This window comes from Saccoglossus kowalevskii, chromosome 3 (genome assembly GCF_978046115.1).
Source record: "Saccoglossus kowalevskii chromosome 3, keSacKowa6.1, whole genome shotgun sequence".
NCBI classification, from domain to species: domain Eukaryota; kingdom Metazoa; phylum Hemichordata; class Enteropneusta; family Harrimaniidae; genus Saccoglossus; species Saccoglossus kowalevskii.
The window spans coordinates 45,237,539-45,309,627 of NC_140643.1; the positions used below are offsets into that span (position 1 = coordinate 45,237,539).

Here is a 72,089-nt window from a genome sequence, read left to right on the forward strand (position 1 = left end):
TAAGATCATGGCAAATTCATTGCAAATATAACCATAATGGAAACACGATACACGTGTCATGGTAAGATCATGGCAAATTCATTGCAAATGTAATTATAATCGAAACACGATACACCTGTCATGGTAAGATCATGGCAAATTCATTGCAAATGTAATCATAATCGAAACACGATACACGTGTCATGGTAAGATCATGGCAAATTCATTGAAAATGTAATCATAATGGAAACACGATACACGTGTCATGGTAAGATCATGGCAAATTCATTGCAAATATAACGTTGAGTGGAAACCCCGGAAAACACTAAACCTGTCGAAAAACACTAAACCTGTCGAAAAACACTAAACCGGACAATAAAAACACTAAACCCGAGGTAAAGGGTGTATTATGGGTGTACCATAATCGTCCAGTGAATATTTGATTAAAGGAAAGCGAAAACATGAAACAGAACCCACGACGGCAGCTGATTTCACAAGGGTTTTTTCAACAGGTTTAGTCTTTTTCAACAGGTTTTGTCTTTTTCAATAGGTTTAGTGTTTTTCAACTGGTTTAGTGTTTTCCGGGGTTTCCACTCAACGCAAATATAACCATAATGGAAACTCGATACACGTGTCATGGTAAGATCATGGCAAATTCATTGCAAATATAACCATAATGGAAACACGATACACGTGTCTTGGTAAGATCATGGCAAATTCATTGCAAATATAACCATAATGGTAACACGATACACGTGTCATGGTAAGATCATGGCATATTCATTGCAAATATAACAATAATGGAAACACGATACACGTGTCATGGTAAGATCATGGCAAATTCATTGCAAATGTAATTATAATCGAAACACGATACACCTGTCATGGTAAGATCATGGCAAATTCATTGCAAATGTAATCATGATCGAAACACGATACACGGGTCATGGTAAGATTATGGCAAATTCATTGAAAATGTAATCATAATCGAAACACGATACACGTGTCATGGTAAGATCATGGCAAATGCATTGAAAACGTAATCATAATCGAAACACGATACACGTGTCATGGTAAGATCATGGGAAATTCATTGGAAATGTAATCATAATGGAAACACGATACACGTGTCATGGTAAGATCATGGCAAATTCATTGCAAATATAACCATGATGGAAACACGATACACGTGTCATGGTAAGATCATGGCAAATTCATTGCAAATATAACCATAATGGAAACACGATACACGTGTCATGGTAAGATCATGGCAAATTCATTGCAAATATAACCATAATGGAAACACGATACACGTGTCATGGTAAGATCATGGCAAATTCATTGCAAATATAACAATAATGGAAACACGATACACGTGCCATGGTAAGATCATGGCAAATTCATTGCAGTTGTAATCATAATGGAAACACGATACACGTGTCATGGTGAGATCATGGCAAATTCAATGCAAATATAACCATAATGGAAACACGATACACGTATCATGGTAAGATCATGGCAAATTCATTGCAAATATAACCATAATGGAAACACGATACACGTGTCATGGTAAGATCATGGCAAATTCATTGCAAATATAACCATAATGGACACACTATACACGTGTCATGGTAAGATCATGGCAAATTCATTGCAAATATAACCATAATGGAAACACGATACACATGTCATGGTAAGATCATGGCAAATTCATTGCAGTTGTAATCATAATGGAAACACGATACACGTGTCATGGTGAGATCATGGCAAATTCAATGCAAATATAACCATAATGAAAACACGATACACGTATCATGGTAAGATCATGGCAAATTCATTGCAAATATAACCATAATGGAAACACGATACACGTGTCATGGTAAGATCATGGCAAATTCATTGCAAATATAACCATAATGGACACACTATACACGTGTCATGGTAAGATCATGGCAAATTCATTGCAAATATAACCATAATGGAAACACGATACACGTGTCATGGTAAGATCATGGCAAATTCATTGCAAATATAACAATAATGGAAACACGATACACGCGTCATGGTGAGATCATGGCAAATTCAATGCAAATATAACCATAATGGAAACACGATACACGTATCATGGTAAGATCATGGCAAATTTATTGCAAATATAACCATAATGGAAACACGATACACGTGTCATGGTAAGATCATGGCAAATTCATTGCAAATGTAATCATAATGGAAACACGATACACGTGTCATGGTAAGATCATGTCAAATTCATTGCAAATATAACCATAATGGAAAGACGATACACGTGTCATGGTAAGATCATGGCAAATTCATTTCAAATATAACCATAATGGAAACACGATTCACGTGTCATGGTAAGATCATGGCAAATTCATTGCAAATATAACTCCTTTTTGGTTTAGGGGTAACTAACTAACCAGACAACTAACAATCATAAACTAATAATCAAAAGCAATGAGGTGCCCCAAGGCAGGCCGGCCACGCCGGTTCAGAGCTCAAGGTGTTACGATCACCCCTGCCATCACCAACATCGCACCAGGAATACATGACAAACAAAACAAAACAAACACACACAACCATAGCCGTGAAAACGGCCGCGGCTGAGACCCGTGGTCAGGACCGAACGGGAATAATCCACCACACCAGACACATTACACAAGAATGCAAATTTTACCTTTTGAAGCAGCGGCTAAAACGTTACCAGCACACCAGTAGTCCACGAAGTCTTGAGTTGTGAGTCTGTGGAGATCGGCTCGGAGGCGGGACCGGATTGTGTTTTTAACACTTTCTAGCACGTCATCACAGGAGAGATAAATTCTGTCAAACACTGCCTGGCAACGAGTGCGCCACAAAATGTGTTTTACAGTGTTAACAACATAAACGACTAGTGTTTTATGTTCATTTCTGATGTTGTCAAATAAGCTGAAAATAATCATTTCTTTATTACTAGAAACACCAATGGAGTAGAATAAGTGATCTACCCAAGACCAGACAAACTGCGCATGAGCACATTGAAACATGGCATGTGCTTGGTTCTCAAAGACCAAACACCCTTCACGCGGACAAAACGGAGGTATACGGAGTTTCCAGCGCAAGAGACGTTCGCCAGTTGGCAAGACATGATGAACACACTTCCACGCAACATCTTTTGCTCTGTTATCCAAGGACTCGTGGTGAACAGAAGGCCAGACATTATTCCATGGTATGGCGGGATATTTGGTAGAGATACGTGGCGTTTCATTGACAAACAGACATGAATAAATAGACGCAGGCGTGAGCATGTTCCAGACAATTGTGTTACCTTTATTAGTGCGTGTGAGTTGTTTTACGGTATCAACCATGCTGGCATACCAGGGAGGGTATTCAATAAAATGTGGAGACATGTTTGAATATAACTGTGGAAATGATTTTATTAAGTGGTGCGCAATAAAACAAATCATAAGATGTGTGTATAATTTAACGTTGTCTTGAAAAGCGTCGCGAAATGTGCCGGCGAGGAGCGATCTTGCTTTCAACTCAAAATCAGTCAACGCCCACCCACCGTTCACACGTGGTGCGTGAATGATTGCGCGTTTGACGAGCTCTGTTTTTCTTGTGCCCCAGAAGAACTCAAACATAGCTTTATTGACCTGGCGCAGGATTGACACAGGGAGTGGAAATAGCACAGCCACATATGAAAAAATGGGAAGAGCGACAGTGTTCAGGACCAGGGCCTTACCAGTGAAGGAGAGCGCCCTTCCTTTCCATATATCTAGAATCTTACGGAACTTGCTCAGTTTCTCGTGCCAGTTCGTGTTTATGCAGTTCTCCCCAAACCATATCCCGTTAATTTTCATTTTATCACTAAACCACTTGAACTCCATTGGGGCATCTAAGCGACCGCGCCAGGCGCCCAGCCACAAACCGCTACATTTGTCTATATTTATTTCCGACCCAGTCGCACTTGAGAAGAGGTCACACACTTCAAACAGCCTTTTAATAGAGCTGTTTTTGGAGATCAGTGCAGTGGCGTCGTCTGCATATTGGAATAGTTTAACACTTTCCGTTTGCCCAGGCAACCTGAAACCAATGATGTGTTCATCATTTCTGACAGCCGCAGCAAACGGTTCTATGAATAGCACATACAATAGAGGCGATAGCGGACAGCCCTGTCGGACTCCTCTACTCAATGAAAAGGCATTTGACAGTTTACCATTTATTAAAACCGAGCTGGAAATGTTAGTATACATGATTTCAATCCAACGCCGGAAGTTCGGGCCACAATTCATTTGGCATAAGACTTTGTGTAGAAAACCCCAGTCAACTCTATCAAATGCCTTCTGTTGGTCAAGAGAGATAATCGCGCCAGGTGATGAACGGGAATTGTACAGAAAGCAAAAATCGCGAATAACTTGTAAATTGTCGGTAATTGACCGGCCCTTAACCCCACACGTTTGGTACTTGCTGACCAGGTTCGGCAAGACCCGTTTGAGTCTATTACAAAGTACTTTGGATATGATTTTATAATCCACGTTGAGCAAGGTTATTGGACGTTTATTTTCAGGCCGCAAGTGATTATTCGAGTTATTTTCGGGCACGTTTTTATTTAACAGTGTGATAACACCCATTCGCTGGGTGGGAGACAGTAACTTGTTTTTGAATATATCTGTACATACCTCGCAAAAGACTGGGCCGAGAAATTCCCAGCACTGAACATAAAATTCTTTTGTGAGACCATCTGATCCCGGCGATTTGCCGTTTTTCATTTCATGGAGTGCACCAGTGAGCTCCTGTAAAGAAATCGGCATGTCAAGCATGGTTTGTTCATTTTCAGACAGTGATGACTCAATTTCTGACAGAAAAACATCTTGCGCCATATTGCTAGTAGGAATGTTTAGCTGAAAATAATAACTCAATTGCTAGTAGGAGTATTTAGTTGAAAATAATAACTCAATTGCTAGTAGGAATGTTTAGCTGAAAATAATAACTCGATTGCTAGTAGGAATATTCAGATGAAAATAATAACTCAATTGCGAGTAGGAGTATTTAGTTGAAAATAATAACTCAATTCTTAGTGGAATATTTAGTTGAATATGATAACTCAATTGATAGTAGGAATGTTTAGCTGAAAATAATAACTCCATTGCTAGTAGGAATATTTAGCTGAAAATAATAACTCGATTGCTAGTAGGAATATTCAGCTGAAAATAATAACTCAATTGCTAGTAGGACTATTTAACTGAAAATAATAACTCAATTGCTAGTAGGAATATTTAGCTGAAAATAATAACTCAATTGCTAGTAGGAATATTTAGCTGAAAATAATAACTCATTTGCTAGTAGGAGTATTTAGTTGACAATAATAACTCAATTGCTAGTAGGAATATTCAGACGAAAATAATAAATCAATTGCTAGTAGGATTATTTAGTTGAAAGTAATAACTCAATTGCTAGTAGGAGTATTTAGATGAAAATAATAACTCAATTGCTAGTAGGAATATTTAGCTGAAAATAATAACTCATTGCTAGTCGGAGTATTTAGTTGAAAATAATAACTCAATTGCTAGTAGGAATATTCAGATGAAAATAATAAACTCAATTGCTAGTAGGAGTATTTAGTTGAAAATAATAACTCAATTGCTAGTAGGAGTATTTAGTTGAAAATAATAACTTAATTGCTAGTAGGAATATTCAGATGAAAATAATAACTCAATTGCTAGTAGGAATATTTAGCTGAAAATAATAACTCAAATGCTAGTAGGAGTATTTAGTTGAAAATAATAACTCAATTGCTAGTAGGAGTATTTAGTTGAAAATAATAACTCAATTGCTAGTAGGAATATTCAGATGAAAATAGTAACTCAATTGCTAGTAGGAGTATTTAGTTGAAAATAATAACTCAATTGCTAGTAGGACTATTTAGCTGAAAATAATAACGCAATTGCTAGTAGGAGTATTTAGTTGAAAATAATAACTCAATTGCTAGTAGGAGTATTTAGTTGAAAATAATAACTCAATTGCTAGTAGGAGTATTTAGTTGAAAATAATAACTCTATTGCTAGTAGGAATGATTAGCTGAAAATAATAACTCGATTGCTAGTAGGAGTATTTAGTTGAAAATTATAACTCAATTGCTAGTAGGAGTATTTAGTTGAAAATAATAACTCAATTGCTAGTAGGAGTATTTAGTTGAAAATAATAACTCTATTGCTAGTAGGAATGTTTAGCTGAAAATAATAACTCAATTGCTAGTAGGAGTATTTAGTTGACAATAATAACTCAATTGCTAGTAGGAATATTCAGACGAAAATAATAAATCAATTGCTAGTAGGATTATTTAGTTGAAAGTAATAACTCAATTGCTAGTAGGAGTATTTAGATGAAAATAATAACTCAATTGCTAGTAGGAATATTTAGCTGAAAATAATAACTCATTGCTAGTCGGAGTATTTAGTTGAAAATAATAACTCAATTGCTAGTAGGAATATTCAGATGAAAATAATAAACTCAATTGCTAGTAGGAGTATTTAGTTGAAAATAATAACTCAATTGCTAGTAGGAGTATTTAGTTGAAAATAATAACTTAATTGCTAGTAGGAATATTCAGATGAAAATAATAACTCAATTGCTAGTAGGAATATTTAGCTGAAAATAATAACTCAAATGCTAGTAGGAGTATTTAGTTGAAAATAATAACTCAATTGCTAGTAGGAGTATTTAGTTGAAAATAATAACTCAATTGCTAGTAGGAATATTCAGATGAAAATAGTAACTCAATTGCTAGTAGGAGTATTTAGTTGAAAATAATAACTCAATTGCTAGTAGGAATATTTAGCTGAAAATAATAACGCAATTGCTAGTAGGAGTATTTAGTTGAAAATAATAACTCAATTGCTAGTAGGAGTATTTAGTTGAAAATAATAACTCAATTGCTAGTAGGAGTATTTAGTTGAAAATAATAACTCTATTGCTAGTAGGAATGTTTAGCTGAAAATAATAACTCGATTGCTAGTAGGAGTATTTAGTTGAAAATTATAACTCAATTGCTAGTAGGAGTATTTAGTTGAAAATAATAACTCAATTGCTAGTAGGAGTATTTAGTTGAAAATAATAACTCTATTGCTAGTAGGAATGTTTAGCTGAAAATAATAACTCAATTGCTAGTAGGAGTATTTAGTTGAAAATAATAACTCAATTGCTAGTAGGAGTATTTAGTTGAAAATAATAACTTTATTCTGAGCGGGAATATTTAGCTGCAGAAAAATGTGTGATATTTAATTTGATTCCCAGGAATCTGATGTGGAGAGACGGTAGTCGCGACAACAATACCACTTTTGTATGGAGTTGTGGTGCAACATATTGGTCACGTTTTTCATATGTTTCAGTTTTTTAATCATGTCACACGCAACGTATTATTACCGTAATTGGTATAGTACAGGTGTGATGGTTCAAATACCAAAATGGCAACAGTAACAGAAAGACTTCCCTGGCGGCGATGATAAAATACGAACACGGATCCAACAGATGAGGTTTCTACTGGTACTGGTATTATTATACTCTGCAAACATCAAGTACAATGATGCGGTAAAACTCCACTACTTCAATAACTAGATACTTAAACTCCAATACAATTTAATGAGATCTCCGATCTGAACTCAGTGCTGAACAACTCCCATATATATATACCCACACTGTCTATTAATAGACCATTACATCAGCATACATAATGAGTCTGGAACTTACTACCAATTTCTAGAATGTTCCATTACCTTCTATTGCCTCCTACAGTGTTCTATTACCTATTCAACCAGTTTCTAAACGAAATCTAGAATATTCCCCCAGACACAGTACGGTTCTAGAACATTCTCAGTGACACGGAAGTGGTACATAAATTGCATGCGACATGCCTCCCCTCTCAAGAATATTATAACATATAATATTACATGACTAGCAACGACGTCAATAATATGAATACGATAACAATTTCAAATATAACAACAATACAACATATCAAATCGAACTGAATAAAGCTCTGAATACATAAATTCGAAAATCACATACAGTAGAATATAATAAAATATGAAATACTGTCATAAACGAATAACATTCTACTATACTGCTCAAAAGTTCCTCAGTCCATCAATCTACTCGTGTAGTCCGCTACCACATTGTCCCGTCCAGGAATATCCTCAACACGATAATTATATCCTTGCAGAGTCATCGCCCATCTCATCACTCGGTCATTTGCAAACCTGGCTTTATCCAGGTAAGACAATGGTTTATGATCCGTCTTCAAAATGAACTCCACACCGGCTAAATATAGGCGAAATTTATTCACGCCCCATACAATAGCTAAACGTTACCTTTCTACAGTTGAATACTTCTTTTCTGCATCGGATAACTTCTTACTTGCATACGCAACTGGATGTATTTTCTCACCATGATTCTGCGTAAGTACTGCTCCATTTCCTACCTGATACGCGTCCGTCCGCAACACAAGTGGTTTCTGTGGGTCTGGCAACTTCAAAATTGCTTTGCCGAATAAGTATTCCCGCAAAGTGTTATATGCTTTCTCCTGGGCCTCTCCCCATACAACTTTGTTGGGTTGTCCGTTCCTTAGTAGATCACTCAGGGGTGCTGCAATAGTTGCGAATAAGGGGATGTGGTCTCTGTAGTAATTGACCAGCCCAAAGAATGATCGGACACCTTTCTTGGTCGCTGGTCTTCGCGCTTCTCGAATTTTTTCTATGTTGTCGTGACTCGGACTCGCCCATATTGTGTCCAATTTCATGACCCAGGAATTCTACTGATATTGCATCAAGAACACACTTGGATGGTCTAGCTGTTATGTCCGCTACCCTTAGTCTTCGTAACAACTCAGATAATACTTGAACATGCTCATCCCAGCAGCTTGAATAAACTATCAGGTCATCTATATAGCTTCCAACTCCCTCCATAACCGACAATAATTTCCTGATTCCCCGCACCAGAGTAGCTCCCGAATTCTTCATTCCAATTGCCATCCTTTAAAATTCATAAGTTCCATCGGGAGTAACAAATGCTGTCTTTGGTATATCTTCTTCAGCTACTGGTATCTGCCAATAACCCTTAATTAAATCAATTTTTGACAGGAACTTACTATTATGTAGCCTCTGAAATATGTCACCTGTTGTTACCATTGGCTCAGGGTCGGTTAAAGTGACCTTATTTAATTTCCTATAGTCTACATATATGCGATTCGATCCATCTTTCTTCTTTACACTCACCACCGATGACGCATAGGGTGATATAGACTTCTTGATTACTCCCATTTTTAACATATCTTCAATATCTTGCCTAAGGTTCTCCCTTATTGCATATGGTAGTCAGTATGGCTTAGATCGTATTGGTGTATCATTTGTCAGGTCAATCTTATGACTGATTATCTTGGTCTTTCCTGGCAAGTCAGTAAACAACTTATCATAAGTATTGACTAAACCCACCAGTTCTTTCCTCTGGTGTTCTGTCAGGTCTGTACCAATTTGAACATCTTTACCTGACTCCTTTGGTTTACAAGTTCCTAACTATAGAAGATCATCTTCGTCTACAGCATTCTCTTCATCTAACTCGTTGCACCCCGCTGTAGATGCGCGCACAGCATTCATCAAGTCTATGGCCGTATTTGGTGAGTAACTTGTCTCACTTCCATCTGGTTGAGGTGACGTCTCCCGCTCAACATACAACTTTAACATATTTACATGATAGTCTTCACTTTGTCACCTACCCTCACTCGATAATCGTTTTCGTCTATTACCTTCTCCACCACATAAGGACCCTTCCACTGCATCAATAGCTTGTTGTTGTCAGTTGGCAGCAAAATTAGCACCTTATCTCCTTCCTTAAGCACTCGTTTCTTCGTTTTACGATCATAGTAATACTTGTATCGGTTCTGTGCCTTCTGTAATTCCTCTCGAGCAATCTCTAAAGTCTGTTCTAACCGATCTCTCAACTCAAACACATACTGGTAACTATTAACTATCTCAGGAGTATCGCTTTCTTTGGTCCATAACTCCTTAAGGATCTTCATTGGGCCTCTAACCGTTTGACCATATAATAGCTCAAATGGGGAAAAACCAGTTGACTCCTGTGGTACCTCTCTATATGCGAAGAATAAAGCACTAATATACCGATGCCATTGCCTTGGTTGTTCATGGCACAAACGCTTTAACATCTTCTTCAAAGTACCATTAAACTTTTCCACCAGTCCATTACAAATGGGGTGATAGGGCGTAGACATCAGTCTCTTAATGCTGAGCAATCGTGATACTTCTTGCATACATTCTGACACCAACTGAGTCCCCATGTCACTTAGTACTTCTTCTGGAACCCCCAATCGGCTATAAAAGTCAATCAACGCCTCGGCTACAGTCTCTGTATCTATATTATTAAGTGGAACTGCCTCTGGATACAGTGTAGCATAGTCCACCATAGTTAAGATGTATCGATGAACCACGTCACTGGCTGGCGTAATTGGTCCAACCAAAACTATAGCCACACGCTTGAATGGCATATCAATTAAAGGCATCTTACCTAAAGGGGCCTTCACAACTGATCCCTTTGATACAGTCTTCTGGCACACATCACACGACCTACAAAAACTCGTAACATCTTGATGTAGCCCAGGCCAATAAAAGCTAGTCACAATCCGGTCTTCTGTCTTCTTTATCCCCATGCGTCCACCAAATATTGAATCATGGGCAATCTCCATAACACGAGTCCTCAACAGTTTCGGCACAACCACTTGACGTACCGTTTTGCCTCCTGGAACTGAACGATCCCAAAACACACGATATAGCAAGCCTCCATATACCTGTAACTCGGTTGTATGGTGCCCTCTCACTTATGGTTCTCTCTTATTATAATATTTCTTCAACGATGTGTCTGCTTGCTGCATCTCGATTAATTTGTCTTTTGTTACATGTGCTCCAGTCTTTACATCACACACTTTGAGCGGCTTCACCTTACCAGATTTCGTCACTTGCGCTCTGGTTGTTACTGCTCCACTCACATTCCACACTGGATCCGGGTCATCTGGTGGTCTTGCTCCGGGCACATTCCAAACAATTAACTCATAGATTGGGTCCTGTACACATAATGCTTCAACCATGCCTCTCAAATATGGCGTATCAATTTCCACCATGGCGACTGGAACCCTTCTTACAGTACGATCAACCATCAATATATGACCCTTCTTTTTTGTATACTGGTCATCTGGTACCAAGCTCTTCTTGACTATAATGCCATTACACCCAGTGTCTCTCAACATGGTCACAATTGTGTCACCAACCTTCCCTTGACCCACAGGCAAAGTCCTGTCCTCCACAACGCCAATCCGTTCAATACATGCACCATTCACAACCTTTAACTGCTCCCCCGATGCTAACAACAAATGGTCCTTCTCAGTCGTTTTAGGCACATCACTGTCAATTTGAACAGCACAGCTAGCACTGATATTAGACTCCTCTTTAACTGCACTGCAGCTGCACCAGTAGTAGTGCTGGGTTTGACACTCTTTGTTTCTTGACCCTTGTGTTGTCCACTACGGCAGAACTTAGCCACATGTCCAATGTCACCACACTGAGGGCACTGTTTACCTTCATCATGGTTGACATCAGTAACGCGGGATAGACATTGTGCTGCTCGATGACCAACACCCTGACATACATAACACCGGATACTACTACCCTGTCCCACATAAGTATTTCTAATGGCAGTCTTATTATCGTTACGCTGCACCTAGTCCTTCGTGGATAACTGTCGACCATGTGCCACTAGGTACTGCTTTGCTATTACTGCCAACTCATCTAAATTTTGGGTGCTCTTTCTTTAAGATAAACTGCAAGATCTCTTGTACAGGCACCAATAAACTGCTCCTTCACCATCAAGTCGGTAACTCCACCATATGTTGCTACAGTGCCTGACAACTCAACCCATTTAGCAAAATAATTCTTAAGCCGCACAATTAACTGGTCAGGACTCTCGTAACTTTCAGGTTTAATTTCACGGAATCGCTTCCTGTACCCATCCTCTGTGAAATCCTATCTTGTCAATAGCGCCACCTTCACACGATCATAGTCAACTGCATCAATGTCGGACATCCTAGAATATACTTCCAGTGCTCTACCAGTCAACAGCGCACTCAATTTTGTGGCCCATCCATCTCTATGCCAACTCGCATTCGTTGCAAACCTCTCAAACCGCAATAAATAACTATCAAGTTCGTCCTTACCATCAACAAATGCAGGCAACTTTGGTGACTGTGCATCACTGACCACATTTCGTTAACCGCCAAAATCAGCCTGTTGGAACCCCGGCATTGCTACTTGAAGCTCTAATCTCCTCAACTCAAATTCTCTTTCCTTTTCTCGCTGTTCTGCTTCTACTTCTAGTCGTAACTTTTCCTTTCTTTCCTCAATCTCAATTTTCCTCACCTCTACTTCTATTTCCATATTTGCCTTTCTCTCTTCCCTCGCCGCTTGTCTGTCAGCCCGCTGAGAACTCAATTGCTCCAAAATAAATTTCCTTTTGTCTTCTCCTGTCATTCCCAGTTCATCCGATCATTCCTTCAACTCTTGTTTCGACATATCTTTCATCTCGCTGGCCATGTTGTCTTCTATATGTCTTCACTGTTCCCGGACGAGCCCCCAGATGTCACTCGCAACGTAATATTACCGTAATTGGTATAGTACAGGTGTGATGGTTCAAATACCAAAATGGCAACAGTAACAGAAAGACTTCCCTGGCGGCGATGATAAAATACGAACACGGAGCCAACAGATGAGGTTTCAACTGGTACTGGTATTATTATACTCTGCAAACATCAACTACAATAATGCGGTAAAACTCCACTACTCCAATAACTAGATACTTAAACTCCAATACAATTCAACGAGATCTCCGATCTGAACTCAGTGCTGAACAACTCCCCTATATATACCCACACTGTCTATAAATAGACCATTACATCAGCATACATAATGAGTCTGGAACTTACTACCAATTTCTAGAATGTATCATTACCTTCTATTGCCTCCTACAGTGTTCTATTACCTATTCAACCAGTTTCTAAACAAAATCTAGAATATTCCACCCAGACACAGTACGGTTCTAGAACATTCTCAGTGACACGGAAGTGGTACATAAGTCGTATGCGACAAAACACTTGATTTGAAGTGCTCATTTTAAACTGTTAGTTATTGTCTTTTTTCAGTTCCAGGAAAGATTTCAATTTTAGTTAAAACATTTAATTAGTTTCACAAAAGACGAAGACGCAATTAGTTTAAAATAATTAAATTCCATTATGATACAAATCATCTGACTATGCAATCTAAAATAGTGATTCATCCATGCGTATTATATACTATATGTATGGCACGTTACAAGAACAGGTGTGGGTATATATAGATATAACCCGCTACGACCCTGCAAACTTCTATAATGATATATTTTCACAACACGTATGACGTCGCTTCCGTGGGGACACAATGCATTATATAAAATTAATTAATGTCCCTGGAGTTTTCCGTTTTTGGTTCCTCGTATATGCTTCTCTTTTCGAAAATAAATACCCGAGTGAAGCCGGTGGTGAACAATGGCGCCCGTGTACAATCACGAAAGTGCATTTCGACTTATTAAAATATACGTATAGTATACGTTTCATTAAAACTGTAAAATGTGTATTGTTATATTTGCAATGAATTTGAATTATCTTACTAGGACACGTGGATCGTGTTTCCATTATGGTTATATTTGAAATAAATTTGCCATGATCTTACAATGACACATGTATCGTGTTTCCATTATGATTACATCTGCAATGAATTTGCCATGATCTTACCATGACACGTGTATCGTGTTCCCATGATGATTACATCTGCAATGAATTTGGCATGATCTTACCATGACACGTGTATCGTGTTTCCATTATAGTTATATTTGCAATGAATTTGCCATGATCTTACCATGACACGTGAATCGTGTTTCCATTATGGTTATATTTGAAATGAATTTGCCATGATCTTACCATGACACGTGTATCGTCTTTCCATTATGGTTATATTTGCAATGAATTTGACATGATCTTACCATGACACGTGTATCGTGTTTCCATTATGATTACATTTGCAATGAATTTGCCATGATCTTACCATTACACGTGTATCGTGTTTCCATTATGGTTATATTTGCAATAAATTTGCCATGATCTTACCATGATACGTGTATCGTGTTTCCATTATGGTTATATTTGCATTGAATTTGCCATGATCTCACCATGACGCGTGTATCGTGTTTCCATTATTGTTATATTTGCAATGAATTTGCCATGATCTTACCATGACACGTGTATCGTGTTTCCATTATGGTTATATTTGCAATGAATTTGCCATGATCTTACCATGACACGTGTATAGTGTGTCCATTATGGTTATATTTGCAATGAATTTGCCATGATCTTACCATGACACGTGTATCGTGTTTCCATTATGGTTATATTTGCAATGAATTTGCCATGATCTTACCATGATACGTGTATCGTGTTTTCATTATGGTTATATTTGCATTGAATTTGCCATGATCTCACCATGACACGTGTATCGTGTTTCCATTATGATTACAACTGCAATGAATTTGCCATGATCTTACCATGACATGTGTATCGTGTTTCCATTATGGTTATATTTGCAATGAATTTGCCATGATCTTACCATGACACGTGTATAGTGTGTCCATTATGGTTATATTTGCAATGAATTTGCCATGATCTTACCATGACACGTGTATCGTGTTTCCATTATGGTTATATTTGCAATGAATTTGCCATGATCTTACCATGATACGTGTATCGTGTTTCCATTATGGTTATATTTGCATTGAATTTGCCATGATCTCACCATGACACGTGTATCGTGTTTCCATTATGATTACAACTGCAATGAATTTGCCATGATCTTACCATGGCACGTGTATCGTGTTTCCATTATTGTTATATTTGCAATGAATTTGCCATGATCTTACCATGACACGTGTATCGTGTTTCCATTATGGTTATATTTGCAATGAATTTGCCATGATCTTACCATGACACGTGTATCGTGTTTCCATTATGGTTATATTTGCAATGAATTTGCCATGATCTTACCATGACACGTGTATCGTGTTTCCATCATGGTTATATTTGCAATGAATTTGCCATGATCTTACCATGACACGTGTATCGTGTTTCCATTATGATTACATTTCCAATGAATTTCCCATGATCTTAACATGACACGTGTATCGTGTTTCGATTATGATTACGTTTTCAATGAATTTGCCATGATCTTACCATGACACGTGTATCGTGTTTCGATTATGATTACATTTTCAATGAATTTGCCATAATCTTACCATGACCCGTGTATCGTGTTTCGATCATGATTACATTTGCAATGAATTTGCCATGATCTTACCATGACAGGTGTATCGTGTTTCGATTATAATTACATTTGCAATGAATTTGCCATGATCTTACCATGACACGTGTATCGTGTTTCCATTATTGTTATATTTGCAATGAATATGCCATGATCTTACCATGACACGTGTATCGTGTTACCATTATGGTTATATTTGCAATGAATTTGCCATGATCTTACCAAGACACGTGTATCGTGTTTCCATTATGGTTATATTTGCAATGAATTTGCCATGATCTTACCATGACACGTGTATCGAGTTTCCATTATGGTTATATTTGCGTTGAGTGGAAACCCCGGAAAACACTAAACCAGTTGAAAAACACTAAACCTATTGAAAAAGACAAAACCTGTTGAAAAAGACTAAACCTGTTGAAAAAACCCTTGTGAAATCAGCTGCCGTCGTGGGTTCTGTTTCATGTTTTCGCTTTCTTTTAATCAAATATTCACTGGACGATTATGGTACACCCATAATACACCCTTTACCTCGGGTTTAGTGTTTTTATTGTCCGGTTTAGTGTTTTTCGACAGGTTTAGTGTTTTTCGACAGGTTTAGTGTTTTCCGGGGTTTCCACTCAACGTTATATTTGCAATGAATTTGCCATGATCTTACCATGACACGTGTATCGTGTTTCCATTATGATTACATTTTCAATGAATTTGCCATGATCTTACCATGACACGTGTATCGTGTTTCGATTATGATTACATTTGCAATGAATTTGCCATGATCTTACCATGACAGGTGTATCGTGTTTCGATTATAATTACATTTGCAATGAATTTGCCATGATCTTACCATGACACGTGTATCGTGTTTCCATTATGGTTATATTTGCAATGAATTTGCCATGATCTTACCATGACACGTGTATAGTGTGTCCATTATGGTTATATTTGCAATGAATTTGCCATGATCTTACCATGACACGTGTATCGTGTTTCCATTATGGTTATATTTGCAATGAATTTGCCATGATCTTACCATGACACGTCTATCGTGTTTCCATTATGGTTATATTTGCAATGAATTTGCCATGATCTTACCATGATACGTGTATCGTGTTTCCATTATGGTTATATTTGCATTGAATTTGCCATGATCTCACCATGACATGTGTATCGTGTTTCCATTATGATTACAACTGCAATGAATTTGCCATGATCTTACCATGACACGTGTATCGTGTTTCCATTATTGTTATATTTGCAACGAATTTGCCATGATCTTACCATGACACGTGTATCGTGTTTCCATTATGGTTATATTTGCAATGAATTTGCCATGATCTTACCATGACACGTGTATCGAGTTTCCATTATGGTTATATTTGCAATGAATATGCCATGATCTTACCATGACACGTGTATCGTGTTTCCATTATGGTTATATTTGCAATGAATTTGCCATGATCTTACCATGACACGTGTATCGTGTTTCCATTATGATTACATTTTCAATGAATTTACCATGATCTTACCATGACACGTGTATCGTGTTTCGATTATGATTACGTTTTCAATGAAATTGCCATGATCTTACCATGACACGTGTATCGTGTTTTCATTATGGTTATATTTGCATTGAATTTGCCATGATCTCACCATGACACGTGTATCGTGTTTCCATTATGATTACAACTGCAATGAATTTGCCATGATCTTACCATGACATGTGTATCGTGTTTCCATTATGGTTATATTTGCAATGAATTTGCCATGATCTTACCATGACACGTGTATAGTGTGTCCATTATGGTTATATTTGCAATGAATTTGCCATGATCTTACCATGACACGTGTATCGTGTTTCCATTATGGTTATATTTGCAATGAATTTGCCATGATCTTACCATGATACGTGTATCGTGTTTCCATTATGGTTATATTTGCATTGAATTTGCCATGATCTCACCATGACACGTGTATCGTGTTTCCATTATGATTACAACTGCAATGAATTTGCCATGATCTTACCATGGCACGTGTATCGTGTTTCCATTATTGTTATATTTGCAATGAATTTGCCATGATCTTACCATGACACGTGTATCGTGTTTCCATTATTGTTATATTTGCAATGAATTTGCCATGATCTTACCATGACACGTGTATCGTGTTTCCATTATGGTTATATTTGCAATGAATTTGCCATGATCTTACCATGACACGTGTATCGTGTTTCCATCATGGTTATATTTGCAATGAATTTGCCATGATCTTACCATGACACGTGTATCGTGTTTCCATTATGATTACATTTCCAATGAATTTCCCATGATCTTACCATGACACGTGTATCGTGTTTCGATTATGATTACGTTTTCAATGAATTTGCCATGATCTTACCATGACACGTGTATCGTGTTTCGATTATGATTACATTTTCAATGAATTTGCCATAATCTTACCATGACCCGTGTATCGTGTTTCGATCATGATTACATTTGCAATGAATTTGCCATGATCTTACCATGACAGGTGTATCGTGTTTTGATTATAATTACATTTGCAATGAATTTGCCATGATCTTACCATGACACGTGTATCGTGTTTCCATTATTGTTATATTTGCAATGAATATGCCATGATCTTACCATGACACGTGTATCGTGTTACCATTATGGTTATATTTGCAATGAATTTGCCATGATCTTACCAAGACACGTGTATCGTGTTTCCATTATGGTTATATTTGCAATGAATTTGCCATGATCTTACCATGACACGTGTATCGAGTTTCCATTATGGTTATATTTGCGTTGAGTGGAAACCCCGGAAAACACTAAACCAGTTGAAAAACACTAAACCTATTGAAAAAGACAAAACCTGTTGAAAAAGACTAAACCTGTTGAAAAAACCCTTGTGAAATCAGCTGCCGTCGTGGGTTCTGTTTCATGTTTTCGCTTTCTTTTAATCAAATATTCACTGGACGATTATGGTACACCCATAATACACCCTTTACCTCGGGTTTCGTGTTTTTATTGTCCGGTTTAGTGTTTTTCGACAGGTTTAGTGTTTTTCGACAGGTTTAGTGTTTTCCGGGGTTTCCACTCAACGTTATATTTGCAATGAATTTGCCATGATCTTACCATGACACGTGTATCGTGTTTCCATTATGATTACAGTTTCAATGAATTTGCCATGATCTTACCATGACACGTGTATCGTGTTTCGATTATGATTACATTTGCAATGAATTTGCCATGATCTTACCATGACAGGTGTATCGTGTTTCGATTATAATTACATTTGCAATGAATTTGCCATGATCTTACCATGACACGTGTATCGTGTTTCCATTATGGTTATATTTGCAATGAATTTGCCATGATCTTACCATGACACGTGTATAGTGTGTCCATTATGGTTATATTTGCAATGAATTTGCCATGATCTTACCATGACACGTGTATCGTGTTTCCATTATGGTTATATTTGCAATGAATTTGCCATGATCTTACCATGACACGTCTATCGTGTTTCCATTATGGTTATATTTGCAATGAATTTGCCATGATCTTACCATGATACGTGTATCGTGTTTCCATTATGGTTATATTTGCATTGAATTTGCCATGATCTCACCATGACATGTGTATCGTGTTTCCATTATGATTACAACTGCAATGAATTTGCCATGATCTTACCATGACACGTGTATCGTGTTTCCATTATTGTTATATTTGCAATGAATTTGCCATGATCTTACCATGACACGTGTATCGTGTTTCCATTATGGTTATATTTGCAATGAATTTGCCATGATCTTACCATGACACGTGTATAGAGTTTCCATTATGGTTATATTTGCAATGAATATGCCATGATCTTACCATGACACGTGTATCGTGTTTCCATTATGGTTATATTTGCAATGAATTTGCCATGATCTTACCATGACACGTGTATCGTGTTTCCATTATGATTACATTTTCAATGAATTTACCATGATCTTACCATGACACGTGTATCGTGTTTCGATTATGATTACGTTTTCAATGAAATTGCCATGATCTTACCATGACACGTGTATCGTGTTTTCATTATGGTTATATTTGCATTGAATTTGCCATGATCTCACCATGACACGTGTAGCGTGTTTCCATTATGATTACAACTGCAATGAATTTGCCATGATCTTACCATGACATGTGTATCGTGTTTCCATTATGGTTATATTTGCAATGAATTTGCCATGATCTTACCATGACACGTGTATAGTGTGTCCATTATGGTTATATTTGCAATGAATTTGCCATGATCTCACCATGACACGTGTATCGTGTTTCCATTATGGTTATATTTGCAATGAATTTGCCATGATCTTACCATGATACGTGTATCGTGTTTCCATTATGGTTATATTTGCATTGAATTTGCCATGATCTCACCATGACACGTGTATCGTGTTTCCATTATGATTACAACTGCAATGAATTTGCCATGATCTTACCATGGCACGTGTATCGTGTTTCCATTATTGTTATATTTGCAATGAATTTGCCATGATCTTACCATGACACGTGTATCGTGTTTCCATTATGGTTATATTTGCAATGAATTTGCCATGATCTTACCATGACACGTGTATCGTGTTTCCATTATGGTTATATTTGCAATGAATTTGCCATGATCTTACCATGACACGTGTATCGTGTTTCCATCATGGTTATATTTGCAATGAATTTGCCATGATCTTACCATGACACGTGTATCGTGTTTCCATTATGATTACATTTCCAATGAATTTCCCATGATCTTACCATGACACGTGTATCGTGTTTCGATTATGATTACGTTTTCAATGAATTTGCCATGATCTTACCATGACACGTGTATCGTGTTTCGATTATGATTACATTTTCAATGAATTTGCCATAATCTTACCATGACCCGTGTATCGTGTTTCGATCATGATTACATTTGCAATGAATTTGCCATGATCTTACCATGACAGGTGTATCGTGTTTTGATTATAATTACATTTGCAATGAATTTGCCATGATCTTACCATGACACGTGTATCGTGTTTCCATTATTGTTATATTTGCAATGAATATGCCATGATCTTACCATGACACGTGTATCGTGTTACCATTATGGTTATATTTGCAATGAATTTGCCATGATCTTACCAAGACACGTGTATCGTGTTTCCATTATGGTTATATTTGCAATGAATTTGCCATGATCTTACCATGACACGTGTATCGAGTTTCCATTATGGTTATATTTGCGTTGAGTGGAAACCCCGGAAAACACTAAACCAGTTGAAAAACACTAAACCTATTGAAAAAGACAAAACCTGTTGAAAAAGACTAAACCTGTTGAAAAAACCCTTGTGAAATCAGCTGCCGTCGTGGGTTCTGTTTCATGTTTTCGCTTTCTTTTAATCATGTTCGTTATCACTCAGATCATCTATGTCTGGAGTTGATTCTTGGCAGGTTGTTTCCTTTTGTTGTTTATGTGGAATATCTAGATTACTAGGTAGGAATGTACAAATTTTAAGCATATTACAATGTAGGGTTCACTCCTTGCAACTAGTTTCTGACCGTACAACATATACAGGTGAGTCTGGTTCCAGTTGTTTGACTATTAATTATGGTTCAGATTCCCATTTGTCACCAAGCTTATGCTTGCCAGTTTGTTTTAGTTTAGCTAGCACACGGTCTCCTGTATTGAATGGTATAGCCTTAGCTTTCTTGTCGTATCTGGTTTTCTGACGATCCCTAGCCTTAACTGCATGTTCTGTTGCTGTTTTGTAGGCGATTTTTAGTCTTTCTCGCAGAGATTTGACATAATCTGATGGATCTACACTCACACTAGATTGGCTGTTAGCTTTGTCAGTGTGGAAAATCAGGTCTATGGGAAGGTTTGGGTGACGACCATACATTAAATAATGCGGAGAGTAACCTGTTGAATCATGACGAGTGCAGTTGTATGCATAAGTCATTGCTTCAAGATACTCCTTCCAATCTGTTTTCTGTGATTGATCCAAGGTGCCCAGCATATTCATGAGAGTTTGATTGTATCTTTCGGTCATGCCATTCCCTTCTGGATGATAAGGTGTGGTATGGTAGTGGATGATAAGGTGTGGTAGTCTCTTGGGGAATCCATATTGGGAAAAGAAGTATTTCCACAGTATTTTGGCCACTGTTTTAGCTTTCTGATCTGGTGTTGAGTAGGCCTGTGCATATCTCGAAAAATGATCGGTAAGAACCAGTACATTCTTGATGCCGCCTTTAGATGGCTCTAAAGTTAGAAAGTCCATACATACCAGCTCCAAGGGCGCAGAAGTATGAATACTCACAAGTGGTGCTCTGTCTGCTGCTGGTGCAGCCTTGCGCAAACAACATCGTTTACATTCCTCACACCACACTTTCACTTGTGTGTACATCTGTGGCCAATAAAACCTACCACGAATAAGGTCCAGTGTTCTCTCAAAACCAAGGTGTCCCATATGGTCATGAAGAGCTTCAAAGATAGATCTACACAGTCTAACTGGCAGGACCAATTGATAGACTGGGTCTAAATTAGCCGATTTCACCACACGGTAAAGTACACCTTCTCTCACACAAAGCTTATCCCATTGTCTCACGATCATCTTAGCCCTACTGTTCAAACTGTCTATCTGTTTCCTATTTGGCTTTCTCTGTAGTTTTCTGTAGGAAAGTGCAGGGGCGACCTCAATGTCTTCCAGCTGATTTAATTCTAACTCCACAGGAGTCATGACAGGTAATGTGTTTATCACAGCATTAGAAGTAATATCATACTCTGCGCTCTTTGTAGGTAGCTCAATATGTTTGTGCATACCACAAACTCCACGAAAAGTGTCTGCGACTTCACTCTGTGGCATTCGCGATAGTCCATCAGCATTTGCATTATTTTTACCAGGTCTGTATTTGATGTCAAAGTCAAATAATGCAAGCTGTGACACCCATCATTGCCCTGTTGCGTCTAACTTTGCCGTTGTCTGAACATAGACGAGCGGGTTATTGTTCGTTAAAACAGTGAAGGTGTTGCCATATAGATGTTCCCTGAACTTATCTGTGACTGCCCACTTTAGGCATAGAAATTCCAGTTTATGGGCTGGATACCTGGTTTCAGTGGGTGCCAGACCTCTGCTGGCATAAGCTATTACTCTCTCTCTCCCTTCCTGTACTTGTGCTAGTACTGTCCCCAAATCTTCTCCTGAAGCATCGACCTGTAAAATAAAGGGTTTACTAAAGTCGGGGTAACCAAGCACTGGGGCAGTAGTCAACTTCTCCTTGATTTGTCTGAAGATACTATCACATTCTTCAGACCATTCAAAAGCGGTTGGGATACTCTTTGGCTGTTTACTACCCTTCTTCTTCTTCTTTGGGTCTCCTGAAGTCAACCGAAACAAAGGTGCTGCCAACTTTGAATATCCCTTGACAAACCTCCGATAATACCCTGCGAACCCAAGGAACTGAAGCACTTCCTTTCTGTCTGCTGGTGTCTTCCAAGACCTGACTTTGTCAGTCTTCTCTGGGTCGGTTGATACACCATGGCGGGAAACAACATGACCTAAATAATGCACTCTCTCTTGCAGCAGATGGCACTTCTGAGGTTTAAGTTTCAACCCATGTTCATGTAACCGATTGAACACCATTTGTAACCTATCTACATGTTCCTCAAATGTTCTTGAAAAAATGATTATGTCGTCAAGGTAGATCAACAAAGTACTGAAGTTTTGGTCACCAAAGCATGTCATCATAAGGCGCTCAAATGTAGCTGGAGCATTTTGGAGGCCAAAGGGCATTCTATTCGCCTCAAACAAACCCATTGGGGTAGTAAATGCTGTCTTTGCTCTATCTTTCTCCGCTATCTCCACCTGCCAATAGCCAGCAGTAAGGTCAAGTGTTGAAAAATATTGTGCTTGACCAAGAGATTCCAATGCATCGTCAATGTGAGGGAGTGGAAATGCATCTCGTATTGAGCGGAGATTTAGCTGCCTATAATCAATACAAATTCGCAGTGTTCCATCCTTTTTTCGAACAATCACTATCGGAGAGGCATATGGACTCTTACTTGGACAGATAATGCCAGCAGACTGCATGTCTTCCAGGTGTTTCTTCACTTCCTGATATTGAGATGGTGGTATCCGTCTAGGAGGTAGACGGAATGGGTAGTCATCAACTAATGGAATCTCATGTTGGATTGTTGAGGTTTTACCATAATCAAGGGCATGCTAAGAGAACACATCATTGTTCTTTCTCAGTAACTCCTTTAGCTGGTCCAACTCATCCCCATTACTCACTGCTGACTGACTCAAGTCAACGTCAGGTAGATTGGCTTCTGTGTTATTTGAACTACGACAAGCAGCTGACTTAACATGTCTATGTGATCTACCATATTCATGACTTGAACCACGGTGTTCATTTTTCTGTTCGACTGTACTACCCCTTTCGGTAAAATCATTTTCAGATTCTTCTGGGGTGCCTGGGAAGTCCTGAACCATACTAACTGCATGTAGATCTGCAACATGGACTCTAGGCCGGATGGTCACTGGTCGCTGATTTAGGTTATTTACTCTAACCTTAATCAAACCACTATCTACATTAACTAACATTCGGCCAACCACTAGTCCATGGGGTAACTGACTATCTATAGGGTTCTCTACCAGCGCAGTATACGACTTCCCCTTTGGGCCTCTTGGTACTGTGCACAATACATGAGCCTCTTGCCCTGGAGGTATTTCCATATGGCCACGTCCAACACTTCTGGCTGGCCCAATACAACCAGTCTTACCTCCAAGCTCAGTTTCCTGTAAAGTCTGATATGTGTTGTACCACACCTTTGACTTCTTACATACAACACTCTCATAAAATTTACCATACACAGCTCTCAATGCATTCTGACTTCTACGAATCACATTTGTTCCTATTAACAAGGGAACATCCTTGCGGTACTCAGTCACAGGGACAACAAAGGTAGGCACATAGAGATATTGTTGCCCAAGAAAAATCAAATCAACATAAATAACTCCATAATGAGGCACATCCGATTCACCAGCTCCTTCAATCTCCACATCAGACGGTTCACATTCCAGGCTTCTAAGCTTTTGGTGTGCTTGACAGAATTCATCTGTCACCATGGTAACCTGAGAACCAGAATCAATCAATGCACGGCATATTTTGCCATTAATTTTGACCTCTGCCTCATTTAAAGGTCCAACAACTTGTTGCACTGTCTCTGCACTCCAGCTGGAATTTCTGTTAACTTGAACTGGGGGACATTTAGCACTGTCACTTGTGGATAGTCCCTTTTCCACAGGCTTTACTCGTTTAAAGGCCTGTTTCCTTTCCCTGCTGCCCCACCATCCTGTGGTGTATTACGACATCCAATAGTAATGTGACCAGGTTGTTTACATCGAAAGCAAATTATCTCAGAACTATCTGACTGAGTGCTTTGAACTGGTTTGTCTACTTTGTCAGACGCAGACTGACCTTTTGATTCTAACCTATCTAGCCGACTGGATTGCTGCTCCTGAGTCAGGACTATTTTATGTAGTAATGATGTAACCTCTGCAAGATCATGGGTAGTTGAATCTGCAGCAGCACTGTTGTCTGTTTAATGACTATCTTTAGACTTTTGCGGTTGACTGTGAGATTTCTTAACTTTTGATGCAGCAGGTATGGCTCTCTTCTTTCTGGCTATTTGTCTGAGTTCCTGTTGTAATCTATGGAATGTCATTCGCCTCGGCTCCATTGGTGCTAGTCTATTGTAGAGGTCAGTATCATTTATGCCCTTCATGAACTGTTGGGTCAATTTGTAATCCCAGTCAGGGAAGGGGTTTCCACAATTTTGTGTTTCTTCGATGGTTCTCATAATGTCCTCTAACATGATTGCATAAGTTGAAGCAGACTCACCAGACTTCTGTCTTCTCTCATAGAAATCAGCCATTGGGTCAAGTGAAAGTAACCCATCACCATATTCCGCCTTCAGTTCATCCAGTGCATTCTGTGGTCTCTGTTGCTCTTTGGGCAAATTCAGCACCAGTTTACGGGCTTCCCCACTCAAATGTCGCACTATTGTTGAAAATTTTACCTTTTCAGGCATAGCTCCAGCATCCATCAGGTATTGTATATCTCTTATCCAGTCCTCTATGAGTATTTTACCATCAAGCTGACCATTAAAAACAGGGACATTACGAACTTGATGTGATGACGTAATGTTATAATGTGGTTCAACCCGTGGGTTTAACACTACAGGTTGACTAAATTGTGGTACTGGAATTAAAGGTGGTTGCAAATACTGTCCTGTGCTTTGATTGCCCGGGTGGTATGGTGTCGATGTTGCCACTGGTAAGCAATCTGACATGTTGTATGGTGGCTGGCTCTGATATTGTTGCTGTGCATACCTCTGGTGTGTATTATAGTGCACCGGGGTGGCTATGGGTATGCTGCCAGTAGGTGGTGGAGTATATTGTTCACCCATTGGTACTGGACCATCCATAGTTAGCAGATCGTGTGGGTTTCCATTTTCCATGATGATACCATACAGTCAGTCACATGTAGTGAAGAATACTACAACAGTTTACCACACACTGGCTCCAATAACGTTACAGTTAAACTTCATACAAAGTCGAACTGGCTCCGCCTGTCCTGCACAAATAATCCTAGATCCTGGTCTCGGCACCAAAAGATGTGACACGGATTTCCGACATAAATGGGGAGTGTCAGCAAAAATAATAGATTCTAGATCCAGGTTGTGCTTACGTATAACTTTTATTGACTGTGTTTCACGCCTGAGTTTCACGCCGTCGAGCAGGAAGAGCAATACACAATGGGTTCACATGAAATAAAAACAAAAGCAAAAATAAGCATCGTGTAACACCATAGTGTAACACCAACCTGAGTTTCACGCCGTCGAGCAGGAAGAGGCCCAAGTAGGGGATTTCCCTGACCACGTGACTCAGGTCAAACACCTCCGGCCGCATAGCGTTGCAGGCGGATCGAAAATATAACAGGGGTGGACTACTCTGTTCTATATGAGTGTACAGGGAATTATTCTGTCCCGTTGCGGTACGCTCATTCCTTGCATTTTGGTATTGTATAAATAATAATAAATAAAATTAAAGGGGTGTCCCAAACAGCTCGTCACACATGTTACGGCACTGCTATTTGCATTGGAAGACTTTTGCCGTAAAGGATTACATGAAAAACGAAGACCCAGTTTCATGTACAAGTACCCTATGCCAGTCGACTAAGCCAAGAACCCTGCAGACTACACGTGCCCCACTACATGATTTGACAATAAGAAAATACCAATACAGTCAAGACTATAACAAGAAACCATCCATCAATCTATATGACCCCAGAGCACCACACCAAAGACACACTGATGGTGAAAATGTTCAGGTACTTTGTCAAAGTTTTCAAGAATCAGTCGGACAATCATCACTTTTTTTATTCCATGATGTCCAGCCATTACATGGAAATGCTAAACAGGCTGTTAAGGCATCGGACATCATTGAAGACCAAGGGTACGAGTTGCCAACAAAGAATATTGTGAATTTTAATATCGAACCACAAGATAGTGTACCATCCAATAGTGCTCTGCCATTCAGTGACGAGTATAACATTAACACTTCACACTTTCATGATATTGTTAAGTTTGTGGCATCAAGGTATGCAAAATCGTTGTCAGAAGACAATATTAAAGCAATAGAAAAACAAACACGTGGTCAAGCAGGAAACATCGCCTGGCAGAATATCAGACGGATGAAAATGACTGCGTCAAATTTTGGAAAATTTGTCAAAAGAAGATGTGAGCCTGACAAGCTTCTGCATTCACTGTTGTACAGACCAAGCTTTTCAACATATGCAACTGAATATGGTCGATAGCACGAGGCAGATGGTGTTAATGCGTACCTCTCATACAAGCATGAAAATGGTAGTCCTGAATTACAAGTGCAAGAGGTAGGATTCACAATTTGTAGACACAATACAGATTATGGGGCAAGTCTGGACAGGATGGTTACAGATCCAACTGAGGCTGTCCACACTGTAGGAGGCATGGAAGTAAAATGTCCCCCCTCATTCCTGAATATGTCACCTGAGGATGCTGCCAAAGAAAAGAACTCTTTTCTGAGTCTCAACAATGGTGTAATCATGTTGAAGAGATCCCATAATTATTATATACAAGTACAAGGACAAATGTATGCAGCTGGTTTACAGTCGGTAGACTTTGTAGTATGGTTTGGTGAGGGCTGTAATATATTTGTTCAAAGAATAAAGTTCAATGAGGACTTGTGGTACAGATATTTTCTGCCAGCCCTTAATCATTTCTATTTTAGGGCTTTCCTTCCAGAAATATTAACCAGTCGAGTGAAAAGAGGGATAAAACAATATCGCCATGGGGGTTGGAAGCCATATAGAAAGTAAGTCTACTGTAAAATTAAATATATTGGCAAGAAAGTGTTTGCAGTCAAAAAATGTTATGTACTGTATATATATGCCATCAAGTGCTGACTTAATTTGTTCTAAATTTTTACTTGAGGGAGCGGAAGATGGCTTGGAATTTTTCATCTGTATGTAGAATTTCCTTTCAATGTCAAATCAAAACATATTTATTTACATTGACATTATTTACACAATTTTTTTTAAGTCAATATTTATTTGTGAGCGATATGGGAGCTTTGTTTATTTCATTTACTTTCAAACATTTTTTTTCTGATGGTAACATCATATTAAAACTTATTTACATTGTCATTTAAGTTTATTATTTACATTGATATTCTGAATGGAATTATTTACATGTCATCAATATAAGTGCTTCATTTACGTTTACACACTTGTAAATAAAAACAATTGCTGATAACACAGACCTGGTGTCTTGCCTCAAAAAATCCACAACCAAGATGTGGAGCTTCTATTATTAAAAGTTACCATAATAACTCTATTATTTAGACAGCCATTTCTTAATGATATTGGTCTTTATTCACACCAACTACCGTAGATTGACAGGCTATTATTCCTTTACTCGATCAGATCAAGTTAATGGTATACCCCATAAGACAGTTAAGATCGTGCCATTTGGTAATTTTGTAATGAAAATTGAAGTACAAAGTTCCGATGCAAGAAATTACCCTGGCTAATTAATAGCGTTATTATGGTATTTGAAAGCTTAACACAAACCAAGTGTAATAAAAATACACAATATATTTGACATTTTATTGTATTAAAGCAATTAAACAGTTTTCCATGTTTTTGGCACTAAAAGTGGTGAATGAAAATTTGTGAGATATGAACAAACTGTAAAAATCTGGTTAGTGACCTTGGCTAAAGTTAAAGGGATGACCCCATCCAATATATGATAATTTTTAATTCGGCCTATAGCACGTTCTACATGAATACGCACAGATGCAATATCCATGGTATCTTGGACTTCCCTAGCAGTCAGCTGTGCTCTGGTGCCTTTAAATGGAGGAATGTTTAAATCCACCCCTGCAGGGAGAATACCTTTAATTTCAAATCCCCTATCGGCCATAATATTGTCGCCAGACTCCAATATCTCACACAGACCAGACTTCTTTGTAATTTCTTTATCAGATATCCTACCCCCGTACAAATCAGAAATGAAAGTTACTGCGCCATTTGGAGAAATACCCACCAGAGCCTTAAATGTATTGTGGTGTTTGTAATTAGACCATGTCTGGCTTTGCGCTAATAAAGATGTGGGCACTTCAACAAATAACTCTGTACAGTCAATAATAATTCGTGTGGTTGGATACTGCACAAATTCTGCTGGCATGGTATTTCGAATCTGAGACTGAGTTGGGAATGGAAAAAGTAGTTTTAGTTCATAATACAAAAAAATGATCCATTTAGTAAAAATTCTTGAAAATGTACTGCAACTAATATTAAATATATTGGAGATATCTTCAACAAATAAGCCTACTTTTAGTCTAACCAGTATCATAAACAATTCATTTAAAGTACAAGAGGTACGTTTACGACCTGGTTTCCCTCTGCCCAAAGTATGATAATACTGTGGTTCTGACGTAGTTTTTGAATTTTTCCAGTACTGTAAATTTTCAGCCTTACTCTCAAGGAACTTATAAAAAGCAATCAGTGCATTATACGATTGAAAACCTGTGTAAAAGTTGACAGCTTTGTCATCATTCTTAATACTATCAAGAGTAAATTCCCTACTGCGATATGACTCTACCTCTGCTGTCAGATTTGCAGTTCTAGCTTTCAAATCAGTTAGTTTATCAGTCTGTTTTTCAAGCTTCTCCACTAAAGATTTTGTGTATGATTTCAAAGAATCAATGTCCATATATTCTTCAGGTTTCGTTACAGGAAAACAGTAGTCATGTTCAGTTGGTGGTACAGTGCTGACAGGTATATCAGAGACATCATACTGGGTTCCCGTGTCCACAGTAAAACTCTTAGGTGTCTATAAAATAAAATAAAATACAATTGAATTATTTATTCAATGACACTCGTAGTAAATCTATGAAGGTCTGCCAAAATATTGCACACAAAGGGGAGGGGTCACTTGAAAGCTTGGCGAGTTCTACTATGTCCACATTTTCACTTTGTATACCTTGATGTAAAAATGTTATTACCGGTTCTGAAATGTGAACTTTAGACTCTTCATCTTTGAAAGCATCAAGATCAGGTTCTGCTGCCAACATCGCCAATAATAAACTGTTTTGTTTTCCCTAAAACATATGAAATATATTATGTTTTTATTCATGGTTCAACATTGTACTAAAAAAGATTAAAACATATAACAGAAAGAACAAAACACTTTCTGTTTTTGTGCATTTTATATCTGGTCTGGTCTAATCGCTTTTGCAGAAAATATTTAATTAGAGAGAAAACGTTATAACGTTATAACTACTATAACTGACCAGCACCTCTTTGGGCCACATTTGCTGTCTGTACATGGGAAAAGCATTGTCATGGGTTCATTTTAGTGTTTTTTAAAGCTGTGTGTAGGTGTGAACACCACTTCAGAAATAATGGGACAAGCTGTGAAATCATTGTTCAGATTGACATAAAAATGATCAAGACATCCTGTAAACCTACCCTAAAGTTGTTATTATTGTGTATTAAATTAAAAATCCGGTAAATACTTCCACCTGTCAGTGCCATGAAAAATAGGCAAAGAACTGAATCGTGACAGACAAGCTGTCAAAATATTACTACTTACTATCTTTCCCCTGTAAACAATTTTACGTCTAGCAGTCTGAAATGATTTCTTCGGCAGCTCCAATGTTGGCTTTTTGATTCTGGAATGTCAAGTTTCTTCCCATTCTCAAAATGTCTGCTACAAATACGAGAATGCTGAGAAGGCCTCCAGTTGTCTTCTCTCTGTATAGCATGAAGAAATGCCTTGTACCTTCCAATGGGTTTCTTCGGAATCGTATAAAATGAAACATTATCGCCACAAGTGTTTCCCTTTCGAGGTTTTGACTTGTTTGTACACCCGGGGACACAGCAAAATCCCATCATCGATTCAATAGCCACCTAACAAAATAATAAAGAGTATATTGTCCATATTAACAGGGCGAAATTAATTCGCAATATTAGCTCTGAACTTTTATTAATCTTGAATCTAATGTGGTGTAAATATTATTGTTGTTATAATGTAATGTAATGTGAAACCACATCATTAACACGAATTGAAGTGCATTTTCATATTCCCCTTTTCATATTTTCGCTAACATTTCTATAATGTTATTGTTATCTCACATCATGTCTTTAAGGGATGTCAATAAGGAAGTCATGGAATATTCTCTGGTCTTTTAAATGAATCAGTTATCGTACCAATTCGCATATAATGAAACGGGGCAAGCTGCAGATCAATTACACTTTTCACACGTTTCGTAAAGTAGTAGCAATATAACCATACCTTCAAGTGCATTTGGATTAACTTCCGTTTCCCCAGAAGCATAAACGCCATTTGGTCAAAGTAGTTGTTTCAGTGTTTTTCAGTTACTTTCGGAACACAAATATGTCTTTTTGAAATATTTTAACAATGCAGTTAAAATTAGTCATTTGATTGGGCGCGCCAAAGAGCTGGCGCCACCAATCAGCGTTGCTGTATCATAAATTTGAACGTCTGGGATCATCACAGATTAAAACAATGGCGGCGTGCAGACTTCGGCGGTAATTCACTGCGAGTCAAGAACAGAAAAGTCTACATTCGTTGACACGTTTCCAAAATGTTTTATTACTACGTTGAAAATTGCTCGTGGGCAAGTGAATTAAACAAAACATTTGTGCAAACCGTTTTTATTAAACTGAAAAAAATGTCGAAGCTGATAACACAACGATTTGCCCGATCCGATCTTCGTTGAAACAGACCACGGTTACTAGTTCTAGTAACTAGTTCTAGTAACTAGTTCTAGTAACCGTGAACAAACACATCATTTCCCTCAGATACATCACTAAGTGCTTACTTTTGATGGTCAGTAAGCTCGTTCATCGTTCGTTGATTTCTACCACAGGGAGTTGAACAAACTTATGTATTTTAATAAATTATTAAATAAGAAATTGTTATATAACTTTTCTTTTACCCCCCCCCCCCTTCCTGGTATCGATTTCAAGTAATCACTGATCCTTGTTCATACCACTCTTTCCTTTATCACATCTTCGTTACGCGCTAATATTATATGCAAATTTTAACGCGCGATGTAGACACGCCCTATTATAGTAAAATATCCCAAGGGTTGAAATATCATCAAGAACAGGTAATTTGAATGACACGCTTTACCAACTACTGGAACATGCATGATACCACAGTGTTCGTCGTTAACACAATCGTTTAATGGTGGTATCTCACGAAAGAAGCAACAGCTTAGATTGTTTTTGATTTCTATATAATAGTGAAATATTTAGAGATATAAACACATGCAAAGAAACTGACAATACAAATATGTATAAAGCTCTTTATTATTAAAAATAATAACATTGCCAACTGTATCGCATGTCTGCTGACAATGGTAACTTATGTGGTCTATTTTCCTAATAAATAAGCTGCATATAGTCGATACTATTGATAATACGGTGCCAGTTGTAGACGGTGTTAAAAGAGCCATATATATTTTATGAAACCTATAAAGCTCGAATTGGTTAGGTCTACTGAATATGTTTGATGTCGTAGCCGCACATTGCATTGCATTACAAGTGGTCTGCTTTAATAGTTAGGCCAATGATATAGCATAATGTTTACCTGCTCTTTCTACAGTTTTTTTTTATTCGATTTCGTTAGTACTACTGGTAGTTATTACTGCTGGTGCATTACTCCACATATATGCTACAATTTAATTACCCTGTATTTATGATAAATCGGATTAATTTCGCGGTATGCAAATGACAGTTTAGTGACAGATGTTTGTGACAGTCTTAAATGAGAACACATCCCATTCTGAATAGAATCCGATGTAGGTTTAGGTTCTATTTTTTATTATTTAAACTTTATATTTTTATTGTTATCTTGGTTTATTTATGAATATTTTTTGGTTTTACGCAGATGGTGATTTGGAGGTGCGTTTAGCCATTTGTATGCAAAATTAGCAGCTTTTGTGAGTAATTACGATTGTAAATGTAATGTAAAATATAGACACACATTGAAGGCGGCGTGACCGTCCTGCCCACCGCCGGTCAGGCCGTACCAGGCAAGGCACCGACTCGGCCACCGACCGGCGTTTGTAAACAGTTCTCTGACTCACACTTTATGTATTACACTCTTACAATTTTTTTTTTTTCAGAGCGGATGGCAGAACCAACTTTCAAGTTTCGATATCCGTGTTATCGGGTACTCGCCAATGTATGGACGTCTTCCATGGCCGATATGACACGGTCCAGTCGCTATATCATGAATTACAAAAATAAGTCATGCCCGGCCAAAGGCCCGTTGCAGGCCGAAGCACATGGAGCGAGAGTACGAAGCCAGTGCAGATTTTTATTAATTGAAATGTAAATGGTGGGAATCTGTTGATAGCTGATGAAAGAAAATCATCATTTTGGTTTCACATTTTTTTTATGAAATCATGGCTTTTATTGTAACTTTATATGATCTGTGCGAAAGGCCAGAGAACTAAATTGAGATCATGAGATGTAATTTGGAATTTTGTATTTATTACATTCAGTCAAATCAGTTGTGATGTGATGTGATGTGGCTTTAACTTATATTCACACCATTTCATACAAATGGCTAAAGTCAGATTCATCTGAATCAGGATCACTAGAATCTGGATCTGGCCAGGAGCTGAACTCTACCTCTGTTTTTGGCTTTTAACCAGTGTGAAAAAATTGCTGGGTTATTTAAATCATCAAACCCACTATATAGCACAGTTTGGCACGAAGTAACATGTCCAGATGTTGAACAGATAAGCGGTTTCGGGTTCTGTTTTTATTATTTATTTAATTGACTGAATCATCGTTCGACCTCGGCACTGCTAGCAGCAAAACTAAACATCTTTCTGCAAACATGTTAGAATACTGTGTTTTTACACACCAGAAAACAAAGCACAAATAAACTCCAAATGCACACTACTGCTGTATACTTTTTGTGATATCATTTTGTTTTATGTAATGGTCCATATCTTTCACAATTTTTAACATAATATTTTACCTCCTGTTGAGAACATACCAGATAAATTTCTTTGATTAAATATTTAAGATCATCCCATTCATCAATAATACTTTCAACATCTTGGTCTTTCAAAATGGTCTGATATTTTATATACAAACCTCCATTACCTCATTTCCATATCAGACTAATTTATTCTCTGGTATCGTTGATGACAAATGAACTATCTGGAAATCTAGCTAACAGATTCTTATTTATACCAGGAGCCTGCAATAGAAAAGTACAAAAGAGTACATTGAAAGACACAATAGAAAGAATTCACACCTTGCGGCTATGAAGGAACCTATATTAGCAAAATAAGCCGAAAGGGGAGCCACAAGTTGAAGGTAGGGAGAAGATTATACAATCTATCTAATGTATTATTGCATTTCTGTGGAAAAAGTCCTGAAAATACTTACAAGTGTTCTGACATCCTAAATAAACAGTCTCATCTGGTTCCCATGTAATTTCATTTCTGATAACCTAGAAAGCAGCTTCTGTACTGATGGTCCCCAGTTAATATTTTCTTTAGCAGGATAGTGTTTCTGTAAGCTGGCAATGATCAGTTTAACGCTTTGACAAGCATTTGATGGACGGATGGTTCTTTCTTTCAGAGTCAGGCAAAATCTAGAAAAAATAATGAAAACATAATAAAAAATATGTTAGAAATGTGTTAAATGGGAACCTTCAAGTTACTTAAAACACAACAACATTGTGTTGATCAGATAAGGTAAAGTATTTGGTAACCTCAACAGTAGTTGGTAACCTCAGTAAGCGTACCTACGAGAAGTCTTATAGATTACATGTGCTGGTAGGGTCTTTCTCCTCTTGTGCTTCTTTGGAAAAAAATAAACACAGAGCATAATAATGCCTTTACAACAGCAGTTACTGCTTCTCCTTAGATTAACCATTAAATATCATGTACTTTCTTCATCCTAACAGCTTTCAGGTCAAGCACCTTGAAAATACCTTTCAAGCATCTTGTTTGGTACTAGATCTGTAAGCAACAAAATACAGATACAAATTACAGATCATCAAAACAAAGAATTACTTGTTAAATTCCCACATAGCCAAATCAGATATTGTGCTCAAATTTTAGACTTTGCAGTTGGTGAAACGCCAAAATTAACTCCAAGGCGGTACTGTTAAAATTGCACTACAATGTCTAACGTTTTGTATGCGAAAGTGCTTGTGACTAACTTGCTTGGGAGAAAAAAGTCCAGAAATTCGCAGCGTCGCAATCCGATCATCACGTCCGACCGTGCGTGGCTGCCATACCAACAACACGCGACTCACCAACAAACGCAAACCACAGCAGCTCACGCTCTTCGATATTTTTCCACGAAAGAAAGGTTTGTTTCCATTTTTCATGTTCGAATTTATAATTTTAAGTTAGAGTAAAAGGGGGGTTGATCTCCATGTAGGTCCTGAATCGTTAGCCAAACCGTAACGATAGCTTTAATTTTGATCCTGTTTGATATAGGCCCGCCTGCTCACCATGCATTTCAGACAAGATATTTTCTTGGTAACCTTCTTCAGGTTTTTTGTAAACGTACGGCTAATTTCGTATTCTGCAAGTGCCTCGTCCTCTGAAATATTTCTTGATGTTTTCATGATGAGTACACAATATTTCAAGACTATTCAAATATCAAAACAAGATTTTGAAATCAGATGAAAGTTGAACAAGTTTATCAAACGATCCAAATAAAAGGTGTGATTTCACTAGCCCGCTATTTTCAAACAATAGTATTTTCACTTCAGCCTAAGTCAACCCCCTTGATGAAGATAACGAAGTCACCCCCCCCCCTGATGAAGATAATGATGAAGATGCTGTTCCTTCCTCATCGAGTACTGCTGCAATCAGTGCCACTGTTGAGCGAACCAATTCAGCGCTGAGATTCGTAAAGAATGTCTATAGGTCAACCATGGGTGAAGACACGTCCAGTTGGCATATCAGAAAACACAATAACAAACATATCAGAATAATAAAAGTTGGCATAGCAGAAAACACAATAATCACAATATTAGAATAGCAGTTGGCATAACAAAAAACACAAAAATAACCATGTCAGAATAATAACAGTTGGCATAACAGAAAACACTAACAACCATATTAGAATAATAACAGTTGGCATAACAGAAAACACTAACAACCATATTAGAATAATAACAGTTGGCATAACAGAAAACTCTAACAACCATATTAGAATAACAACAGTTGGCATAACAGAAAACACTAACAACCATATTAGAATAGTAACAGTTGGCATAACAGAAAACACTAACAACCATATTAGAATTATAACAGTTGGCATAACAGAAAACACTAACAACCATATTAGAATAATAACAGTTGGAATAACAGAAAACACAAAAATAACCATATCAGAATAATAACAGTTGACATAACAGAAAACACAATAACAACCATGTCAGAATAATAACAGTTGACATAACAGAAAACACTAACAACCATATTAGGATAATAACAGTTGGCATAACAGAAAACACAATAACAACCATGTCAGAATAATAACAGTTGGCATAACAGAAAACACTAACAACCATATTAGAATAATAACAGTTGGCATAACAGAAAACACTAACAACCATATTAGAATAATAACAGTTGGCATAACAGAAAACACTAACAACCATATTAGAATAATAACAGTTGGCATAACAGAAAACACTAACAACCATATTAGAATAATAGCAGTTGGCATAGCAGAAAACACTAACAACCATATTAGAATAGTAACAGTTTGCATAACAGAAAACACTAACAACCATATTAGAACAACAACAGTTGGCATAACAGAAAACACTAACAACCATATTAGAATACTAACAGTTTGCATAACAGAAAACACTAACAACCATATTAGAATAATAATAGTTGGCATAACAGAAAACACAATAACAACCATGTCAGAATAATAACAGTTGGCATAACAGAAAACACTAACAACCATATTAGAATAATAACAGTTGGCATAACAGAAAACACAATAACAACCATGTCAGAATAATAACAGTTGGCATAACAGAAAACACTAACAACCATATTAGAATAATAATAGTTGGCATAACAGAAAACACAATAACAACCATGTCAGAATAATAACAGTTGGCATAACAGAAAACACAATAACAACCATGTCAGAATAATAACAGTTGGCATAACAGAAAACACTAACAACCATATTAGAATAATAATAGTTGGCATAACAGAAAACACAATAACAACCATGTCAGAATAATAACAGTTGGCATAACAGAAAACACTAACAACCATATTAGAATAATAACAGTTGGCATAACAGAAAACACAATAACAACCATGTCAGAATAATAACAGTTGGCATAACAGAAAACACTAACAACCATATTAGAATAATAATAGTTGGCATAACAGAAAACACAATAACAACCATGTCAGAATAATAACAGTTGGCATAACAGAAAACACTAACAACCATATTAGAATAATAATAGTTGGCATAACAGAAAACACAATAACAACCATGTCAGAATAATAACAGTTGGCATAACAGAAAACACTAATAACCATATTAGAATAATAACAGTTGGCATAACAGAAAACACAATAACAACCATGTCAGAATAATAACAGTTGGCATAACAGAAAACACTAACAACCATATTAGAATAATAACAGTTGGCATAGCAGAAAACACAATAATATCAATATTAGAATAGCTGTTGGCATAACAGAAAACATAATGAAAATCATGTCAGAATAATATCAGTTGGCATAGCAAAATACACAATAACAATCATACAAAAATAATAACAGTTGGCATAACAGAAAACACAATAACAAACATGTCAGTATAATAACAGTTGGCATAGCAGAAAACACTAACAACCATATTAGAATAATAACAGTTGGCATAACAGAAACACGATAACAAACATGTCAGAATAATAACAGTTGGCATAACAGAAAACAGAATAACAACCAGGTCAGATTAATAACAGTTGGCATAACAGAAAATACAATAACATCAATATTAGAATAGCAGTTGGCATAACAGAAAACGTAATGAAAATCATGTCAGAATAATATCAGTTGGCATAGCATAAAACACAATAACAATCATATAAAAATAATAACAGTTGGCATAACAGAAAACACAATAACAAACATGTCAGTATAATAACAGTTGGCATAGCAGAAAACACAATAACATCAATATTAGAATAGCAGTTGGCATAACAGAAAACATAATGAAAATCATGTCAGACTAATATCAGTTGGCATAGCAAAAAAACACAATAACAATCATATAAAAATAATAACAGTTGGCATAACAGAAAACACAATAATAATCGTATGAAAATAGTAACAGTTGGCAAAGCAGAAAACACAATGACAATCATATTAGAGTAATAACAGCACAGGGGAGTAATTATAATCAGTTGCGCTTCACCAATAAAATTCTTTCGTATATCGTGACTAGTAATAATAAGTGAAAATAGGAAGTGAATTTTGTAGTGTCATATTTTTTTTCAAAATTAATTAGTTTTGACAAAAAATTAGGTGAACAATCTACAGGCTGTGTTACAGTTATGATATATGCTGTACACAGTGAACTGTTAATTATATAAATAACAAAGTTACTATTATTTGAATGTTTTATTATCATTTTTAATATCTGATATCATCTGTGCAATAAACTACTTATTGTTTATAAGAATCAAAGATGGCAGTCAGACCGCGTGACGAGGAGAGAGACAATGAGTAGGAAGTGATAATAAAACGCTGTCTTTATCCCCTAAGTAAAGCAAATAGAAAGTCGTCAAATGTTTGCAAATATTCATTTGTATTATGTAATTATGTAATTATGTTTCCACTGTAAAACTTTTGTTCGAGAAGTGAGTTCCATGGTGATATTGTTTTAAATCATTCTACATAAATCGTATAGTTTGTAAGATTTTACCTGAAGTTGCTCGCAACTATATCGTAATTATCTTAAATGTCTTTAAAATGTGTTAACAGGAAGGTTTTTAGATCCATAATTTTAAATAGTCGATACTGTGCGAGTTACTGTTAAAACCGCCTAGTGCCTATTGAACGGGTAGATTCACAAGTTGCAATCGGACATGTTCTAATTGCCAACACAATAAAAATGTAAAATAAAAAGAATTTGGGAAGCACGGCAGATCAGTTAAATATTCTAACTGAAATGACAGTAACAACATTTAAATTAAACACATGTAAGATAGCATTAGACAATGCTTCAAGTTGATATTTGCATTTATTGGCAGAAAATGTTCCATAATTTAAAATTACACCATTGGTATTGGTCTATAAGAATCATTTTTTTATAGAAAATCTCGCAAATATTTTGTGCTGGGTGAGTGCTACTAATCTGTGTTAAAAGGAAAAACTCACGATCGGTGGAACACGGAACGGGCCATATGTGGTAAAACACAGTGCACATGTGCAGGAACTACGGTATCTCTCGAGATACTTTTATACGACACTCTTGAACAATATCTGTCTTACTGTATGGCTGTACTCAAAATGAAATTCGCCAATCACTTTTTTCGAAGTATTGCGCCCTCACCACATTTCGTGCACATAGCCAAAGACAGTTTTGACAATACCAAATTTAAGTAGTCTCGCCTAATCCGTTTTGTAAATATTTACCTGGGAATGTATTATGTGAACACGTTTTCATGAAATACATAATTATCGGGTTACAAATCGAATGGACGAGCATGCGGCTTATGAGTAGGTAAATTTATTTAATAGTTAAGTGCGATTGATGACGGATTTAGATTTGTGTAATACATGTAAAGGAGCTAGGGTGTGGACCATGGAAAATGCCGTACACTTATGTACAGCTGGTTAAGACAAGCCACTTTAAATGCCTTATATAATTGTAAACTGATGTTTCTAGTGGTATCGTGTAAGTTCTGTGTCAGCCGGGGTGTAATTCATCGGATCAAAAAAGGCGTATGATGTCGTTGCAACGTATCGTGTTTGATATAATAGGTCTATTGCCACGTATACAACATGCATTTTTCGAACGCATGGCTACTGTGGCGTACTGAACTAAAAATGTATGTGAGCTATAATTTCGTCTTGCAACATGTACATGAAAGTGCTGGTTTATTGTTATATTTCATGACGATTTTTTTTAAAGTGGTAACAATATTACATGTACTATTTCACACTCAAATAGTTACAACTATATTATTTGGCTTGTTTAACTGTTCTCTACGAGTACCATCAACAAAATCCTTACCCAGCAAAAAATACCTCTTTCATAAGTCGAGCGCCCTCAAACACTTCTTGTTTCAGAGAGAGGCGAGTAGGTATAGAAACCCCATTGTCTCCATAGACGGATACAGCAGCTATACAGGAAGTAAGAAACGATGTGAATTGTCACCTTATTTTTATTTTGACCCAGTTTTAAGCTGAAAGTTGAAGTCTGCACCATATGTATAAGGTTTTCATGATTGGTTTGTGTTTTGTTTTGTTTTGCAAAAAGCCATATGAAAAAAAACATTGTGCACTGACTGCCATAGAGTACTTCTGCAGGCCAAATTTTGGGCAATATCAATGTTTTGTTTTGAAAAATACGTGCCTAAAACTGATATATTGTGTATTTAAGGGAAATTAAGGCATTTCTTTCTCTTTGTTTGTGCAAGCTCAATCGTTCTTAGTCTATGATGGCGCTGTTCAATATTCTTTACGCAGCTCATAATTTTGACGACTTCCTCTATTTCTACAATCTGTGTTAAATCGACGAAGACATTAAAATATATGTAAACAAAATAGTACAATCTGTTTGGTGTATTTGAATGACGCGCATACTGTACTGTGTAGTATTATGGCAAAGGAAAAGCGAAATCGAGAGCAGCATTAATATTGGCAAGGCTGCAAAATTGCGGACTAACGTCACAAATATATAGCGTGATTTACAATGAATGATTAGTGAAACATTGCGTCATAGCACATCAAAATGACAATGAATGATGAGTGAAACATTGCGTCGTAGCACGTCACAATCACAATGAATGATGAGTGAAACATTGCGTCGTAACACGTCACAATCACAATGAATGATTAGTGAAACATTGCGTCGTAGCACGTCACAATCACAATGAATGACTAGTGAAACATTGTGTCGTAGCACGTCACAATCACAATGAATGATTAGTGAAACAATACGTCGTAGCACGTCACAATCACAATGAATGATTAGTGAAACATTAAGTCGTAGCACGTTATAATCACAGTGAATGATTAGTGAAACAATGCGTCGTAGCACATCAAAATCAGAATGAATGATTAGTGAAACATTGCGTGTAGCACGTCACAATCACAATGAATGATTAGTGGAACATTCCGCCGTAGCACTTCACAATCAACAATGAATGATTAGTGAAACATTGAGTCGTAGCACGTCACAATCACAATGAATGATGAGTGAAACATTGTGTCGTAGCACGTCACAATCACAATGAATGATTAGTGAAACATTACGTCGTAGCACGTCACAATCACAATGAATGATGAGTGAAACATTGCGTCGTAGCACATCAAAGTCACAATGAATGATTAGTGAAACATTAAGTCGTAGCACGTTACAATCACAGTGAATGAATAGTGAAACAATGCGTCGTAGCACATCAAAATCACAATGAATGATTAGTGAAACATTGCGTCGTAGCACGTCACAATCACAGTGAATTATTAGTGAAACATTGCGTCGTAGTACATCAAAATCGCAATGAATGATTAGTGAAACATTGCGTGTAGCACGTCACAATCACAATGAATGATTAGTGGAACATTCCGTCGTAGCACTTCACAATCAACAATGAATGATTAGTGAAACATTGAGTCGTAGCACGTCACAATCACAATGAATGATGAGTGAAACATTGTGTCGTAGCACGTCACAATCACAATGAATGATTAGTGAAACATTGCGTCGTAGCACATCAAGATCACAATGAATGATTAGTGAAACATTACGTCGTAGCACGTCACAATCACAATGAATGATTAGTGAAACATTGCATCGTAGCACATCAAAATCATAATGAATGATTAGTGAAACATTGCGTCGTAGCACGTCACAATCACAATGAATGATTAGTGAAACATTGCGTCGTAGCACGTAACAATCACAATGAACGATTAGTGAAACATTACGTAGTAGCACACCAAAATCACAATGAATGATTAGTGAAACATTGTGTCGAAGCACGTCACAATCACAATGAATGATTAGTGAAAAATTACGTCGTAGCACATCACAATCACAATGAATGATTAGTGAAACATTGCGTGGTAGCATATCACAATCACAATGAATGATTAGTGAAACATTGAGTCGTAGCACATCACAATCACAATGAATGATTAGTGAAACATTACGTCGTTGCACGTCACAATCACAATGAATGATTAGTGAAACATTGCGTCGTAGCACGTCACAATCACAATGAATGATTAGTGAAATATTGCGTCGTAGTACATCAAAATCACAATGAATGATTAGTGAAACATTACGTCGTAGTACATCAAAATCACAATGAATGATTAGTGAAACATTGCGTGGTAGCACGTCACAATCACAATGAATGATTAGTGGAACCTTGCGTCGTAGCACGTCACAATCACAATGAATGATTAGTGAAACATTGCGTCGTAGCACGTCACAATCACAATGAATGATGAGTGAAACATTGTGTCGTAGCACGTCACAATCACAATGAATGATTAGTGAAACATTGTTTCGTAGCACGTCACAATCACAATGAATGATTAGTGAAACATAGTGTCGTAGCACGTCACAATCACAATGAATGATTAGTGAAACGTTACGTCGTAGCACGTCACAATCACAATGAATGATGAGTGAAACATTGCGTCGTAGCACATCAAAGTCACAATGAATGATTAGTGAAACATTACGTCGTAGCACGTCACAATCACAATGAATGATTAGTGAAACATTGCGTCGTAGTACATCAAAATCACAATGAATGATTAGTGGAACATTCCGTCGTAGCACGTCACAATCACAATGAATGATTAGTGAAACATTGCGTCGTAGCACGTCACAATCACAATGAATGATGAGTGAAACATTGCGTCGTAGCACGTCACAATCACAATGAATGATTAGTGAAACATTGCGTCGTAGCACATCACAATCACAATGAATAATGAGTAAAACATTACGTCGTAGTACGTCACTACCACAATTAATAATGAGTAAAACATTGCGTCGTAGCACGCCACAATCACAATGAATGATTAGTGAAACATTGCGTCGTAGCACATCAAAATCACAATGAATGATGAGTGACACATTGCATCATAGCACGTCACAATCACAATGAATGATTAGTGAAACATTGTGTCGTAGCACATCAAAATGACAATGAATGATTAGTAAAACATTGCGTCGTAGCACATCAAAATGACAATGATTGATTAGTAAAACATTGCGTCGTAGATCATCAAAATCACAATGAATGATAAGTGAAACATTGCGTCGTAGCACGTCACAATCACAATGAATGATTAGTGAAACATTACGTCGTAGCACATTACAATCACAATGAATAATGAATAAAACATTGCGTCTTAGCACACCACAATCACAATGAATGATTAGTGAAACATTGCGTCGTAGCACATCAAAATGACAATGAATGATTAGTGAAACATTGCGTCGTAGCACATCAAAATGACAATGCTTGATTAGTAAAACATTGCGTCGTAGCACATCAAAATGACAATGAATGATCAGTGAAACATTACGTCGTAGCACGTCACAATCACAATGAATGATTAGTGAAACATTGCGTCGTAGCACATCAAAATCACAATGAATGATTAGTGAAACATTGCGTCGTAGTACATCAAAATCGCAATGAATGATTAGTGAAACATTGCGTGTAGCACGTCACAATCACAATGAATGATTAGTGTAACATTCCGTCGCAGCACGTCACAATCCACAATGAATGATTAGTGAAACATTGAGTCGTAGCACGTCACAATCACAATGAATGATGAGTGAAACATTGCGTCGTAGCACGTCACAATCACAATGAATGATTAGTGAAACATTGCGTCGTAGCACGTCACAATCACAATGGATGATGAGTGAAACATTGCGTCGTAGCACGTCACAATCACAATGAATGATTAGTGAAACATTGCGTCGTAGCACATCACAATCACAATGAATAATGAGTAAAACATTACGTCGTAGCACGTCACAACCTCAATGAATAATGGGTAAAACATTGCATCGTAGCACGCCACAATCACAATGAATGTTTAGTGAAACATTGCGTCGTAGCACATCAAAATCACAATGAATGATGAGTGACACATTGCGTCATAGCACGTCACACTCACAATGAATAATGAGTAAAACATTATGTTGTAGCACGTCACAACCACAATGAATAATGAGTTAAACATTGCGTCATAGCACGTCACAATCACAATGAATGATTAGTGAAACATTGCGTCGTAGCACATCAAAATGACAATGAATGATTAGTGAAACATTGCGTCGTAGCTCATCAAAATCACAATGAATGATGAGTGAAACATTGCGTCGTAGCACGTCACAATCACAATGAATGATTAGTGAAACATTGCGTCGTAGCACATCACAATCACAATGAATAATGAATAAAACATTGCGTCGTAGCACATCACAATCACAATGAATGATTAGTGAAACATTGCGTCGTAGCACATCAAAATGACAATGAATGATTAGTGAAACATTGCGTCGTAGCACATCAAAATGACAATGCTTGATTAGTAAAACATTGCGTCGTAGCACATCGAAATGACAATGAATGATCAGTGAAACATTACGTCGTAGCACGTCACAATCACAATGAATGATTAGTGAAACATTGCGTCGTAGCACATCAAAATCACAATGAATGATTAGTGAAACATTGCGTCGTAGTACATCAGAATCGCAATGAATGATTAGTGAAACATTGCGTGTAGCACGCCACAATCACAATGAATGATTTGTGGAACATTCCGTCGTAGCACGTCACAATCCACAATGAATGATTAGTGAAACATTGAGTCGTAGCACGTCACAATCACAATGAATGATGAGTGAAACATTGCGTCGTAGCACGCCACAATCACAATGAATGATTAGTGAAACATTGCGTCGTAGCACATCAAAATCACAATGAATGATGAGTGACACATTGCGTCATAGCACGTCACACTCACAATGAATAATGAGTAAAACATTAAGTTGTAGCACGTCACAACCACAATGAATAATGAGTTAAACATTGCGTCATAGCACGTCACAATCACAATGAATGATTAGTGAAACATTGCGTCGTAGCACATCAAAATGACAATGAATGATTAGTAAAACATTGCGTCGTAGCTCATCAAAATCACAATGAATGATGAGTGAAACATTGCGTCGTAGCACGTCACAATCACAATGAATGATTAGTGAAACATTACGTCGTAGCACATCACAATCACAATGAATAATGAATAAAACATTGCGTCGTAGCACATCACAATCACAATGAATGATTAGTGAAACATTGCGTCGTAGCACATCAAAATGACAATGAATGATTAGTGAAACATTGCGTCGTAGCACATCAAAATGACAATGCTTGATTAGTAAAACATTGCGTCGTAGCACGTCACAATCACAATGAATGATTAGTGAAACATTGCGTCGTAGCACATCACAATCACAATGAATAATGAGTAAAACATTACGTCGTAGCACGTCACAACCACAATGAATAATGAGTAAAACATTGCGTCGTAGCACGCCACAATCACAATGAATGATTAGTGAAACATTGCGTCGTAGCACATCAAAATCACAATGAATGATGAGTGACACATTGCGTCATAGCACGTCACACTCACAATGAATAATGAGTAAAACATTATGTTGTAGCACGTCACAACCACAATGAATAATGAGTTAAACATTGCGTCATAGCACGTCACAATCACAATGAATGATTAGTGAAACATTACGTCGTAGCACGTCACAATCACAATGAATGATTAGTGAAACATTGCGTCGTAGCACATCAAAATCACAATGAATGATTAGTGAAACATTGCGTCGTAGTACATCAGAATCGCAATGAATGATTAGTGAAACATTGCGTGTAGCACGCCACAATCACAATGAATGATTTGTGGAACATTCCGTCGTAGCACGTCACAATCCACAATGAATGATTAGTGAAACATTGAGTCGTAGCACGTCACAATCACAATGAATGATGAGTGAAACATTGCGTCGTAGCACGCCACAATCACAATGAATGATTAGTGAAACATTGCGTCGTAGCACATCAAAATCACAATGAATGATGAGTGACACATTGCGTCATAGCACGTCACACTCACAATGAATAATGAGTAAAACATTAAGTTGTAGCACGTCACAACCACAATGAATAATGAGTAAAACATTGCGTCATAGCACGTCACAATCACAATGAATGATTAGTGAAACATTGCGTCGTAGCACATCAAAATGACAATGAATGATTAGTGAAACATTGCGTCGTAGCACATCAAAATGACAATGATTGATTAGTAAAACATTGCGTCGTAGCACATCAAAATCACAATGAATGATGAGTGACACATTGCGTCATAGCACGTCACACTCACAATGAATAATGAGTAAAACATTAAGTTGTAGCACGTCACAACCACAATGAATAATGAGTTAAACATTGCGTCATAGCACGTCACAATCACAATGAATGATTAGTGAAACATTGCGTCGTAGCACATCAAAATGACAATGAATGATTAGTGAGACATTACGTCGTAGCACATCATAATCACAATGAATAATGAATAAAACATTGCGTCGTAGCACATCACAATCACAATGAATGATTAGTGAAACATTGCGTCGTAGCACATCAAAATGACAATGAATGATTAGTGAAACATTGCGTCGTAGCACATCAAAATAACAATGCTTGATTAGTAAAACATTGCGTCGTAGCACATCACAATCACAATGAATGATTAGTGAAACATTGCGTCGTAGCACATCACAATCACAATGAATAATGAGTAAAACATTACGTCGTAGCACGTCACAACCACAATGAATAATGAGTAAAACATTGCGTCGTAGCACGCCACAATCACAATGAATGATTAGTGAAACATTGCGTCGTAGCACATCAAAATCACAATGAATGATGAGTGACACATTGCGTCATAGCACGTCACACTCACAATGAATAATGAGTAAAACATTATGTTGTAGCACGTCGCAACCACAATGAATAATGAGTTAAACATTGCGTCGTAGCACGTCAAAATGACAATGATTGATTAGTAAAACATTGCGTCGTAGCTCATCAAAATCACAATGAATGATGAGTGAAACATTGCGTCGTAGCACGTCACAATCACAATGAATGATTAGTGAAACATTACGTCGTAGCACATCACAATCACAATGAATAATGAATAAAACATTGCGTCGTAGCACATCACAATCACAATGAATGATTAGTGAAACATTGCGTCGTAGCACATCAAAATGACAATGAATGATTAGTGAAACATTGCGTCGTAGCACATCAAAATGACAATGCTTGATTAGTAAAACATTGCGTCGTAGCACGTCACAATCACAATGAATGATTAGTGAAACATTGCGTCGTAGCACATCACAATCACAATGAATAATGAGTAAAACATTACGTCGTAGCACGTCACAACCACAATGAATAATGAGTAAAACATTGCGTCGTAGCACGCCACAATCACAATGAATGATTAGTGAAACATTGCGTCGTAGCACATCAAAATCACAATGAATGATGAGTGACACATTGCGTCATAGCACGTCACACTCACAATGAATAATGAGTAAAACATTATGTTGTAGCACGTCACAACCACAATGAATAATGAGTTAAACATTGCGTCATAGCACGTCACAATCACAATGAATGATTAGTGAAACATTACGTCGTAGCACGTCACAATCACAATGAATGATTAGTGAAACATTGCGTCGTAGCACATCAAAATCACAATGAATGATTAGTGAAACATTGCGTCGTAGTACATCAGAATCGCAATGAATGATTAGTGAAACATTGCGTGTAGCACGCCACAATCACAATGAATGATTTGTGGAACATTCCGTCGTAGCACGTCACAATCCACAATGAATGATTAGTGAAACATTGAGTCGTAGCACGTCACAATCACAATGAATGATGAGTGAAACATTGCGTCGTAGCACGCCACAATCACAATGAATGATTAGTGAAACATTGCGTCGTAGCACATCAAAATCACAATGAATAATGAGTGACACATTGCGTCATAGCACGTCACACTCACAATGAATAATGAGTAAAACATTAAGTTGTAGCACGTCACAACCACAATGAATAATGAGTAAAACATTGCGTCATAGCACGTCACAATCACAATGAATGATTAGTGAAACATTGCGTCGTAGCACATCAAAATGACAATGATTGATTAGTAAAACATTGCGTCGTAGCTCATCAAAATCACAATGAATGATGAGTGAAACATTGCGTCGTAGCACGTCACAATCACAATGAATGATTAGTGAAACATTACGTCGTAGCACATCACAATCACAATGAATAATGAATAAAACATTGCGTCGTAGCACATCACAATCACAATGAATGATTAGTGAAACATTGCGTCGTAGCACATCAAAATGACAATGAATGATTAGTGAAACATTGCGTCGTAGCACATCAAAATGACAATGCTTGATTAGTAAAACATTGCGTCGTAGCACGTCACAATCACAATGAATGATTAGTGAAACATTGCGTCGTAGCACATCACAATCACAATGAATAATGAGTAAAACATTACGTCGTAGCACGTCACAACCACAATGAATAATGAGTAAAACATTGCGTCGTAGCACGCCACAATCACAATGAATGATTAGTGAAACATTGCGTCGTAGCACATCAAAATCACAATGAATGATGAGTGACACATTGCGTCATAGCACGTCACACTCACAATGAATAATGAGTAAAACATTATGTTGTAGCACGTCACAACCACAATGAATAATGAGTTAAACATTGCGTCATAGCACGTCACAATCACAATGAATGATTAGTGAAACATTACGTCGTAGCACGTCACAATCACAACGAATGATTAGTGAAACATTGCGTCGTAGCACGTCACAATCACAATGAATGATGAGTGAAACATTATGTTGTAGCACGTCGCAACCACAATGAATAATGAGTTAAACATTGCGTCGTAGCACGTCAAAATGACAATGATTGATTAGTAAAACATTGCGTCGTAGCTCATCAAAATCACAATGAATGATGAGTGAAACATTGCGTCGTAGCACGTCACAATCACAATGAATGATTAGTGAAACATTACGTCGTAGCACATCACAATCACAATGAATAATGAATAAAACATTGCGTCGTAGCACATCACAATCACAATGAATGATTAGTGAAACATTGCGTCGTAGCACATCAAAATGACAATGAATGATTAGTGAAACATTGCGTCGTAGCACATCAAAATGACAATGCTTGATTAGTAAAACATTGCGTCGTAGCACGTCACAATCACAATGAATGATTAGTGAAACATTGCGTCGTAGCACATCACAATCACAATGAATAATGAGTAAAACATTACGTCGTAGCACGTCACAACCACAATGAATAATGAGTAAAACATTGCGTCGTAGCACGCCACAATCACAATGAATAATGAGTAAAACATTATGTTGTAGCACGTCGCAACCACAATGAATAATGAGTTAAACATTGCGTCGTAGCACGTCAAAATGACAATGATTGATTAGTAAAACATTGCGTCGTAGCTCATCAAAATCACAATGAATGATGAGTGAAACATTGCGTCGTAGCACGTCACAATCACAATGAATGATTAGTGAAACATTACGTCGTAGCACATCACAATCACAATGAATAATGAATAAAACATTGCGTCGTAGCACATCACAATCACAATGAATGATTAGTGAAACATTGCGTCGTAGCACATCAAAATGACAATGAATGATTAGTGAAACATTGCGTCGTAGCACATCAAAATGACAATGCTTGATTAGTAAAACATTGCGTCGTAGCACGTCACAATCACAATGAATGATTAGTGAAACATTGCGTCGTAGCACATCACAATCACAATGAATAATGAGTAAAACATTACGTCGTAGCACGTCACAACCACAATGAATAATGAGTAAAACATTGCGTCGTAGCACGCCACAATCACAATGAATGATTAGTGAAACATTGCGTCGTAGCACATCAAAATCACAATGAATGATGAGTGACACATTGCGTCATAGCACGTCACACTCACAATGAATAATGAGTAAAACATTATGTTGTAGCACGTCACAACCACAATGAATAATGAGTTAAACATTGCGTCATAGCACGTCACAATCACAATGAATGATTAGTGAAACATTACGTCGTAGCACGTCACAATCACAATGAATGATTAGTGAAACATTGCGTCGTAGCACATCAAAATCACAATGAATGATTAGTGAAACATTGCGTCGTAGTACATCAGAATCGCAATGAATGATTAGTGAAACATTGCGTGTAGCACGCCACAATCACAATGAATGATTTGTGGAACATTCCGTCGTAGCACGTCACAATCCACAATGAATGATTAGTGAAACATTGAGTCGTAGCACGTCACAATCACAATGAATGATGAGTGAAACATTGCGTCGTAGCACGCCACAATCACAATGAATGATTAGTGAAACATTGCGTCGTAGCACATCAAAATCACAATGAATAATGAGTGACACATTGCGTCATAGCACGTCACACTCACAATGAATAATGAGTAAAACATTAAGTTGTAGCACGTCACAACCACAATGAATAATGAGTAAAACATTGCGTCATAGCACGTCACAATCACAATGAATGATTAGTGAAACATTGCGTCGTAGCACATCAAAATGACAATGATTGATTAGTAAAACATTGCGTCGTAGCTCATCAAAATCACAATGAATGATGAGTGAAACATTGCGTCGTAGCACGTCACAATCACAATGAATGATTAGTGAAACATTACGTCGTAGCACATCACAATCACAATGAATAATGAATAAAACATTGCGTCGTAGCACATCACAATCACAATGAATGATTAGTGAAACATTGCGTCGTAGCACATCAAAATGACAATGAATGATTAGTGAAACATTGCGTCGTAGCACATCAAAATGACAATGCTTGATTAGTAAAACATTGCGTCGTAGCACGTCACAATCACAATGAATGATTAGTGAAACATTGCGTCGTAGCACATCACAATCACAATGAATAATGAGTAAAACATTACGTCGTAGCACGTCACAACCACAATGAATAATGAGTAAAACATTGCGTCGTAGCACGCCACAATCACAATGAATGATTAGTGAAACATTGCGTCGTAGCACATCAAAATCACAATGAATGATGAGTGACACATTGCGTCATAGCACGTCACACTCACAATGAATAATGAGTAAAACATTATGTTGTAGCACGTCACAACCACAATGAATAATGAGTTAAACATTGCGTCATAGCACGTCACAATCACAATGAATGATTAGTGAAACATTACGTCGTAGCACGTCACAATCACAACGAATGATTAGTGAAACATTGCGTCGTAGCACATCAAAATCACAATGAATGATTAGTGAAACATTGCGTCGTAGTACATCAGAATCGCAATGAATGATTAGTGAAACATTGCCTGTAGCACGCCACAATCACAATGAATGATTTGTGGAACATTCCGTCGTAGCACGTCACAATCCACAATGAATGATTAGTGAAACATTGAGTCGTAGCACGTCACAATCACAATGAATGATGAGTGAAACATTGCGTCGTAGCACGCCACAATCACAATGAATGATTAGTGAAACATTGCGTCGTAGCACATCAAAATCACAATGAATGATGAGTGACACATTGCGTCATAGCACGTCACACTCACAATGAATAATGAGTAAAACATTAAGTTGTAGCACGTCACAACCACAATGAATAATGAGTTAAACATTGCGTCATAGCACGTCACAATCACAATGAATGATTAGTGAAACATTGCGTCGTAGCACATCAAAATGACAATGAATGATTAGTGAAACATTGCGTCGTAGCACATCAAAATGACAATGATTGATTAGTAAAACATTGCGTCGTAGCTCATCAAAATCACAATGAATGATGAGTGAAACATTGCGTCGTAGCACGTCACAATCACAATGAATGATTAGTGAGACATTACGTCGTAGCACATCATAATCACAATGAATAATGAATAAAACATTGCGTCGTAGCACATCACAATCACAATGAATGATTAGTGAAACATTGCGTCGTAGCACATCAAAATGACAATGAATGATTAGTGAAACATTGCGTCGTAGCACATCAAAATAACAATGCTTGATTAGTAAAACATTGCGTCGTAGCACGTCAAAATGACAATGATTGATTAGTAAAACATTGCGTCGTAGCTCATCAAAATCACAATGAATGATGAGTGAAACATTGCGTCGTAGCACGTCACAATCACAATGAATGATTAGTGAAACATTACGTCGTAGCACATCACAATCACAATGAATAATGAATAAAACATTGCGTCGTAGCACATCACAATCACAATGAATGATTAGTGAAACATTGCGTCGTAGCACATCAAAATGACAATGAATGATTAGTGAAACATTGCGTCGTAGCACATCAAAATGACAATGCTTGATTAGTAAAACATTGCGTCGTAGCACGTCACAATCACAATGAATGATTAGTGAAACATTGCGTCGTAGCACATCACAATCACAATGAATAATGAGTAAAACATTACGTCGTAGCACGTCACAACCACAATGAATAATGAGTAAAACATTGCGTCGTAGCACGCCACAATCACAATGAATGATTAGTGAAACATTGCGTCGTAGCACATCAAAATCACAATGAATGATGAGTGACACATTGCGTCATAGCACGTCACGCTCACAATGAATAATGAGTAAAACATTATGTTGTAGCACGTCACAACCACAATGAATAATGAGTTAAACATTGCGTCATAGCACGTCACAATCACAATGAATGATTAGTGAAACATTACGTCGTAGCACGTCACAATCACAATGAATGATTAGTGAAACATTGCGTCGTAGCACATCAAAATCACAATGAATGATTAGTGAAACATTGCGTCGTAGTACATCAGAATCGCAATGAATGATTAGTGAAACATTGCGTGTAGCACGCCACAATCACAATGAATGATTTGTGGAACATTCCGTCGTAGCACGTCACAATCCACAATGAATGATTAGTGAAACATTGAGTCGTAGCACGTCACAATCACAATGAATGATGAGTGAAACATTGCGTCGTAGCACGCCACAATCACAATGAATGATTAGCGAAACATTGCGTCGTAGCACATCAAAATCACAATGAATGATGAGTGACACATTGCGTCATAGCACGTCACACTCACAATGAATAATGAGTAAAACATTAAGTTGTAGCACGTCACAACCACAATGAATAATGAGTAAAACATTGCGTCATAGCACGTCACAATCACAATGAATGATTAGTGAAACATTGCGTCGTAGCACATCAAAATGACAATGAATGATTAGTGAAACATTGCGTCGTAGCACATCAAAATGACAATGATTGATTAGTAAAACATTGCGTCGTAGCTCATCAAAATCACAATGAATGATGAGTGAAACATTGCGTCGTAGCACGTCACAATCACAATGAATGATTAGTGAAACATTACGTCGTAGCACATCACAATCACAATGAATAATGAATAAAACATTGCGTCGTAGCACATCACAATCACAATGAATGATTAGTGAAACATTGCGTCGTAGCACATCAAAATGACAATGAATGATTAGTGAAACATTGCGTCGTAGCACATCAAAATGACAATGCTTGATTAGTAAAACATTGCGTCGTAGAACGTCACAATCACAATGAATGATTAGTGAAACATTGCGTCGTAGCACATCACAATCACAATGAATAATGAGTAAAACATTACGTCGTAGCACGTCACAACCACAATGAATAATGAGTAAAACATTGCGTCGTAGCACGCCACAATCACAATGAATGATTAGTGAAACATTGCGTCGTAGCACATCAAAATCACAATGAATGATGAGTGACACATTGCGTCATAGCACGTCACACTCACAATGAATAATGAGTAAAACATTATGTTGTAGCACGTCACAACCACAATGAATAATGAGTTAAACATTGCGTCATAGCACGTCACAATCACAATGAATGATTAGTGAAACATTACGTCGTAGCACGTCACAATCACAATGAATGATTAGTGAAACATTGCGTCGTAGCACATCAAAATCACAATGAATGATTAGTGAAACATTGCGTCGTAGTACATCAGAATCGCAATGAATGATTAGTGAAACATTGCCTGTAGCACGCCACAATCACAATGAATGATTTGTGGAACATTCCGTCGTAGCACGTCACAATCCACAATGAATGATTAGTGAAACATTGAGTCGTAGCACGTCACAATCACAATGAGTGATGAGTGAAACATTGCGTCGTAGCACGCCACAATCACAATGAATGATTAGTGAAACATTGCGTCGTAGCACATCAAAATCACAATGAATGATGAGTGACACATTGCGTCATAGCACGTCACACTCACAATGAATAATGAGTAAAACATTAAGTTGTAGCACGTCACAACCACAATGAATAATGAGTTAAACATTGCGTCATAGCACGTCACAATCACAATGAATGATTAGTGAAACATTGCGTCGTAGCACATCAAAATGACAATGAATGATTAGTGAAACATTGCGTCGTAGCACATCAAAATGACAATGATTGATTAGTAAAACATTGCGTCGTAGCTCATCAAAATCACAATGAATGATGAGTGAAACATTGCGTCGTAGCACGTCACAATCACAATGAATGATTAGTGAGACATTACGTCGTAGCACATCATAATCACAATGAATAATGAATAAAACATTGCGTCGTAGCACATCACAATCACAATGAATGATTAGTGAAACATTGCGTCGTAGCACATCAAAATGACAATGAATGATTAGTGAAACATTGCGTCGTAGCACATCAAAATAACAATGCTTGATTAGTAAAACATTGCGTCGTAGCACGTCACAATCACAATGAATGATTAGTGAAACATTGCGTCGTAGCACATCACAATCACAATGAATAATGAGTAAAACATTACGTCGTAGCACGTCACAACCACAATGAATAATGAGTAAAACATTGCGTCGTAGCACGCCACAATCACAATGAATGATTAGTGAAACATTGCGTCGTAGCACATCAAAATCACAATGAATGATGAGTGACACATTGCGTCATAGCACGTCACACTCACAATGAATAATGAGTAAAACATTATGTTGTAGCACGTCGCAACCACAATGAATAATGAGTTAAACATTGCGTCGTAGCACGTCAAAATGACAATGATTGATTAGTAAAACATTGCGTCGTAGCTCATCAAAATCACAATGAATGATGAGTGAAACATTGCGTCGTAGCACGTCACAATCACAATGAATGATTAGTGAAACATTACGTCGTAGCACATCATAATCACAATGAATAATGAATAAAACATTGCGTCGTAGCACATCACAATCACAATGAATGATTAGTGAAACATTGCGTCGTAGCACATCAAAATGACAATGAATGATTAGTGAAACATTGCGTCGTAGCACATCAAAATAACAATGCTTGATTAGTAAAACATTGCGTCGTAGCACGTCACAATCACAATGAATGATTAGTGAAACATTGCGTCGTAGCACATCACAATCACAATGAATAATGAGTAAAACATTACGTCGTAGCACGTCACAACCACAATGAATAATGAGTAAAACATTGCGTCGTAGCACGCCACAATCACAATGAATGATTAGTGAAACATTGCGTCGTAGCACATCAAAATCACAATGAATGATGAGTGACACATTGCGTCATAGCACGTCACACTCACAATGAATAATGAGTAAAACATTATGTTGTAGCACCTCGCAACCACAATGAATAATGAGTTAAACATTGCGTCATAGCACGTCACAATCACAATGAATGATTAGTGAAACATTGCGTCGTAGCACATCAAAATGACAATGAATGATTAGTGACACATTGCGTCGTAGCACATCAAAATGACAATGATTGATTAGTAAAACATTGCGTCGTAGCTCATCAAAATCACAATGAATGATGAGTGAAACATTGCGTCGTAGCATGTCACAATCACAATGAATGATTAGTGAAACATTACGTCGTAGCACATCACAATCACAATGAATAATGAATAAAACATTGCGTCTTAGCACATCACAATCACAATGAATGATTAGTGAAACATTGCGTCGTAGCACATCAAAATGACAATGAATGATTAGTGAAACATTGCGTCGTAGCACATCAAAATGACAATGCTTGATTAGTAAAACATTGCGTCGTAGCACTTCAAAATGACAATGAATGATCAGTGAAACATTACGTCGTAGCACGTCACAATCACAATGAATGATTAGTGAAACATTGCGTCGTAGCACATCAAAATCACAATGAATTATTAGTGAAACATTGCGTCGTAGTACATCAAATTCGCAATGAATGTTTAGTGAAACATTGCGTGTAGCACGTCACAATCACAATGAATGATTAGTGAAACATTCCGTCGTAGCACGTCACAATCCACAATGAATGATTAGTGAAACATTGAGTCGTAGCACGTCACAATCACAATGAATGATGAGTGAAACATTGCGTCGTAGCACGCCACAATCACAATGAATGATTAGTGAAACATTGCGTCGTAGCACATCAAAATCACAATGAATGATTAGTGAAACATTACGTCGTAGCACGTCACAATCACAATGAATGATTAGTGAAACATTGCATCGTAGCACATCAAAATCATAATGAATGATTAGTGAAACATTGCGTCGTAGCACGTTACAATCACAATGAATGATTAGTGAAACATTGCGTCGTAGCACGTAACAATCCCAATGAATGATTAGTGAAACATTACGTCGTAGCACGTCACAATCACAATGAATGATTAGTGAAACATTGCGTCGTAGCACGTCACAATCACAATGAATGATGAGTGAAACATTGCGTCGTAGCATGTCACAATCACAATGAATGATTAGTGAAACATTACGTCGTAGCACATCACAATCACAATGAATAATGAATAAAACATTGCGTCTTAGCACATCACAATCACAATGAATGATTAGTGAAACATTGCGTCGTAGCACATCAAAATGACAATGAATGATTAGTGAAACATTGCGTCGTAGCACATCAAAATGACAATGCTTGATTAGTAAAACATTGCGTCGTAGCACTTCAAAATGACAATGAATGATCAGTGAAACATTACGTCGTAGCACGTCACAATCACAATGAATGATTAGTGAAACATTGCGTCGTAGCACATCAAAATCACAATGAATTATTAGTGAAACATTGCGTCGTAGTACATCAAATTCGCAATGAATGTTTAGTGAAACATTGCGTGTAGCACGTCACAATCACAATGAATGATTAGTGAAACATTCCGTCGTAGCACGTCACAATCCACAATGAATGATTAGTGAAACATTGAGTCGTAGCACGTCACAATCACAATGAATGATGAGTGAAACATTGCGTCGTAGCACGCCACAATCACAATGAATGATTAGTGAAACATTGCGTCGTAGCACATCAAAATCACAATGAATGATTAGTGAAACATTACGTCGTAGCACGTCACAATCACAATGAATGATTAGTGAAACATTGCATCGTAGCACATCAAAATCATAATGAATGATTAGTGAAACATTGCGTCGTAGCACGTTACAATCACAATGAATGATTAGTGAAACATTGCGTCGTAGCACGTAACAATCCCAATGAATGATTAGTGAAACATTACGTCGTAGCACGTCACAATCACAATGAATGATTAGTGAAACATTGCGTCGTAGCACGTCACAATCACAATGAATGATTAGTGAAACATTGCGTCGTAGCACGTCACAATCACAATGAATGATGAGTGAAACATTGCGTCGTAGCACGTCACATTCACAATGAATGATTAGTGAAACATTGCGTCGTAGCACGTCACAATCTCAATGAATGATTAGTAAAACATTGTGTCGTAGCACGTCACAATCACAATGAATGAGTAGTGAAACATTACGTCGTAGCACGTCACAATCACAATGAATGATGAGTGAAACATTACGTCGTAGCACGTCACAATCACAATGAATGAGTAGTGAAACATTACGTCGTAGCACGTCACAATCACAATGAATGATGAGTGAAACATTACGTCGTAGCACATCAAAGTCACAATGAATGATTAGTGAAACATTATGTCGTAGCACGTCACAATCACAATGAATGCTTAGTGAAACATTGCGTCGTAGTACGTCAAAATCACAAGGAATGATTAGTGAAACATTGCGTCGTAGCACGTCACAATCACAATGAATGATTAGTGAAACATTCCGTCGTAGCACGTCACAATCACAATGAATGATTAGTGAAACATTGCGTCGTAGCACGTCACAATCACAATGATTGATTAGTAAAACATTGCGTCGTAGCTCATCAAAATCACAATGAATGATGAGTGAAACATTGCGTCGTAGCACGTCACAAACACAATGAATGATTAGTGAAACATTACGTCGTAGCACATCATAATCACAATGAATAATGAATAAAACATTGCGTCGTAGCACATCACAATCACAATGAATGATTAGTGAAACATTGCGTCGTAGCACATCAAAATGACAATGAATGATTAGTGAAACATTGCGTCGTAGCACATCAAAATGACAATGCTTGATTAGTAAAACATTGCGTCGTAGCACGTCACAATCACAATGAATGATTAGTGAAACATTGCGTCGTAGCACATCACAATCACAATGAATAATGAGTAAAACATTACGTCGTAGCACGTCACAACCACAATGAATAATGAGTAAAACATTGCGTCGTAGCACGCCACAATCGCAATGAATGATTAGTGAAACATTGCGTCGTAGCACATCAAAATCACAATGAATGATGAGTGACACATTGCGTCATAGCACGTCACACTCACAATGAATAATGAGTAAAACATTATGTTGTAGCACGTCGCAACCACAATGAATAATGAGTTAAACATTGCGTCATAGCACGTCACAATCACAATGAATGATTAGTGAAACATTGCGTCGTAGCACATCAAAATGACAATGAATGATTAGTGAAACATTGCGTCGTAGCACATCAAAATGACAATGATTGATTAGTGAAACATTGCGTCGTAGCACGTCACAATCACAATGAATGATTAGTGAAACATTCCGTCGTAGCACGTCACAATCACAATGAATGATTAGTGAAACATTGCGTCGTAGCACGTCACAATCACAATGATTGATTAGTAAAACATTGCGTCGTAGCTCATCAAAATCACAATGAATGATGAGTGAAACATTGCGTCGTAGCACGTCACAAACACAATGAATGATTAGTGAAACATTACGTCGTAGCACATCATAATCACAATGAATAATGAATAAAACATTGCGTCGTAGCACATCACAATCACAATGAATGATTAGTGAAACATTGCGTCGTAGCACATCAAAATGACAATGAATGATTAGTGAAACATTGCGTCGTAGCACATCAAAATGACAATGCTTGATTAGTAAAACATTGCGTCGTAGCACGTCACAATCACAATGAATGATTAGTGAAACATTGCGTCGTAGCACATCACAATCACAATGAATAATGAGTAAAACATTACGTCGTAGCACGTCACAACCACAATGAATAATGAGTAAAACATTGCGTCGTAGCACGCCACAATCGCAATGAATGATTAGTGAAACATTGCGTCGTAGCACATCAAAATCACAATGAATGATGAGTGACACATTGCGTCATAGCACGTCACACTCACAATGAATAATGAGTAAAACATTATGTTGTAGCACGTCGCAACCACAATGAATAATGAGTTAAACATTGCGTCATAGCACGTCACAATCACAATGAATGATTAGTGAAACATTGCGTCGTAGCACATCAAAATGACAATGAATGATTAGTGAAACATTGCGTCGTAGCACATCAAAATGACAATGATTGATTAGTAAAACATTGCGTCGTAGCTCATCAAAATCACAATGTATGATGAGTGAAACATTGCGTCGTAGCATGTCACAATCACAATGAATGATTAGTGAAACATTACGTCGTAGCACATCACAATCACAATGAATAATGAATAAAACATTGCGTCTTAGCACATCACAATCACAATGAATGATTAGTGAAACATTGCGTCGTAGCACATCAAAATGACAATGAATGATTAGTGAAACATTGCGTCGTAGCACATCAAAATGACAATGCTTGATTAGTAAAACATTGCGTCGTAGCACTTCAAAATGACAATGAATGATCAGTGAAACATTACGTCGTAGCACGTCACAATCACAATGAATGATTAGTGAAACATTGCGTCGTAGCACATCAAAATCACAATGAATTATTAGTGAAACATTGCGTCGTAGTACATCAAATTCGCAATGAATGTTTAGTGAAACATTGCGTGTAGCACGTCACAATCACAATGAATGATTAGTGGAACATTCCGTCGTAGCACGTCACAATCCACAATGAATGATTAGTGAAACATTGAGTCGTAGCACGTCACAATCACAATGAATGATGAGTGAAACATTGCGTCGTAGCACGCCACAATCACAATGAATGATTAGTGAAACATTGCGTCGTAGCACATCAAAATCACAATGAATGATTAGTGAAACATTACGTCGTAGCACGTCACAATCACAATGAATGATTAGTGAAACATTGCATCGTAGCACATCAAAATCATAATGAATGATTAGTGAAACATTGCGTCGTAGCACGTTACAATCACAATGAATGATTAGTGAAACATTGCGTCGTAGCACGTAACAATCCCAATGAATGATTAGTGAAACATTACGTCGTAGCACGTCACAATCACAATGAATGATTAGTGAAACATTGCGTCGTAGCACGTCACAATCACAATGAATGATTAGTGAAACATTGCGTCGTAGCACGTCACAATCACAATGAATGATGAGTGAAACATTGCGTCGTAGCACGTCACATTCACAATGAATGATTAGTGAAACATTGCGTCGTAGCACGTCACAATCTCAATGAATGATTAGTAAAACATTGTGTCGTAGCACGTCACAATCACAATGAATGAGTAGTGAAACATTACGTCGTAGCACGTCACAATCACAATGAATGATGAGTGAAACATTACGTCGTAGCACATCAAAGTCACAATGAATGATTAGTGAAACATTATGTCGTAGCACGTCACAATCACAATGAATGCTTAGTGAAACATTGCGTCGTAGTACATCAAAATCACAAGGAATGATTAGTGAAACATTGCGTCGTAGCACGTCACAATCACAATGAATGATTAGTGAAACATTCCGTCGTAGCACGTCACAATCACAATGAATGATTAGTGAAACATTGCGTCGTAGCACGTCACAATCACAATGATTGATTAGTAAAACATTGCGTCGTAGCTCATCAAAATCACAATGAATGATGAGTGAAACATTGCGTCGTAGCACGTCACAAACACAATGAATGATTAGTGAAACATTACGTCGTAGCACATCATAATCACAATGAATAATGAATAAAACATTGCGTCGTAGCACATCACAATCACAATGAATGATTAGTGAAACATTGCGTCGTAGCACATCAAAATGACAATGAATGATTAGTGAAACATTGCGTCGTAGCACATCAAAATGACAATGCTTGATTAGTAAAACATTGCGTCGTAGCACGTCACAAACACAATGAATGATTAGTGAAACATTGCGTCGTAGCACATCACAATCACAATGAATAATGAGTAAAACATTACGTCGTAGCACGTCACAACCACAATGAATAATGAGTAAAACATTGCGTCGTAGCACGCCACAATCGCAATGAATGATTAGTGAAACATTGCGTCGTAGCACATCAAAATCACAATGAATGATGAGTGACACATTGCGTCATAGCACGTCACACTCACAATGAATAATGAGTAAAACATTATGTTGTAGCACGTCGCAACCACAATGAATAATGAGTTAAACATTGCGTCATAGCACGTCACAATCACAATGAATGATTAGTGAAACATTGCGTCGTAGCACATCAAAATGACAATGAATGATTAGTGAAACATTGCGTCGTAGCACATCAAAATGACAATGATTGATTAGTAAAAAATTGCGTCGTAGCTCATCAAAATCACAATGAATGATGAGTGAAACATTGCGTCGTAGCACGTCACAATCACAATGAATGATTAGTGAAACATTACGTCGTAGCACATCATAATCATAATGAATAATGAATAAAACATTGCGTCGTAGCACATCACAATCACAATGAATGATTAGTGAAACATTGCGTCGTAGCACATCAAAATGACAATGCTTGATTAGTAAAACATTGCGTCGTAGCACGTCACAATCACAATGAATGATTAGTGAAACATTGCGTCGTAGCACATCACAATCACAATGAATAATGAGTAAAACATTACGTCGTAGCACGTCACAACCACAATGAATAATGAGTAAAACATTGCGTTGTAGCACGCCACAATCACAATGAATGATTAGTGAAACATTGCGTCGTAGCACATCAAAATCACAATGAATGATGAGTGACACATTGCATCATAGCACGTCACAATCACAATGAATGATTAGTGAAACATTGCATCGTAGCACGTCACAATCACAATGAATGATTAGTGAAACATTGCGTCGTAGCACGTAACAATCACAATGAATGATTAGTGAAACATTACGTCGTAGCACGTCACAATCACAATGAATGATTAGTGAAACAATGCGTCGTAGCACGTCACAATCACAATGAATGATTAGTGAAACATTGCGTCGTAGTACATCAAAATCACAATGAATGATTAGTGAAACATTGCGTGGTAGCACGTCACAATCACAATGAATGATTAGTGGAACATTCCGTCGTAACACGTCAAAATCACAATGAATGATTAGTGAAACATTGCGTCGTAGCACGTCACAATCACAATGAATGATGAGTGAAACATTGCGTCGTAGCACGTCACAATCACAATGAATGATTAGTGAAACATTGTGTCGTAGCACGTCACAATCACAATGAATGATTAGTGAAACATTGTGTCGTAGCACGTCACAATCACAATGAATGATTAGTGAAACATTACGTCGTAGCACGTCACAATCACAATGAATGATGAGTGAAACATTGCGTCGTAGCACATCAAAATCACAATGAATGATTAGTGAAACATTGCGTGGTAGCACGTCACAATCACAATGAATGATTAGTGGAACATTCCGTCGTAGCACGTCACAATCACAATGAATGATGAGTGAAACATTGCGTCGTAGCACGTCACAATCACAATGAATGATTAGTGAAACATTGCGTCGTAGCACATCAAAATGACAATGATTGATTAGTAAAACATTGCGTCGTAGCTCATCAAAATCACAATGAATGATGAGTGAAACATTGCGTCGTAGCACGTCACAATCACAATGAATGATTAGTGAAACATTACGTCGTAGCACATCATAATCACAATGAATAATGAATAAAACATTGCGTCGTAGCACATCACAATCACAATGAATGATTAGTGAAACATTGCGTCGTAGCACATCAAAATGACAATGAATGATTAGTGAAACATTGCGTCGTAGCACATCAAAATGACAATGCTTGATTAGTAAAACATTGCGTCGTAGCACGTCACAATCACAATGAATGATTAGTGAAACATTGCGTCGTAGCACATCACAATCACAATGAATAATGAGTAAAACATTACGTCGTAGCACGTCACAACCACAATGAATAATGAGTAAAACATTGCGTCGTAGCACGCCACAATCACAATGAATGATTAGTGAAACATTGCGTCGTAGCACATCAAAATGACAATGATTGATTAGTAAAACATTGCGTCGTAGCTCATCAAAATCACAATGAATGATGAGTGAAACATTGCGTCGTAGCACGTCACAATCACAATGAAAGATTAGTGAAACATTACGTCGTAGCACATCATAATCACAATGAATAATGAATAAAACATTGCGTCGTAGCACATCACAATCACAATGAATGATTAGTGAAACATTGCGTCGTAGCACATCAAAATGACAATGAATGATTAGTGAAACATTGCGTCGTAGCACATCAAAATGACAATGCTTGATTAGTAAAACATTGCGTCGTAGCACGTCACAATCACAATGAATGATTAGTGAAACATTGCGTCGTAGCACATCACAATCACAATGAATAATGAGTAAAACATTACGTCGTAGCACGTCACAACCACAATGAATAATGAGTAAAACATTGCGTCGTAGCACGCCACAATCACAATGAATGATTAGTGAAACATTGCGTCGTAGCACATCAAAATGACAATGCTTGATTAGTAAAACATTGCGTCGTAGCACGTCACAATCACAATGAATGATTAGTGAAACATTGCGTCGTAGCATATCACAATCACAATGAATAATGAGTAAAACATTACGTCGTAGCACGTCACAACCACAATGAATAATGAGTAAAACATTGCGTCGTAGCACGCCACAATCACAATGAATGATTAGTGAAACATTGCGTCGTAGCACATCAAAATCACAATGAATGATGAGTGACACATTGCGTCATAGCACGTCACACTCACAATGAATAATGAGTAAAACATTATGTTGTAGCACGTCGCAACCACAATGAATAATGAGTTAAACATTGCGTCATAGCACGTCACAATCACAATGAATGATTATTGCGTCGTAGCACATCAAAATGACAATGAATGATTAGTGAAACATTGCGTCGTAGCACATCAAAATGACAATGATTGATTAGTAAAACATTGCGTCGTAGCTCATCAAAATCACAATGAATGATGAGTGAAACATTGAGTCGTAGCACGTCACAATCACAATGAATGATTAGTAAAACATTACGTCGTAGCACATCATAATCACAATGAATAATGAATAAAACATTGCGTCGTAGCACATCACAATCACAATGAATGATTAGTGAAACATTGCGTCGTAGCACATCAAAATGACAATGCTTGATTAGTAAAACATTGCGTCGTAGCACGTCACAATCACAATGAATGATTAGTGAAACATTGCGTCGTAGCACATCACAATCACAACGAATAATGAGTAAAACATTACGTCGTAGCACGTCACAACCACAATGAATACTGAGTAAAATATTGCGTCGTAGCACGCAACAATCACAATGAATGATTAGTGAAACATTGCGTCGTAGCACATCAAAATCACAATGAATGATGAGTGACACATTGCATCATAGCACGTCACAATCACAATGAATGATTAGTGAAACATTGCATCGTAGCACGTCACAATCACAATGAATGATTAGTGAAACATTGCGTCGTAGCACGTAACAATCACAATGAATGATTAGTGAAACATTACGTCGTAGCACGTCACAATCACAATGAATGATTAGTGAAACATTGCGTCGTAGCACGTCACAATCACAATGAATGATTAGTGAAACATTGCGTCGTAGTACATCAAAATCACAATGAATGATTAGTGAAACATTGCGTGGTAGCACGTCACAATCACAATGAATGATTATTGGAACATTCCGTCGTAGCACGTCAAAATCACAATGAATGATTAGTGAAACATTGCGTCGTAGCACGTCACAATCACAATGAATGATGAGTGAAACATTGCGTCGTAGCACGTCACAATCACAATGAATGATTAGTGAAACATTGCGTCGTAGCACGTCACAATCACAATGAATGATTAGTGAAACATTGTGTCGTAGCACGTCACAATCACAATGAATGATTAGTGAAACATTACGTCGTAGCACGTCACAATCACAATGAATGATGAGTGAAACATTGCGTTGTAGCACATCAAAATCACAATGAATGATTAGTGAAACATTGCGTGGTAGCACATCACAATCACAATGAATGATTAGTGGAACATTCCGTCGTAGCACGTCACAATCACAATGAATGATGAGTGAAACATTGCGTCGTAGCACGTCACAATCACAATGAATGATTAGTGAAACATTGCGTCGTAGCACATCAAAATGACAATGAATGATTAGTGAAACATTGCGTCGTAGCACATCAAAATGACAATGATTGATTAGTAAAACATTGCGTCGTAGCTCATCAAAATCACAATGAATGATGAGTGAAACATTGCGTCGTAGCACGTCACAATCACAATGAATGATTAGTGAAACATTACGTCGTAGCACATCATAATCACAATGAATAATGAATAAAACATTGCGTCGTAGCACATCACAATCACAATGAATGATTAGTGAAACATTGCGTCGTAGCACATCAAAATGACAATGAATGATTAGTGAAACATTGCGTCGTAGCACGTCACAATCACAATGAATGATTAGTGAAACATTGCGTCGTAGCACATCACAATCACAATGAATAATGAGTAAAACATTACGTCGTAGCACGTCACAACCACAATGAATAATGAGTAAAACATTGCGTCGTAGCACGCCACAATCACAATGAATGATTAGTGAAACATTGCGTCGTAGCACATCAAAATGACAATGCTTGATTAGTAAAACATTGCGTCGTAGCACGTCACAATCACAATGAATGATTAGTGAAACATTGCGTCGTAGCACATCACAATCACAATGAATAATGAGTAAAACATTACGTCGTAGCACGTCACAACCACAATGAATAATGAGTAAAACATTGCGTCGTAGCACGCCACAATCACAATGAATGATTAGTGAAACATTGCGTCGTAGCACATCAAAATCACAATGAATGATGAGTGACACATTGCGTCATAGCACGTCACACTCACAATGAATAATGAGTAAAACATTATGTTGTAGCACGTCGCAACCACAATGAATAATGAGTTAAACATTGCGTCATAGCACGTCACAATCACAATGAATGATTAGTGAAACATTGCGTCGTAGCACATCAAAATGACAATGAATGATTAGTGAAACATTGCGTCGTAGCACATCAAAATGACAATGATTGATTAGTAAAACATTGCGTCGTAGCTCATCAAAATCACAATGAATGATGAGTGAAACATTGCGTCGTAGCACGTCACAATCACAATGAATGATTAGTGAAACATTACGTCGTAGCACATCATAATCACAATGAATAATGAATAAAACATTGCGTCGTAGCACATCACAATCACAATGAATGATTAGTGAAACATTGCGTCGTAGCACATCAAAATGACAATGCTTGATTAGTAAAACATTGCGTCGTAGCACGTCACAATCACAATGAATGATTAGTGAAACATTGCGTCGTAGCACATCACAATCACAATGAATGATTAGTGAAACATTACGTCGTAGCACGTCACAATCACAATGAATGATGAGTGAAACATTGCGTTGTAGCACATCAAAATCACAATGAATGATTAGTGAAACATTGGTGGTAGCACGTCACAATCACAATGAATGATTAGTGGAACATTCCGTCGTAGCACGTCACAATCACAATGAATGATGAGTGAAACATTGCGTCGTAGCACGTCACAATCACAATGAATGATTAGTGAAACATTGCGTCGTAGCACATCAAAATGACAATGAATGATTAGTGAAACATTGCGTCGTAGCACATCAAAATGACAATGATTGATTAGTAAAACATTGCGTCGTAGCTCATCAAAATCACAATGAATGATGAGTGAAACATTGCGTCGTAGCACGTCACAATCACAATGAATGATTAGTGAAACATTACGTCGTAGCACATCATAATCACAATGAATAATGAATAAAACATTGCGTCGTAGCACATCACAATCACAATGAATGATTAGTGAAACATTGCGTCGTAGCACATCAAAATGACAATGAATGATTAGTGAAACATTGCGTCGTAGCACATCAAAATGACAATGCTTGATTAGTAAAACATTGCGTCGTAGCACGTCACAATCACAATGAATGATTAGTGAAACATTGCGTCGTAGCACATCACAATCACAATGAATAATGAGTAAAACATTACGTCGTAGCACGTCACAACCACAATGAATAATGAGTAAAACATTGCGTCGTAGCACGCCACAATCACAATGAATGATTAGTGAAACATTGCGTCGTAGCACATCAAAATGACAATGCTTGATTAGTAAAACATTGCGTCGTAGCACGTCACAATCACAATGAATGATTAGTGAAACATTGCGTCGTAGCACATCACAATCACAATGAATAATGAGTAAAACATTACGTCGTAGCACGTCACAACCACAATGAATAATGAGTAAAACATTGCGTCGTAGCACGCCACAATCACAATGAATGATTAGTGAAACATTGCGTCGTAGCACATCAAAATCACAATGAATGATGAGTGACACATTGCGTCATAGCACGTCACACTCACAATGAATAATGAGTAAAACATTATGTTGTAGCACGTCGCAACCACAATAAATAATGAGTTAAACATTGCGTCATAGCACGTCACAATCACAATGAATGATTAGTGAAACATTGCGTCGTAGCACATCAAAATGACAATGAATGATTAGTGAAACATTGCGTCGTAGCACATCAAAATGACAATGATTGATTAGTAAAACATTGCGTCGTAGCTCATCAAAATCACAATGAATGATGAGTGAAACATTGCGTCGTAGCACGTCACAATCACAATGAATGATTAGTGAAACATTACGTCGTAGCACATCATAATCACAATGAATAATGAATAAAACATTGCGTCGTAGCACATCACAATCACAATGAATGATTAGTGAAACATTGCGTCGTAGCACATCAAAATGACAATGCTTGATTAGTAAAACATTGCGTCGTAGCACGTCACAATCACAATGAATGATTAGTGAAACATTGCGTCGTAGCACATCACAATCACAATGAATAATGAGTAAAACATTACGTCGTAGCACGTCACAACCACAATGAATAATGAGTAAAACATTGCGTCGTAGCACGCCACAATCACAATGAATGATTAGTGAAACATTGCGTCGTAGCACGTCACAATCACAATGAATGATTAGTGAAACATTGCATCGTAGCACGTCACAATCACAATGAATGATTAGTGAAACATTGCGTCGTAGCACGTAACAATCACAATGAATGATTAGTGAAACATTACGTCGTAGCACGTCACAATCACAATGAATGATTAGTGAAACATTGCGTCGTAGCACGTCACAATCACAATGAATGATTAGTGAAACATTGCGTCGTAGTACATCAAAATCACAATGAATGATTAGTGAAACATTGCGTGGTAGCACGTCACAATCACAATGAATGATTCGTGGAACATTCCGTCGTAGCACGTCAAAATCACAATGAATGATTAGTGAAACATTGCGTCGTAGCACGTCACAATCACAATGAATGATGAGTGAAACATTGCGTCGTAGCACGTCACAATCACAATGAATGATTAGTGAAACATTGCGTCGTAGCACGTCACATTCACAATGAATGATTAGTGAAACATTGTGTCGTAGCACGTCACAATCACAATGAATGATTAGTGAAACATTGCGTCGTAGCACGTAACAATCACAATGAATGATTAGTGAAACATTACGTCGTAGCACGTCACAATCACAATGAATGATTAGTGAAACATTGCGTCGTAGCACATCAAAATGACAATGATTGATTAGTAAAACATTGCGTCGTAGCTCATCAAAATCACAATGAATGATGAGTGAAACATTGCGTCGTAGCACGTCACAATCACAATGAATGATTAGTGAAACATTACGTCGTAGCACATCATAATCACAATGAATAATGAATAAAACATTGCGTCGTAGCACATCACAATCACAATGAATGATTAGTGAAACATTGCGTCGTAGCACATCAAAATGACAATGCTTGATTAGTAAAACATTGCGTCGTAGCACGTCACAATCACAATGAATGATTAGTGAAACATTGCGTCGTAGCACATCACAATCACAATGAATAATGAGTAAAACATTACGTCGTAGCACGTCACAACCACAATGAATAATGAGTAAAACATTGCGTCGTAGCACGCCACAATCACAATGAATGATTAGTGAAACATTGCGTCGTAGCACGTCACAATCACAATGAATGATTAGTGAAACATTGCATCGTAGCACGTCACAATCACAATGAATCATTAGTGAAACATTGCGTCGTAGCACGTAACAATCACAATGAATGATTAGTGAAACATTACGTCATAGCACGTCACAATCACAATGAATGATTAGTGAAACATTGCGTCGTAGCACGTCACAATCACAATGAATGATTAGTGAAACATTGCGTCGTTGTACATCAAAATCACAATGAATGATTAGTGAAACATTGCGTGGTAGCACGTCACAATCACAATGAATGATTCGTGGAACATTCCGTCGTAGCACGTCAAAATCACAATGAATGATTAGTGAAACATTGCGTCGTAGCACGTCACAATCACAATGAATGATGAGTGAAACATTGCGTCGTAGCACGTCACAATCACAATGAATGATTAGTGAAACATTGCGTCGTAGCACGTCACAATCACAATGAATGATTAGTGAAACATTGTGTCGTAGCACGTCACAATCACAATGAATGATTAGTGAAACATTACGTCGTAGCACGTCACAATCACAATGAATGATGAGTGAAACATTGCGTCGTAGCACATCAAAATCACAATGAATGATTAGTGAAACATTGCGTGGTAGCACGTCACAATCACAATGAATGATTAGTGGAACATTCCGTCGTAGCACGTCACAATCACAATGAATGATGAGTGAAACATTGCGTTGTAGCACGTCACAATCACAATGAATGATTAGTGAAACATTGCGTCGTAGCACATCAAAATGACAATGAATGATTAGTGAAACATTGCGTCGTAGCACATCAAAATGACAATGATTGATTAGTAAAACATTGCGTCGTAGCTCATCAAAATCACAATGAATGATGAGTGAAACATTGCGTCGTAGCACGTCACAATCACAATGAATGATTAGTGAAACATTACGTCGTAGCACATCATAATCACAATGAATAATGAATAAAACATTGCGTCGTAGCACATCACAATCACAATGAATGATTAGTGAAACATTGCGTCGTAGCACATCAAAATGACAATGAATGATTAGTGAAACATTGCGTCGTAGCACATCAAAATGACAATGCTTGATTAGTAAAACATTGCGTCGTAGCACGTCACAATCACAATGAATGATTAGTGAAACATTGCGTCGTAGCACATCACAATCACAAGGAATAATGAGTAAAACATTACGTCGTAGCACGTCACAACCACAATGAATAATGAGTAAAACATTGCGTCGTAGCACGCCACAATCACAATGAATGATTAGTGAAACATTGCGTCGTAGCACATCAAAATAACAATGATTGATTAGTAAAACATTGCGTCGTAGCTCATCAAAATCACAATGAATGATGAGTGAAACATTGCGTCGTAGCACGTCACAATCACAATGAATGATTAGTGAAACATTACGTCGTAGCACATCATAA

General features: G+C 37.3%; 1 protein-coding gene and 2 pseudogenes across 1 annotated transcript; 1 reads left to right on the forward strand and 2 right to left on the reverse strand.

The window, feature by feature from the left end:
* Window positions 1–26,490: 26,490 nt before the first annotated feature.
* LOC146748016 (uncharacterized) lies at window positions 26,491–27,886 on the forward strand (annotated as a pseudogene).
* Window positions 27,887–28,690: 804 nt separating this feature from the next.
* On the reverse strand, window positions 28,691–31,418 carry LOC146748017 (uncharacterized). Its single transcript, XM_085497531.1, has 4 exons — window positions 31,368–31,418; window positions 30,692–30,982; window positions 30,076–30,171; window positions 28,691–29,903 (listed from the first exon to the last, which is right to left on the reverse strand). The coding sequence occupies exons 1-4, from the start codon at window positions 31,416–31,418 to the stop codon at window positions 28,692–28,694; spliced, it is 1,650 nt and encodes a 549-aa protein (XP_085353657.1). The 3' UTR covers window position 28,691.
* Window positions 31,419–33,704: 2,286 nt separating this feature from the next.
* LOC144357034 (uncharacterized) lies at window positions 33,705–35,462 on the reverse strand (annotated as a pseudogene).
* Between the last annotated feature and the right edge of the window lie 36,627 nt (window positions 35,463–72,089).

Bases quoted from the DNA above. Each gene is read 5' to 3' on its own strand.
- LOC146748017 (XM_085497531.1), bottom strand. From the start codon at position 31,418: ATGGCGTTTATGCTTCTGGGGAAACGGAAGTTAATCCAAATGCACTTG. The intron at 30,983-31,367 runs GTATGGTTATAT...TTATTTTGTTAG, and splicing joins TAATCCAAATGCACTTGAAG to GTGGCTATTGAATCGATGAT. The intron at 30,172-30,691 runs GTAAAATTGTTT...CATATGTTTTAG, and splicing joins ATCATTTCAGACTGCTAGAC to GGAAAACAAAACAGTTTATT.